Genomic DNA, 72,089 nt, shown 5'->3' with positions numbered 1-72,089 from the left:
ATTCACTACACCACACTCCCCTCAATCACTACATCACAGTCCCCTCATTCATTACATCACACTCCGCTCATTCACTACATCACACTCCCCTCATTCACTACATCACACTCCCCTCATTCACTACATCACACTCCCCTCATTCACTACATCACACACCCTTCATTCACTACATCACACTCCCCTCATTCACTACATCAAACTCCCCTCATTCACTACATCACACTACCCTCATTCACTACATCACTCTCCCCTCATTCACTACATCACACCCACCTCAATCACTACATCACACTCCCCTCATTCACTACATCACACTCCCCTCATTCACGACATCACTCTCCCCTCATTCACTACATCACACTCCCCTCATTCACTACATCACACTCCACTCATTCACTACATCACACTCTCCTCATTCACTACATCACACTCCCCTCATTCACTACATCACACTCCCGTCATTCACTACATCACACTCCCCTCATTCACTGCATCACAATCTCCTCATTCACTACATCACACTCCCCTCATTCACTACATCTCACTCCCCTCATTCACTACATCACAATCTCCTCATTCACTACATCACACTCCCCTCATTCAGTACATCACACTTCCCTCATTCGCTACATCACACTCCCCTCATTCACTACATCTCACTCCCCTCATTCACTATATCACAATCCCCTCATTCCCTACATCACACTTTCTCTCATTCACTACATCACACTCCCCTCATTCACTACATCACACTCCCCTCATTCACTACATCACACTCCCCTCATTCACTACATCACATTCCCCTCAATCACTACATCACACTCCCCTCATTCACTACATCACACTCCCCTCATTCACTACATCGCACTTCCGTCATTCACTACATCACATTCCCCTCAATCACTACATCACACTCCTCTAATTCACTACATCACACTCCCCTCATTCACTACATCAAAATTCCCCTCAATCACTACATCACACTCCCCTCATTCACTACATCACACTCCCCTCATTCACTACATCACACTCCCCTCATTCACTACATCACATTCCCCTCATTCACTGCATCACACTCCCGTCATTCACTACATCACACTAGCCTCATTCACGACATCACTCTTCCCTCATTCACTACTCCACACTCCCCTCATTCACTACATCACACTCCCCTCATTCACGACATCACACTCCCCTCATTCACTACATCACACTCCCCTCATTCTTTGCATCACACTCCCCTCATTCACTACATCACACTCCCCTCATTCACTACATCACTCTCCCCTCATTCACGACACCACACTCTCCTCATTCACTACATCACACTCCCCTCATTCACTACATCACACTCCCCTCATTCACTACATCACACTCCCCTCATTCACTACATCACACTCCCCTCATTCACTACATCACACACCCCTCATTCACTACATCACACTCCCCTCATTCTCGACATCACACTCCCCTCATTCCCTACATCACATTCCATTCAATCACTACATCACAATCCCCTCATTCACTACATCACACTCCCCTCATTCACTACATCACACTCCCCTCATTCTCGACATCACATTCCCCTCATTCACTACATCACACTTCCCTCATTCACTACTCCACACTCCCCTCATTCACTACATCACACTCCCCTCATTCACTACATCACACTCCCCTCATTCATACATCACACTCCTCTCATTCACTACATCAATCTCCCCTCATTCACTACACCACACTCTCCTCATTCACTACATCACACTCCCCTCAATCACTACATCACAGTCCCCTCATTCACTCATTCACACTCTCCTCATTCACTACATCACACTCCCCTCAATCACTACATCACAGTCCCCTCATTCACTGCATCACTCTCTCCTCATTCTCTACATCACACACCCCTCATTCACTACATCGCACTCCCCTCATTCACTACATCACACTCCCCTCAGTCACTACATCACACTCCCCTCAGTCACTACATCACACTCCCCTCATTCACTATATCACTCCCCTCATTCACTACATCACACTCCGCTCAGTCACATCACACTCCCCTCTTTCATTACATCTCACTCCCCTCATTCACTACAGCACACTCCCCTCATTCACTGCATCACACTCTCCTCATTCACAACATCACACTCCCCTCATTCACTACATCCCGCTCCCCTCAATCAATACATCACACTCCCCTCATTCACTATATCACTCCCCTCATTCACTACATCACACTCCCCTCATTCACTACATCACACTCCCCTCATTCACGACATCACACTCCCCTCATTCACTACATCGCACTCCCCTCATTCACTACATCACACTCCCCTCATTGACTGCATTACATTCCCCTCATTCACTATATCACACTCACCTCATTCACTACATCACTCTCCCCTCATTCACTACATCACACTCCCCTCATTCACTGCAGCCCACTCCCCTCATTCACTGCATCACACTCTCCTCATTCACTACATCACACTCACCTCATTCACTACATCACACTCCCCTCATTCACTACAGCCCACTCCCCTCATTCACTACATCACACTCTCCTCATTCACTACATCACACTCACCTCATTCTCTACATCACACTCCCCTCATTCACTACATCACACTCCCCTCATTCACTACATCACACTCCCCTCATTCATTACATCACACTCCCCTGAATCACTGCCTCCCACTCCCCTCATTCACTACATCACACTCCCCTCAATCACTACATCACACTCGCCTCATTCACTACATCACACTCCCCTCATTCACAACATCACTCTACCCTCATTCACTACATACACTCCCCTCATTCACTGCATCACACTCCCCTGAATCACTACATCACACTCCCCTCATTCACTACATCACACTCCCCTCATTCACTACATCACACACCCTTCATTCACTACATCACACTCCCCTCATTCACTACATCAAACACCCCTCATTCACTACATCACACTACCCTCATTCACTACATCACTCCCCCCTCATTCACTACATCACTCTCCCCTCATTCACTACATCACACCCACCTCAATCACTACATCACACTCCCCTCATTCACTACATCACACTCCCCTCATTCACTACATCACTCTCCCCTCATTCACTACATCACACTCCCCTCATTCACTACATCAAACTCCCCTCATTCACTACATCACACTACCCTCATTCACTACATCACTCTCCCCTCATTCACTACATCACACCCACCTCAATCACTACATCACACTCCCCTCATTCACTACATCACACTCCCCTCATTCACGACATCACTCTCCCCTCATTCACTACATCACACTCCCCTCATTCACTACATCACACTCCACTCATTCACTACATCACACTCTCCTCATTCACTACATCACACTCCCCTCATTCACTACATCACACTCCCGTCATTCACTACATCACACTCCCCTCATTCACTGCATCACAATCTCCTCATTCACTACATCACACTCCCCTCATTCACTACATCTCACTCCCCTCATTCACTACATCACAATCTCCTCATTCACTACATCGCACTCCCCTCATTCAGTACATCACACTTCCCTCATTCGCTACATCACACTCCCCTCATTCACTACATCTCACTCCCCTCATTCACTATATCACAATCCCCTCATTCCCTACATCACACTTTCTCTCATTCACTACATCACACTCCCCTCATTCACTACATCACACTCCCCTCATTCACTACATCACACTCCCCTCATTCACTACATCACATTCCCCTCAATCACTACATCACACTCCCCTCATTCACTACATCACACTCCCCTCATTCACTGCATCGCACTTCCGTCATTCACTACATCACATTCCCCTCAATCACTACATCACACTCCTCTAATTCACTACATCACACTCCCCTCATTCACGACATCAAAATTCCCCTCAATCACTACATCACACTCCCCTCATTCACTACATCACACTCCCCTCATTCACTACATCACACTCCCCTCATTCACTACATCACATTCCCCTCATTCACTGCATCACACTCCCGTCATTCACTACATCACACTAGCCTCATTCACGACATCACTCTTCCCTCATTCACTACTCCACACTCCCCTCATTCACTACATCACACTCCCCTCATTCACGACATCACACTCCCCTCATTCACTACATCACACTCCCCTCATTCTTTGCATCACACTCCCCTCATTCACTACATCACACTCCCCTCATTCACTACATCACTCTCCCCTCATTCACGACACCACACTCTCCTCATTCACTACATCACACTCCCCTCATTCACTACATCACACTCCCCTCATTCACTACATCACACTCCCCTCATTCACTACATCACACTCCCCTCATTCACTACATCACACACCCCTCATTCACTACATCACACTCCCCTCATTCTCGACATCACACTCCCCTCATTCCCTACATCACATTCCATTCAATCACTACATCACACTCCCCTCATTCACTACATCACACTCCCCTCATTCACTACATCACACTCCCCTCATTCTCGACATCACATTCCCCTCATTCACTACATCACACTTCCCTCATTCACTACTCCACACTCCCCTCATTCACTACATCACACTCCCCTCATTCACTACATCACACTCCCCTCATTCATACATCACACTCCTCTCATTCACTACATCAATCTCCCCTCATTCACTACACCACACTCTCCTCATTCACTACATCACACTCCCCTCAATCACTACATCACAGTCCCCTCATTCACTCATTCACACTCTCCTCATTCACTACATCACACTCCCCTCAATCACTACATCACAGTCCCCTCATTCACTGCATCACTCTCTCCTCATTCTCTACATCACACACCCCTCATTCACTACATCGCACTCCCCTCATTCACTACATCACACTCCCCTCAGTCACTACATCACACTCCCCTCAGTCACTACATCACACTCCCCTCATTCACTATATCACTCCCCTCATTCACTACATCACACTCCGCTCAGTCACATCACACTCCCCTCTTTCATTACATCTCACTCCCCTCATTCACTACAGCACACTCCCCTCATTCACTGCATCACACTCTCCTCATTCACAACATCACACTCCCCTCATTCACTACATCCCGCTCCCCTCAATCAATACATCACACTCCCCTCATTCACTATATCACTCCCCTCATTCACTACATCACACTCCCCTCATTCACTACATCACACTCCCCTCATTCACGACATCACACTCCCCTCATTCACTACATCGCACTCCCCTCATTCACTACATCACACTCCCCTCATTGACTGCATTACATTCCCCTCATTCACTATATCACACTCACCTCATTCACTACATCACTCTCCCCTCATTCACTACATCACACTCCCCTCATTCACTGCAGCCCACTCCCCTCATTCACTGCATCACACTCTCCTCATTCACTACATCACACTCACCTCATTCACTACATCACACTCCCCTCATTCACTACAGCCCACTCCCCTCATTCACTACATCACACTCTCCTCATTCACTACATCACACTCACCTCATTCTCTACATCACACTCCCCTCATTCACTACATCACACTCCCCTCATTCACTACATCACACTCCCCTCATTCATTACATCACACTCCCCTGAATCACTGCCTCCCACTCCCCTCATTCACTACATCACACTCCCCTCAATCACTACATCACACTCGCCTCATTCACTACATCACACTCCCCTCATTCACAACATCACTCTACCCTCATTCACTACATACACTCCCCTCATTCACTGCATCACACTCCCCTGAATCACTACATCACACTCCCCTCATTCACTACATCACACTCCCCTCATTCACTACATCACACACCCTTCATTCACTACATCACACTCCCCTCATTCACTACATCAAACACCCCTCATTCACTACATCACACTACCCTCATTCACTACATCACTCCCCCCTCATTCACTACATCACTCTCCCCTCATTCACTACATCACACCCACCTCAATCACTACATCACACTCCCCTCATTCACTACATCACACTCCCCTCATTCACTACATCACTCTCCCCTCATTCACTACATCACACTCCCCTCATTCACTACATCACACTCTCCTCATTCACTACATCACACTCCCCTCATTCACTACATCACACTCCCCTCATTCACTACATCCCACTCCCCTCATTCACTGCATCACAATCTCCTCATTCACTACATCACACTCCCCTCATTCACTACATCTCACTCCCCTCATTCACTACATCACAATCTCCTCATTCACTACATCACACTCCCCTCATTCAGTACATCACACTTCCCTCATTCGCTACATCACACTCCCCTCATTCACTACATCTCACTCCCCTCATTCACTATATCACAATCCCCTCATTTGCTGCATCACACTTTCTATCATTCACTACATCACACTCCCCTCATTCACTACATCACACTCCCCTCATTCACTACATCACACTCCCCTCATTCACTACATCACATTCCCCTCAATCACTACATCACACTCCCCTCATTCACTACATCACACTCCCCTCATTCACTACATCACACTTCCGTCATTCACTACATCACATTCCCCTCAATCACTACATCACACTCCTCTAATTCACTACATCACACTCCCCTCATTCACTACATCACATTCCCCTCAATCACTACATCACACTCCCCTCATTCACTACATCACACTCCCCTCATTCACTACATCACACTCCCCTCATTCACTACATCACATTCCCCTCATTCACTGCATCACACTCCCGTCATTCACTACATCACACTAGCCTCATTCACTACATCACTCTTCCCTCATTCACTACTCCACACTCCCCTCATTCACTACATCACACTCCCCTCATTCACGACATCACACTCCCCTCATTCACTACATCACACTCCCCTCATTCTTGGCATCACACTCCCCTCATTCACTACATCACACTCCCCTCATTCACTACATCACTCTCCCCTCATTCACGACACCACACTCTCCTCCTTCACTACATCACACTCCCCTCATTCACTACATCACACTCCCCTCATTCACTTCATCACACTCCTCTCATTCCCTACATCACACTCCCCTCATTCACTACATCACACACCCCTCATTCACTACATCACACTCCCCTCATTCTCGACATCACACTCCCCTCATTCCCTACATCACATTCCATTCAATCACTACATCACACTCCCCTCATTCACTACATCACACTCCCCTCATTCACTACATCACACTCCCCTCATTCTCGACATCACATTCCCCTCATTCACTACATCACACTTCCCTCATTCACTACTCCACACTCCCCTCATTCACTACATCACACTCCCCTCATTCACTACATCACACTCCCCTCATTCATACATCACACTCCCCTCATTCACTACATCAATCTCCCCTCATTCACTACACCACACTCTCCTCATTCACTACATCACACTCCCCTCAATCACTACATCACAGTCCCCTCATTCACTCATTCACACTCTCCTCATTCACTACATCACACTCCCCTCAATCACTACATCACAGTCCCCTCATTCAATGCGTCACTCTCTCCTCATTCACTCCATCACACACCCCTCATTCACTACATCGCACTCCCCTCATTCACTACATCACACTCCCCTCAGTCACTACATCACACTCCCCTCAGTCACTACATCACACTCCCCTCATTCACTATATCACTCCCCTCATTCACTACATCACACTCCGCTCAGTCACAACATCACACTCCCCTCTTTCATTACATCTCACTCCCCTCATTCACTACAGCACACTCCCCTCATTCACTGCATCACACTCTCCTCATTCACAACATCACACTCCCCTCATTCACTACATCCCGCTCCCCTCAATCAATACATCACACTCCCCTCATTCACTATATCACTCCCCTCATTCACTACATCACACTCCCCTCATTCACTACATCACACTCCCCTCATTCACTACATCACACTCCCCTCATTCACTACATCGCACTCCCCTCATTCACTACATCACACTCCCCTCATTGACTGCATTACATTCCCCTCATTCACTACATCACACTCACCTCATTCACTACATCACTCACCCCTCATTCACTACATCACACTCCCCTCATTCACTGCAGCCCACTCCCCTCATTCACTACATCACACTCTCCTCATTCACTTCATCACACTCACCTCATTCACTACATCACACTCCCCTCATTCACTACAGCCCACTCCCCTCATTCACTACAGCACACTCTCCTCATTCACTACATCACACTCACCTCATTCTCTACATCACACTCCCCTCATTCACTACATCACACTCCCCTCATTCACTACATCACACTCCCCTCATTCATTACATCACACTCCCCTGAATCACTACATCGCACTCCCCTCATTCACTACATCACACTCCCCTCAAACTCTACATCACACTCGCCTCATTCACTACATCACACTCCCCTCATTCACAACATCACTCTACCCTCATTCAGTACATACACTCCCCTCATTCACTGCATCACACTCCCCTCATTCACTGCATCACACTCCCCTCATTCACTACAGCACACTCCCCTCATTCACTACATCACACACCCCTCATTCACTACATCACACTCCCCTCATTCACTGCATCACACTCCCCTCATTCACTGCATCACACTCCCCTCATTCACTACATCACACTCCCCTCAGTCACTACATCACACTCCCCTCATTCACTACATCACACTCCCCTCATTCACTACATCACACTCCCCTCATTCACTCCATCATACTCCCCTCATTCACTACATCACACTCCCCTCAATCACTACATCACACTCCCCTCATTCACTGCATCACATTCCCCTCATTCACTACATCATACTCCCCTCATTCATTACATCACACTCCCCTCATTCACTCCATCATATTCCCCTCATTCACTACATCACACTCCCCTCATTCACTACATCACACTCCCCTCATTCACTACATCACACTCCCCTCATTCACTACATCACTCTCCCCTCTTTCACTACATCACGCTCCCCTCATTCACTGCATCACTCCCCTCATTCACTACATCACACTCCCCTCATTCACTACATCACACTCCCCTCATTCACTACATCACTCTCCCCTCATTCACTACATCACACTCCCCTCATTCACTACATCACACTCCCTTCATTCACGAAATCACACTCCCCTCATTCACTACATCACACTCCCCTCATTCACTACATCAGACTCCCCTCATTCACTACATCACACTCCCCTCATTCACTACATCGCACTCCCCTCATTCACTACATCACACTCCCCTCATTTACTACATCACACTCCCCTCATTCACTACATCACACTCTCCTCATTCACTACATCACTCTCCCCTCATTCACTACATCACACTCCCCTCATTCACTACATCACACTCCCCTCATTCACTACATCACACTCCACACATTCACTACATCACACTCCCTCATTCACGACATCACACTCCCCTCGTTCACTACATTACACTCCCCTCATTCACTACATCACACTCCCCTCATTAACTACATCACACTCCACTCATTCACTACATCGCACTCCACTCATTCACTACATCACTCTCCCCTCATTCACTACACCACACTCTCCTCATTCACTACATCACACTCCCCTCAATCACATCACAGTCCCCTCATGCACGACATCACACTCCCCTCATTCATTACATCACACTCCACTCATTCACATCACACTCCCCTCAATCACTACATCACACTCCCCTCATTCATTACATCACACTCCCCTCATTCACTACATCACACTCCCCTCATTCACTACATCACACTCCCCTCATTCACTACATCACACTCCCCTCATTCACTACATCACTCTCCCCTCATTCACTACATCGCACTCCCCTCATTCACTACATCACACTCCCCTCATTCACTACATCACACTACCCTCATTCACTACATCACACTCCCCTCATTCACTACATCACACTCCCCTCATTCACTACATCGCACTCCCCTCATTCACTACATCACACTCCCCTCATTCACTACATCACAATCCCCTCATTCACTACATCACGCTCCCCTCATTCACTACATCACACTCCCCTCATTCACTACATCACACTCCCCTCATTCACTATATCGCACTCCCCTCATTCACTACATCACTCTCCCCTCATTCACTACATCACACTCCCCTCATTCACTACATCACACTCCCCTCATTCACTACATCACTCTCCCCTCATTCACTACATCACACTCCCCTCATTCACTACATCACACTCCCCTCATTCACGACATCACACCTTTTCTCATTCACTACATCACACTCCCCTCATTCACTACATCACACTCCCCTCATTCTCTACATCACACTCCCCTCATTCACTACATCACACTCCCCTCATTCACTACATCACACTCCCCTCATTCACTACATCACGCTCCCCTCATTCACTACATCACACTCCCCACATTCACTACATCACACTCCCCTCATTCACTACATCACACTCCCCTCATTCACTACATCACACTCCCCTCATTCACGACATCACATCTTCTCTCATTCACTGCATCACACTCCCCTCATTCACTACATCACACTCCCCTCATTCACTACATCACACTCCCCTCATTCACTACATCACACTCCCCTCATTCACTACATCACGCTCCCCTCATTCACTACATCACACTCCCCACATTCACTACATCACACTCCCCTCATTCACTACATCACACTCCCCTCATTCACTACATCACACTCCCCTCATTCACTACATCACACTCCCCTCATTCACTACATCCCACTCCCCTCATTCACTACATCACACTCCCCTCATTCACTACATCTCACTCCCCTCATTCACTACATCACACTCCCCTCACTCACTACATCACACTCCCCTCATTCACGACATCACACTCCCCTCATTCACTACATCACACTCCCCTCATTCACTACATCACACTCCCCTCATTCACTGCATCACACTCCCCTCATTCACTACAGCACACTCCGCTCATTCACTACATCACACTCCCCTCATTCACTACATCACACTCCCCTCATTCACTGCATCACACTCCCCTCATTCACTGCATCACACTCCCCTCATTCACTACATCACACTCCCCTCAGTCACTACATCACACTCCCCTCATTCACTACATCACACTCCCCTCATTCACTACATCACACATTTTCTCATTCACTACATCACACTCCCCTCATTCACTACATCACACTCCCCTCATTCACTCCATCACACTCCCCTCATTCACTACATCACACTCCCCTCAATCACTACATCACACTCCCCTCATTCACTACATCACACTCCCCTCATTCACTCCATCACACTCCCCTCATTCACTACATCACACTCCCCTCATTCACTACATCACACTCCCCTCATTCACTACATCACACTCCCCTCATTCACTACATCACACTCCCCTCTTTCACTACATCACGCTCCCCTCATTCACTGCATCACACTCCCCTCATTCACTACATCACACTCCCCTCATTCACTGCATCACACTCCCCTCATTCACTACATCACTCTCCCCTCATTCACGACATCACACTCCCCTCATTCACTACATCACACTCCCTTCATTCACTAGATCACACTCCCCTCATTCACTGCATCACACTCCCCTCATTCACTACATCACACTCCCCTCATTCACTACATCACACTCCCCTCATTCACTACATCAGACTCCCCTCATTCACTACATCACACTCCCCTCATTCACTACATCGCACTCCCCTCATTCACTACATCACACTCCCCTCATTCACTACATCACACTCCCCTCATTCACTACATCACACTCTCCTCATTCACTACATCACTCTCCCCTCATTCACTACATCACACTCCCCTCATTCACTGCATCACACTCCCCTCATTCACTACATCACACTCCACACATTCACTACATCACACTCCCTCATTCACTACATCACACTCCCCTCGTTCACTACATTACACTCCCCTCATTCACTACATCACACTCCCCTCATTAACTACATCACACTCCCCTCATTCACTACATCGCACTCCCCTCATTCACTACATCACTCTCCCCTCATTCACTACACCACACTCTCCTCATTCACTCCATCACACTCCCCTCAATCACATCACAGTCCCCTCATGCACTACATCACACTCCCCTCATTCATTACATCACACTCCCCTCATTCACATCACACTCCCCTGAATCACTGCATCACACTCCCCTCATTCATTACATCACACTCCCCTCATTCACTACACCACACTCCCCTCATTCACTACATCACACTCCCCTCATTCACTACATCACACTCCCCTCATTCACTACATCACACTCCCCTCATTCACTACATCACACTCCCCTCATTCACTACATCGCACTCCCCTCATTCACTACATCACACTCCCCTCTTTCACTACATCACACTCCCCTCATTCACTGCATCACACTCCCCTCATTCACTACATCACACTCCCCTCATTCACTACATCACACTCCCCTCATTCACTGCATCACACTCCCCTCATTCGCTGCATCACACTCCCCTCATTCACTACATCACTCTCCCCTCATTCACTACATCACACTCCCCTCATTCACTACATCACACTCCCTTCATTCACTAGATCACACTCCCCTCATTCACTGCATCACACTCCCCTCATTCACTACATCACACTCCCCTCATTCACTACATCAGACTCCCCTCATTCACTACATCACACTCCCCTCATTCACTACATCGCACTCCCCTCATTCACTACATCACACTCCCCTCATTCACTACATCGCACTCCCCTCATTCACTACATCACACTCCCCTCATTCACTACATCGCACTCCCCTCATTCACTACATCACACTCCCCTCATTCACTGCATCACACTCTCCTCATTCACTACATCACTCTCCCCTCATTCACTACATCACACTCCCCTCATTCACTACATCACACTCCCCTCATTCACTACATCACACTCCAGACATTCACTACACCACACTCCCTCATTCACTACATCACACTCCCCTCGTTCACTACATTACACTCCCCTCATTCACTACATCACACTCCCCTCATTAACTACATCACACTCCCCTCATTCACTACATCGCACTCCCCTCATTCACTACATCACTCTCCCCTCATTCACTACACCACACTCTCCTCATTCACTACATCACACTCCCCTCAATCACATCACAGTCCCCTCATGCACTACATCACACTCCCCTCATTCATTACATCACACTCCCCTCATTCACATCACACTCCCCTCAATCACTACATCACACTCCCCTCATTCATTACATCACACTCCCCTCATTCACTACATCACACTCCCCTCATTCACTACACCACACTCCCCTCATTCACTACATCACACTCCCCTCATTCACTACATCACACTCCCCTCATTCACTACATCACACTCCCCTCATTCACTACATCACACACCCCTCATTCACTACATCACACTCCCCCATTCACTACATCACACTCCACTCATTCACTACATCACACTCCCCTCATTCACTACATCACACTCCCCTCATTCACGACATCACACTCCCCTCATTCACTGCATCACACTCCCCTGATTCACTGCATCACACTCCCCTCATTCACTACATCACACTCCCCTCATTCACTACATCACACTCACCTCATTCACTTTATCACTCCCCTCATTCACAGCATCACACTCTCCTCATTCACTACATCACACTCCCCTCATTCACTACATCACACTCCCCTCAATCACTACATCACACTCCCCTCATTCACTACATCACACTCCCCTCATTCACTACATCGCACTGCACTCATTCACTGCATCACACATCCCTCAGTCACTACATCACACTCCCCTCATTCACTACATCACACTCCCCTCATTCACTGCATCACACTCCCCTCATTCACTACAGCACACTCCCCTCATTCACTACATCACACTCCCCTCATTCACTACATCACTCTCCCCTCATTCACTGCACCACACTCTCCTCATTCACTACATCACACTCCCCTCAATCACATCACAGTCCCCTCATGCACGACATCACACTCCCCTCATTCATTACATCACACTCCACTCATTCAAATCACACTCCCCTCAATCACTACATCACACTCCCCTCATTCATTACATCACACTCCCCTCATTCACTACATCACACTCCCCTCATTCACTACATCACACTCCCCTCATTCACTACATCACACTCCCCTCATTCACTACATCACACTCCCCTCAATCACTACATCACTCTCCCCTCATTCACTACATCGCACTCCCCTCATTCACTACATCACACTCCCCTCATTCACTACATCACTCTACCCTCATTCACTACATCACACTCCCCTCATTCACTACATCACACTCCCCTCATTCACTACATCGCACTCCCCTCATTCACTACATCACACTCCCCTCATTCACTATATCACAATCCCCTCATTCACTACATCACGCTCCCCTCATTCACTACATCACACTCCCCTCATTCACTACATCACACTCCCCTCATTCACTGTATCGCACTCCCCTCATTCACTACATCACTCTCCCCTCATTCACTACATCACACTCCCCTCATTCACTACATCACACTCCCCTCATTCACTACATCACTCTCCCCTCATTCACTACATCACACTACCCTCATTCACTACATCACACTCCCCTCATTCACGACATCACACCTTCTCTCATTCACTGCATCACACTCCCCTCATTCACTACATCACACTCCCCTCATTCTTTACATCAAACTCCCCTCATTCACTACATCACACTCCCCTCATTCACTACATCACACTCCCCTCATTCACTACATCACGCTCCCCTCATTCACTACATCACACTCCCCACATTCACTACATCACACTCCCCTCATTCACTACATCACACTCCCCTCATTCACTACATCACACTCCCCTCATTCACTACATCCCACTCCCCTCATTCACTACATCACACTCCCCTCATTCACTACATCTCACTCCCCTCATTCACTACATCACACTCCCCTCACTCACTACATCACACTCCCCTCATTCACGACATCACACTCCCCTCATTCACTACATCACACTCCCCTCATTCACTACATCACACTCCCCTCATTCACTGCATCACACTCCCCTCATTCACTACAGCACACTCCCCTCATTCACTACATCACACTCCCCTCATTCACTACATCACACTCCCCTCATTCACTGCATCACACTCCCCTCATTCACTGCATCACACTCCCCTCATTCACTACATCACACTCCCCTCAGTCACTACATCACACTCCCCTCATTCACTACATCACACTCCCCTCATTCACTACATCACACTTTTTCTCATTCACTACATCACACTCCCCTCATTCACTACATCACACTCCCCTCATTCACTCCATCACACTCCCCTCATTCACTACATCACACTCCCCTCAATCACTACATCACACTCCCCTCATTCACTACATCACACTCCCCTCATTCACTCCATCACACTCCCCTCATTCACGACATCACACTCCCCTCATTCACTACATCACACTCCCCTCATTCACTACATCACACTCCCCTCATTCACTACATCACACTCCCCTCTTTCACTACATCACGCTCCCCTCATTCACTGCATCACACTCCCCTCATTCACTACATCACACTCCCCTCATTCACTACATCACACTCCCCTCATTCACTACATCACTCTCCCCTCATTCACGACATCACACTCCCCTCATTCACTACATCACACTCCCTTCATTCACTAGATCACACTCCCCTCATTCACTGCATCACACTCCCCTCATTCACTACATCACACTCCCCTCATTCACTACATCACACTCCCCTCATTCACTACATCAGACTCCCCTCATTCACTACATCACACTCCCCTCATTCACTACATCGCACTCCCCTCATTCACTACATCACACTCCCCTCATTCACTACATCACACTCCCCTCATTCACTACATCACACTCTCCTCATTCACTACATCACTCTCCCCTCATTCACTACATCACACTCCCCTCATTCACTGCATCACACTCCCCTCATTCACTACATCACACTCCACACATTCACTACATCACACTCCCTCATTCACTACATCACACTCCCCTCGTTCACTACATTACACTCCCCTCATTCACTACATCACACTCCCCTCATTAACTACATCACACTCCCCTCATTCACTACATCGCACTCCCCTCATTCACTACATCACTCTCCCCTCATTCACTACACCACACTCTCCTCATTCACTACATCACACTCCCCTCAATCACATCACAGTCCCCTCATGCACGACATCACACTCCCCTCATTCATTACATCACACTCCCCTCATTCACATCACACTCCCCTCAATCACTGCATCACACTCCCCTCATTCATTACATCACTCTCCCCTCATTCACTACATCACACTCCCCTCATTCACTACACCACACTCCCCTCATTCACTACATCACACTCCCCTCATTCACTACATCACACTCCCCTCATTCACTACATCACACTCCCCTCATTCACTACATCACACTCCCCTCATTCACTACATCGCACTCCCCTCATTCACTACATCACACTCCCCTCTTTCACTACATCACACTCCCCTCATTCACTGCATCACACTCCCCTCATTCACTACATCACACTCCCCTCATTCACTACATCACACTCCCCTCATTCACTACATCACACTCCCCTCATTCACTGCATCACACTCCCCTCATTCACTACATCACTCTCCCCTCATTCACTACATCACACTCCCCTCATTCACTACATCACACTCCCTTCATTCACTAGATCACACTCCCCTCATTCACTGCATCACACTCCCCTCATTCACTACATCACACTCCCCTCATTCACTACATCACACTCCCCTCATTCACTACATCAGACTCCCCTCATTCACTACATCACACTCCCCTCATTCACTACATCGCACTCCCCTCATTCACTACATCACACTCCCCTCATTCACTACATCGCACTCCCCTCATTCACTACATCACACTCCCCTCATTCACTACATTGCACTCCCATCATTCACTACATCACACTCCCCTCATTCACTACATCACACTCTCCTCATTCACTACATCACTCTCCCCTCATTCACTACATCACACTCCCCTCATTCACTACATCACACTCCCCTCATTCACTACATCACACTCCAGACATTCACTACACCACACTCCCTCATTCACTGCATCACACTCCCCTCGTTCACTACATTACACTCCCCTCATTCACTACATCACACTCCCCTCATTAACTACATCACACTCCCCTCATTCACTACATCGCACTCCCCTCATTCACTACATCACTCTCCCCTCATTCACTACACCACACTCTCCTCATTCACTACATCACACTCCCCTCAATCACATCACAGTCCCCTCATGCACTACATCACACTCCCCTCATTCATTACATCACACTCCCCTCATTCACATCACACTCCCCTCAATCACTACATCACACTCCCCTCATTCATTACATCACACTCCCCTCATTCACTACATCACACTCCCCTCATTCACTACACCACACTCCCCTCATTCACTACATCACACTCCCCTCATTCACTACATCACACTCCCCTCATTCACTACATCACACTCCCCTCATTCACTACATCACACTCCCCTCATTCACTACATCACACTCCCCCATTCACTACATCACACTCCCCTCATTCACTACATCACACTCCCCTCATTCACTACATCACACTCCCCTCATTCACTACATCACACTCCCCTCATTCACTGCATCACACTCCCCTGATTCACTGCATCACACTCCCCTCATTCACTACATCACACTCCCCTCATTCACTACATCACACTCACCTCATTCACTTTATCACTCCCCTCATTCACAGCATCACACTCTCCTCATTCACTACATCACACTCCCCTCATTCACTACATCACACTCCCCTCAATCACTACATCACACTCCCCTCATTCACTACATCACACTCCCCTCATTCACTACATCGCACTCAACTCATTCACTGCATCACACATCCCTCAGTCACTACATCACACTCCCCTCATTCACTACATCACACTCCCCTCATTCACTACATCACACTCCCCTCATCCACTACATCACACACCCCTCATTCACTACATCACACGCCCCTCATTCACTACATCACACTCCCCTCATTCACTACATCACACTCCCCTCATTCACTACATCACACTCCCCTCATTCACTGCATCACACTCCCCTCATTCACTACATCACACGCCCCTCATTCACTACATCACACTCCCCTCATTCACTACATCACACTCCCCTCATTCACTACATCACACTCCCCTCATTCACTACATCACACTCCCCTCATTCACTACATCACACTCTCCTCATTCACTGCATCACACTCCCCTCATTCACTACATCTCACTCCCCTCATTCTCTACATCACACTCCCTTCAATCACTACATCACACTCCCCTCATTCACTACATCACACGCCCCTCATTCACTACATCACACTCCCCTCATTCACTACATCACACTCTCCTCATTCACTACATCGCACTCCCCTCATTCACTACATCACACGCCCCTCATTCACTACATCACACGCCCCTCATTCACTACATCACACTCCCCTCATTCACTACATCACACTCCCCTCATTCACTGCATCACACTCCCCTCATTCACTACAGCACACTCCCCTCATTCACTACATCACACTCCCCTCATTCACTACATCACTCTCCCCTCATTCACTGCACCACACTCTCCTCATTCACTACATCACACTCCCCTCAATCACATCACAGTCCCCTCATGCACGACATCACACTCCCCTCATTCATTACATCACACTCCACTCATTCAAATCACACTCCCCTCAATCACTACATCACACTCCCCTCATTCATTACATCACACTCCCCTCATTCACTACATCACACTCCCCTCATTCACTACATCACACTCCCCTCATTCACTACATCACACTCCCCTCATTCACTACATCACACTCCCCTCAATCACTACATCACTCTCCCCTCATTCACTACATCGCACTCCCCTCATTCACTACATCACACTCCCCTCATTCACTACATCACTCTACCCTCATTCACTACATCACACTCCCCTCATTCACTACATCACACTCCCCTCATTCACTACATCGCACTCCCCTCATTCACTACATCACACTCCCCTCATTCACTATATCACAATCCCCTCATTCACTACATCACGCTCCCCTCATTCACTACATCACACTCCCCTCATTCACTACATCACACTCCCCTCATTCACTGTATCGCACTCCCCTCATTCACTGTATCGCACTCCCCTCATTCACTACATCACTCTCCCCTCATTCACTACATCACACTCCCCTCATTCACTACATCACACTCCCCTCATTCACTACATCACTCTCCCCTCATTCACTACATCACACTACCCTCATTCACTACATCACACTCCCCTCATTCACGACATCACACCTTCTCTCATTCACTGCATCACACTCCCCTCATTCACTACATCACACTCCCCTCATTCTTTACATCAAACTCCCCTCATTCACTACATCACACTCCCCTCATTCACTACATCACACTCCCCTCATTCACTACATCACGCTCCCCTCATTCACTACATCACACTCCCCACATTCACTACATCACACTCCCCTCATTCACTACATCACACTCCCCTCATTCACTACATCACACTCCCCTCATTCACTACATCCCACTCCCCTCATTCACTACATCACACTCCCCTCATTCACTACATCTCACTCCCCTCATTCACTACATCACACTCCCCTCACTCACTACATCACACTCCCCTCATTCACGACATCACACTCCCCTCATTCACTACATCACACTCCCCTCATTCACTACATCACACTCCCCTCATTCACTGCATCACACTCCCCTCATTCACTACAGCACACTCCCCTCATTCACTACATCACACTCCCCTCATTCACTACATCACACTCCCCTCATTCACTGCATCACACTCCCCTCATTCACTGCATCACACTCCCCTCATTCACTACATCACACTCCCCTCAGTCACTACATCACACTCCCCTCATTCACTACATCACACTCCCCTCATTCACTACATCACACTTTTTCTCATTCACTACATCACACTCCCCTCATTCACTACATCACACTCCCCTCATTCACTCCATCACACTCCCCTCATTCACTACATCACACTCCCCTCAATCACTACATCACACTCCCCTCATTCACTACATCACACTCCCCTCATTCACTCCATCACACTCCCCTCATTCACTACATCACACTCCCCTCATTCACTACATCACACTCCCCTCATTCACTACATCACACTCCCCTCATTCACTACATCACACTCCCCTCTTTCACTACATCACGCTCCCCTCATTCACTGCATCACACTCCCCTCATTCACTACATCACACTCCCCTCATTCACTACATCACACTCCCCTCATTCACTACATCACTCTCCCCTCATTCACGACATCACACTCCCCTCATTCACTACATCACACTCCCTTCATTCACTAGATCACACTCCCCTCATTCACTGCATCACACTCCCCTCATTCACTACATCACACTCCCCTCATTCACTACATCACACTCCCCTCATTCACTACATCAGACTCCCCTCATTCACTACATCACACTCCCCTCATTCACTACATCGCACTCCCCTCATTCACTACATCACACTCCCCTCATTCACTACATCACACTCCCCTCATTCACTACATCACACTCTCCTCATTCACTACATCACTCTCCCCTCATTCACTACATCACACTCCCCTCATTCACTGCATCACACTCCCCTCATTCACTACATCACACTCCACACATTCACTACATCACACTCCCTCATTCACTACATCACACTCCCCTCGTTCACTACATTACACTCCCCTCATTCACTACATCACACTCCCCTCATTAACTACATCACACTCCCCTCATTCACTACATCGCACTCCCCTCATTCACTACATCACTCTCCCCTCATTCACTACACCACACTCTCCTCATTCACTACATCACACTCCCCTCAATCACATCACAGTCCCCTCATGCACGACATCACACTCCCCTCATTCATTACATCACACTCCCCTCATTCACATCACACTCCCCTCAATCACTGCATCACACTCCCCTCATTCATTACATCACTCTCCCCTCATTCACTACATCACACTCCCCTCATTCACTACACCACACTCCCCTCATTCACTACATCACACTCCCCTCATTCACTACATCACACTCCCCTCATTCACTACATCACACTCCCCTCATTCACTACATCACACTCCCCTCATTCACTACATCGCACTCCCCTCATTCACTACATCACACTCCCCTCTTTCACTACATCACACTCCCCTCATTCACTGCATCACACTCCCCTCATTCACTACATCACACTCCCCTCATTCACTACATCACACTCCCCTCATTCACTACATCACACTCCCCTCATTCACTGCATCACACTCCCCTCATTCACTACATCACTCTCCCCTCATTCACTACATCACACTCCCCTCATTCACTACATCACACTCCCTTCATTCACTAGATCACACTCCCCTCATTCACTGCATCACACTCCCCTCATTCACTACATCACACTCCCCTCATTCACTACATCACACTCCCCTCATTCACTACATCAGACTCCCCTCATTCACTACATCACACTCCCCTCATTCACTACATCGCACTCCCCTCATTCACTACATCACACTCCCCTCATTCACTACATCGCACTCCCCTCATTCACTACATCACACTCCCCTCATTCACTACATTGCACTCCCATCATTCACTACATCACACTCCCCTCATTCACTACATCACACTCTCCTCATTCACTACATCACTCTCCCCTCATTCACTACATCACACTCCCCTCATTCACTACATCACACTCCCCTCATTCACTACATCACACTCCAGACATTCACTACACCACACTCCCTCATTCACTGCATCACACTCCCCTCGTTCACTACATTACACTCCCCTCATTCACTACATCACACTCCCCTCATTAACTACATCACACTCCCCTCATTCACTACATCGCACTCCCCTCATTCACTACATCACTCTCCCCTCATTCACTACACCACACTCTCCTCATTCACTACATCACACTCCCCTCAATCACATCACAGTCCCCTCATGCACTACATCACACTCCCCTCATTCATTACATCACACTCCCCTCATTCACATCACACTCCCCTCAATCACTACATCACACTCCCCTCATTCATTACATCACACTCCCCTCATTCACTACATCACACTCCCCTCATTCACTACACCACACTCCCCTCATTCACTACATCACACTCCCCTCATTCACTACATCACACTCCCCTCATTCACTACATCACACTCCCCTCATTCACTACATCACACTCCCCTCATTCACTACATCACACTCCCCCATTCACTACATCACACTCCCCTCATTCACTACATCACACTCCCCTCATTCACTACATCACACTCCCCTCATTCACTACATCACACTCCCCTCATTCACTGCATCACACTCCCCTGATTCACTGCATCACACTCCCCTCATTCACTACATCACACTCCCCTCATTCACTACATCACACTCACCTCATTCACTTTATCACTCCCCTCATTCACAGCATCACACTCTCCTCATTCACTACATCACACTCCCCTCATTCACTACATCACACTCCCCTCAATCACTACATCACACTCCCCTCATTCACTACATCACACTCCCCTCATTCACTACATCGCACTCAACTCATTCACTGCATCACACATCCCTCAGTCACTACATCACACTCCCCTCATTCACTACATCACACTCCCCTCATTCACTACATCACACTCCCCTCATCCACTACATCACACACCCCTCATTCACTACATCACACGCCCCTCATTCACTACATCACACTCCCCTCATTCACTACATCACACTCCCCTCATTCACTACATCACACTCCCCTCATTCACTGCATCACACTCCCCTCATTCACTACATCACACGCCCCTCATTCACTACATCACACTCCCCTCATTCACTACATCACACTCCCCTCATTCACTACATCACACTCCCCTCATTCACTACATCACACTCCCCTCATTCACTACATCACACTCTCCTCATTCACTGCATCACACTCCCCTCATTCACTACATCTCACTCCCCTCATTCTCTACATCACACTCCCTTCAATCACTACATCACACTCCCCTCATTCACTACATCACACGCCCCTCATTCACTACATCACACTCCCCTCATTCACTACATCACACTCTCCTCATTCACTACATCGCACTCCCCTCATTCACTACATCACACGCCCCTCATTCACTACATCACACGCCCCTCATTCACTACATCACACTCCCCTCATTCACTACATCACTCTCCCCTCATTCACTACATCACACTCCCCTCATTCACTGCATCACACTCCCCTCATTCACTACATCACACTCCACACATTCACTACATCACACTCCCTCATTCACTACATCACACTCCCCTCGTTCACTACATTACACTCCCCTCATTCACTACATCACACTCCCCTCATTAACTACATCACACTCCCCTCATTCACTACATCGCACTCCCCTCATTCACTACATCACTCTCCCCTCATTCACTACACCACACTCTCCTCATTCACTACATCACACTCCCCTCAATCACATCACAGTCCCCTCATGCACGACATCACACTCCCCTCATTCATTACATCACACTCCCCTCATTCACATCACACTCCCCTCAATCACTGCATCACACTCCCCTCATTCATTACATCACTCTCCCCTCATTCACTACATCACACTCCCCTCATTCACTACACCACACTCCCCTCATTCACTACATCACACTCCCCTCATTCACTACATCACACTCCCCTCATTCACTACATCACACTCCCCTCATTCACTACATCACACTCCCCTCATTCACTACATCGCACTCCCCTCATTCACTACATCACACTCCCCTCTTTCACTACATCACACTCCCCTCATTCACTGCATCACACTCCCCTCATTCACTACATCACACTCCCCTCATTCACTACATCACACTCCCCTCATTCACTACATCACACTCCCCTCATTCACTGCATCACACTCCCCTCATTCACTACATCACTCTCCCCTCATTCACTACATCACACTCCCCTCATTCACTACATCACACTCCCTTCATTCACTAGATCACACTCCCCTCATTCACTGCATCACACTCCCCTCATTCACTACATCACACTCCCCTCATTCACTACATCACACTCCCCTCATTCACTACATCAGACTCCCCTCATTCACTACATCACACTCCCCTCATTCACTACATCGCACTCCCCTCATTCACTACATCACACTCCCCTCATTCACTACATCGCACTCCCCTCATTCACTACATCTCACTCCCCTCATTCACTACATCGCACTCCCCTCATTCACTACATCACACTCCCCTCATTCACTACATCACACTCTCCTCATTCACTACATCACTCTCCCCTCATTCACTACATCACACTCCCCTCATTCACTACATCACACTCCCCTCATTCACTACATCACACTCCAGACATTCACTACACCACACTCCCTCATTCACTACATCACACTCCCCTCGTTCACTACATTACACTCCCCTCATTCACTACATCACACTCCCCTCATTAACTACATCACACTCCCCTCATTCACTACATCGCACTCCCCTCATTCACTACATCACTCTCCCCTCATTCACTACACCACACTCTCCTCATTCACTACATCACACTCCCCTCAATCACATCACAGTCCCCTCATGCACTACATCACACTCCCCTCATTCATTACATCACACTCCCCTCATTCACATCACACTCCCCTCAATCACTACATCACACTCCCCTCATTCACTACATCACACTCCCCTCATTCACTACACCACACTCCCCTCATTCACTACATCACACTCCCCTCATTCACTACATCACACTCCCCTCATTCACTACATCACACTCCCCTCATTCACTACATCACACTCCCCTCATTCACTACATCACACTCCCCTCATTCACTGCATCACACTCCCCTGATTCACTGCATCACACTCCCCTCATTCACTACATCACACTCCCCTCATTCACTACATCACACTCACCTCATTCACTTTATCACGCCCCTCATTCACAGCATCACACTCTCCTCATTCACTACATCACACTCCCCTCATTCACTACATCACACTCCCCTCAATCACTACATCACACTCCCCTCATTCACTACATCACACTCCCCTCATTCACTACATCGCACTCCACTCATTCACTGCATCACACATCCCTCAGTCACTACATCACACTCCCCTCATTCACTACATCACACTCCCCTCATTCACTACATCACACTCCCCTCATCCACTACATCACACACCCCTCATTCACTACATCACACGCCCCTCATTCACTACATCACACTCCCCTCATTCACTACATCACACTCCCCTCATTCACTACATCACACTCCCCTCATTCACTGCATCACACTCCCCTCATTCACTACATCACACGCCCCTCATTCACTACATCACACTCCCCTCATTCACATCACACTCCCCTCATTCACTACATCACACTCCCCTCATTCACTACATCACACTCCCCTCATTCACTACATCACACTCTCCTCATTCACTGCATCACACTCCCCTCATTCACTACATCTCACTCCCCTCATTCTCTACATCACACTCCCTTCAATCACTACATCACACTCCCCTCATTCACTACATCACACGCCCCTCATTCACTACATCACACTCCCCTCATTCACTACATCACACTCTCCTCATTCACTACATCGCACTCCCCTCATTCACTACATCACACGCCCCTCATTCACTACATCACACTCCCCTCATTCACTACATCACACTCCTCTCATTCACTACATCACACTCCCCTCATTCACTACATCACACTCCCCTCATTCACTACATCACACTCCCCTCATTCACTACATCTCACTCCCCTCATTCACTACATCTCACTCCCCTCATTCACCGCACCACACTCCCCTCATTTACTACATCGCACACCCCTCATTCACTACATCAGACTCCCCTCATTTACATCACACTCCCCTCATTCACATCACACTCCCCTCATTCACTACATCACACTCCCCTCATTCAGTACATCACACTCCCCTCATTCACTACATCACACTCCCCTCATTCACTACATCACACTCCCCTCAACCTCTACATCCCACTCCCCTCAATCACTACATCACAATCCCCTCATTCACGACGTCACACTCCCCTCAATCACTACATCACACATCCCTCATTCACTGCATCACACTCCCCTCATTCACTGCATCACACTCCCCTCATTCACTACATCACTCCCCTCATTCACTACATCACACTCCCCTCAATCACTACATCCCACTCTCCTCAATCACTACATCCCACTCCCCTCATTCACTACATCACACTCCCCTCATTCACTACATCACACTCCCCTCATTCACTACATCACACTCCCCTCATTCTCTACATCACACTCCCCTCATTCACTACATCACACTTCCCTCATTCACTACATCACACTCCCCTCATTCACTACATTACTCCCCTCATTCACTACACCACACTCCCCTCATTCACTACATCACACTCCTCTCATTCACTATATCACACTCCCCTCATTCACTACATCACACTCCTCTCATTCACTACATCACACTCCCCTCATTCACTGCATCACACTCCCCTCATTCACTGCATCACACTCCCCTCATTCACTACATCACACTCCCCTCATTCACTACATCACACTCCCCTCATTCACTGCATCACACTCCCCTCATTCACTGCATCACACTCCCCTCATTGACTGCATCACACTCCCCTCATTCACTACATCACACTCCCCTCATTCACTACATCACTCTCCCCTCATTCACTACATCGCACTCCCCTCATTCACTACATCACACTCCCCTCATTCACTACATCACTCTCCCCTCATTCACTACATCACACACCCCACATTCACTACATCACACTCCCCACATTCACTACATCACACTCCCCTCATTCACTACATCACTCTCCCCTCATTCACTACATCACACTCCCCTCATTCACTACATCACACTCCCCTCATTCACGACATCACACCTTCTCTCATTCACTACATCACACTCCCCTCATTCACTACATCACACTCCCCTCATTCACTACATCACACTCCCCTCATTCACTACATCACACTCCCCTCAATCACTACATCACTCTCCCCTCATTCACTACATCGCACTCCCCTCATTCACTACATCACACTCCCCTCATTCACTACATCACTCTACCCTCATTCACTACATCACACTCCCCTCATTCACTACATCACACTCCCCTCATTCACTACATCGCACTCCCCTCATTCACTACATCACACTCCCCTCATTCACTATATCACAATCCCCTCATTCACTACATCACGCTCCCCTCATTCACTACATCACACTCCCCTCATTCACTACATCACACTCCCCTCATTCACTGTATCGCACTCCCCTCATTCACTACATCACTCTCCCCTCATTCACTACATCACACTCCCCTCATTCACTACATCACACTCCCCTCATTCACTACATCACTCTCCCCTCATTCACTACATCACACTACCCTCATTCACTACATCACACTCCCCTCATTCACGACATCACACCTTCTCTCATTCACTGCATCACACTCCCCTCATTCACTACATCACACTCCCCTCATTCTTTACATCACACTCCCCTCATTCACTACATCACACTCCCCTCATTCACTACATCACACTCCCCTCATTCACTACATCACGCTCCCCTCATTCACTACATCACACTCCCCACATTCACTACATCACACTCCCCTCATTCACTACATCACACTCCCCTCATTCACTACATCACACTCCCCTCATTCACTACATCTCACTCCCCTCATTCACTACATCACACTCCCCTCACTCACTACATCACACTCCCCTCATTCACGACATCACACTCCCCTCATTCACTACATCACACTCCCCTCATTCACTACATCACACTCCCCTCATTCACTGCATCACACTCCCCTCATTCACTACAGCACACTCCCCTCATTCACTACATCACACTCCCCTCATTCACTACATCACACTCCCCTCATTCACTGCATCACACTCCCCTCATTCACTGCATCACACTCCCCTCATTCACTACATCACACTCCCCTCAGTCACTACATCACACTCCCCTCATTCACTACATCACACTCCCCTCATTCACTACATCACACTTTTTCTCATTCACTACATCACACTCCCCTCATTCACTACATCACACTCCCCTCATTCACTCCATCACACTCCCCTCATTCACTACATCACACTCCCCTCAATCACTACATCACACTCCCCTCATTCACTACATCACACTCCCCTCATTCACTCCATCACACTCCCCTCATTCACTACATCACACTCCCCTCATTCACTACATCACACTCCCCTCATTCACTACATCACACTCCCCTCATTCACTACATCACACTCCCCTCTTTCACTACATCACGCTCCCCTCATTCACTGCATCACACTCCCCTCATTCACTACATCACACTCCCCTCATTCACTACATCACACTCCCCTCATTCACTACATCACTCTCCCCTCATTCACGACATCACACTCCCCTCATTCACTACATCACACTCCCTTCATTCACTAGATCACACTCCCCTCATTCACTGCATCACACTCCCCTCATTCACTACATCACACTCCCCTCATTCACTACATCACAGTCCCCTCATTCACTACATCAGACTCCCCTCATTCACTACATCACACTCCCCTCATTCACTACATCGCACTCCCCTCATTCACTACATCACACTCCCCTCATTCACTACATCACACTCCCCTCATTCACTACATCACACTCTCCTCATTCACTACATCACTCTCCCCTCATTCACTACATCACACTCCCCTCATTCACTGCATCACACTCCCCTCATTCACTACATCACACTCCACACATTCACTACATCACACTCCCTCATTCACTACATCACACTCCCCTCGTTCACTACATTACACTCCCCTCATTCACTACATCACACTCCCCTCATTAACTACATCACACTCCCCTCATTCACTACATCGCACTCCCCTCATTCACTACATCACTCTCCCCTCATTCACTACACCACACTCTCCTCATTCACTACATCACACTCCCCTCAATCACATCACAGTCCCCTCATGCACGACATCACACTCCCCTCATTCATTACATCACACTCCCCTCATTCACATCACACTCCCCTCAATCACTGCATCACACTCCCCTCATTCATTACATCACTCTCCCCTCATTCACTACATCACACTCCCCTCATTCACTACACCACACTCCCCTCATTCACTACATCACACTCCCCTCATTCACTACATCACACTCCCCTCATTCACTACATCACACTCCCCTCATTCACTACATCACACTCCCCTCATTCACTACATCGCACTCCCCTCATTCACTACATCACACTCCCCTCTTTCACTACATCACACTCCCCTCATTCACTGCATCACACTCCCCTCATTCACTACATCACACTCCCCTCATTCACTACATCACACTCCCCTCATTCACTACATCACACTCCCCTCATTCACTGCATCACACTCCCCTCATTCACTACATCACTCTCCCCTCATTCACTACATCACACTCCCCTCATTCACTACATCACACTCCCTTCATTCACTAGATCACACTCCCCTCATTCACTGCATCACACTCCCCTCATTCACTATATCACACTCCCCTCATTCACGACATCACACTCCCCTCATTCACTACATCAGACTCCCCTCATTCACTACATCACACTCCCCTCATTCACTACATCGCACTCCCCTCATTCACTACATCACACTCCCCTCATTCACTACATCGCACTCCCCTCATTCACTACATCACACTCCCCTCATTCACTACATTGCACTCCCCTCATTCACTACATCACACTCCCCTCATTCACTACATCACACTCTCCTCATTCACTACATCACTCTCCCCTCATTCACTACATCACACTCCCCTCATTCACTACATCACACTCCCCTCATTCACTACATCACACTCCAGACATTCACTACACCACACTCCCTCATTCACTGCATCACACTCCCCTCGTTCACTACATTACACTCCCCTCATTCACTACATCACACTCCCCTCATTAACTACATCACACTCCCCTCATTCACTACATCGCACTCCCCTCATTCACTACATCACTCTCCCCTCATTCACTACACCACACTCTCCTCATTCACTACATCACACTCCCCTCAATCACATCACAGTCCCCTCATGCACTACATCACACTCCCCTCATTCATTACATCACACTCCCCTCATTCACATCACACTCCCCTCAATCACTACATCACACTCCCCTCATTCATTACATCACACTCCCCTCATTCACTACATCACACTCCCCTCATTCACTACACCACACTCCCCTCATTCACTACATCACACTCCCCTCATTCACTACATCACACTCCCCTCATTCACTACATCACACTCCCCTCATTCACTACATCACACTCCCCTCATTCACTACATCACACTCCCCCATTCACTACATCACACTCCCCTCATTCACTACATCACACTCCCCTCATTCACTACATCACACTCCCCTCATTCACTACATCACACTCCCCTCATTCACTGCATCACACTCCCCTGATTCACTACATCACACTCCCCTCATTCACTACATCACACTCACCTCATTCACTTTATCACTCCCCTCATTCACAGCATCACACTCTCCTCATTCACTACATCACACTCCCCTCATTCACTACATCACACTCCCCTCAATCACTACATCACACTCCCCTCATTCACTACATCACACTCCCCTCATTCACTACATCGCACTCCACTCATTCACTGCATCACACATCCCTCAGTCACTACATCACACTCCCCTCATTCACTACATCACACTCCCCTCATTCACTACATCACACTCCCCTCATCCACTACATCACACACCCCTCATTCACTACATCACACGCCCCTCATTCACTACATCACACTCCCCTCGTTCACTACATCACACTCCCCTCATTCACTACATCACACTCCCCTCATTCACTGCATCACACTCCCCTCATTCACTACATCACACGCCCCTCATTCACTACATCACACTCCCCTCATTCACTACATCACACTCCCCTCATTCACTACATCACACTCCCCTCATTCACTACATCACACTCCCCTCATTCACTACATCACACTCTCCTCATTCACTGCATCACACTCCCCTCATTCACTACATCTCACTCCCCTCATTCTCTACATCACACTCCCTTCAATCACTACATCACACTCCCCTCATTCACTACATCACACGCCCCTCATTCACTACATCACACTCCCCTCATTCACTACATCACACTCTCCTCATTCACTACATCGCACTCCCCTCATTCACTACATCACACGCCCCTCATTCACTACATCACACGCCCCTCATTCACTACATCACACTCCCCTCATTCACTACATCACTCTCCCCTCATTCACTACATCACACTCCCCTCATTCACTGCATCACACTCCCCTCATTCACTACATCACACTCCACACATTCACTACATCACACTCCCTCATTCACTACATCACACTCCCCTCGTTCACTACATTACACTCCCCTCATTCACTACATCACAGTCCCCTCATTAACTACATCACACTCCCCTCATTCACTACATCGCACTCCCCTCATTCACTACATCACTCTCCCCTCATTCACTACACCACACTCTCCTCATTCACTACATCACACTCCCCTCAATCACATCACAGTCCCCTCATGCACGACATCACACTCCCCTCATTCATTACATCACACTCCCCTCATTCACATCACACTCCCCTCAATCACTGCATCACACTCCCCTCATTCATTACATCACTCTCCCCTCATTCACTACATCACACTCCCCTCATTCACTACACCACACTCCCCTCATTCACTACATCACACTCCCCTCATTCACTACATCACACTCCCCTCATTCACTACATCACACTCCCCTCATTCACTACATCACACTCCCCTCATTCACTACATCGCACTCCCCTCATTCACTACATCACACTCCCCTCTTTCACTACATCACTCTCCCCTCATTCACTGCATCACACTCCCCTCATTCACTACATCACACTCCCCTCATTCACTACATCACACTCCCCTCATTCACTACATCACACTCCCCTCATTCACTGCATCACACTCCCCTCATTCACTACATCACTCTCCCCTCATTCACTACATCACACTCCCCTCATTCACTACATCACACTCCCTTCATTCACTAGATCACACTCCCCTCATTCACTGCATCACACTCCCCTCATTCACTACATCACACTCCCCTCATTCACTACATCACACTCCCCTCATTCACTACATCAGACTCCCCTCATTCACTACATCACACTCCCCTCATTCACTACATCGCACTCCCCTCATTCACTACATCACACTCCCCTCATTCACTACATCGCACTCCCCTCATTCACTACATCTCACTCCCCTCATTCACTACATCGCACTCCCCTCATTCACTACATCACACTCCCCTCATTCACTACATCACACTCTCCTCATTCACTACATCACTCTCCCCTCATTCACTACATCACACTCCCCTCATTCACTACATCACACTCCCCTCATTCACTACATCACACTCCAGACATTCACTACACCACACTCCCTCATTCACTACATCACACTCCCCTCGTTCACTACATTACACTCCCCTCATTCACTACATCACACTCCCCTCATTAACTACATCACACTCCCCTCATTCACTACATCGCACTCCCCTCATTCACTACATCACTCTCCCCTCATTCACTACACCACACTCTCCTCATTCACTACATCACACTCCCCTCAATCACATCACAGTCCCCTCATGCACTACATCACACTCCCCTCATTCATTACATCACACTCCCCTCATTCACATCACACTCCCCTCAATCACTACATCACACTCCCCTCATTCATTACATCACACTCCCCTCATTCACTACATCACACTCCCCTCATTCACTACACCACACTCCCCTCATTCACTACATCACACTCCCCTCATTCACTACATCACACTCCCCTCATTCACTACATCACACTCCCCTCATTCACTACATCACACTCCCCTCATTCACTACATCACACTCCCCTCATTCACTGCATCACACTCCCCTGATTCACTGCATCACACTCCCCTCATTCACTACATCACACTCCCCTCATTCACTACATCACACTCACCTCATTCACTTTATCACTCCCCTCATTCACAGCATCACACTCTCCTCATTCACTACATCACACTCCCCTCATTCACTACATCACACTCCCCTCAATCACTACATCACACTCCCCTCATTCACTACATCACACTCCCCTCATTCACTACATCGCACTCCACTCATTCACTGCATCACACATCCCTCAGTCACTACATCACACTCCCCTCATTCACTACATCACACTCCCCTCATTCACTACATCACACTCCCCTCATCCACTACATCACACACCCCTCATTCACTACATCACACGCCCCTCATTCACTACATCACACTCCCCTCATTCACTACATCACACTCCCCTCATTCACTACATCACACTCCCCTCATTCACTGCATCACACTCCCCTCATTCACTACATCACACGCCCCTCATTCACTACATCACACTCCCCTCATTCACTACATCACACTCCCCTCATTCACTACATCACACTCCCCTCATTCACTACATCACACTCCCCTCATTCACTACATCACACTCTCCTCATTCACTGCATCACACTCCCCTCATTCACTACATCTCACTCCCCTCATTCTCTACATCACACTCCCTTCAATCACTACATCACACTCCCCTCATTCACTACATCACACGCCCCTCATTCACTACATCACACTCCCCTCATTCACTACATCACACTCTCCTCATTCACTACATCGCACTCCCCTCATTCACTACATCACACGCCCCTCATTCACTACATCACACTCCCCTCATTCACTACATCACACTCCTCTCATTCACTACATCACACTCCCCTCATTCACTACATCACACTCCCCTCATTCACTACATCACACTCCCCTCATTCACTACATCTCACTCCCCTCATTCACTACATCTCACTCCCCTCATTCACCGCACCACACTCCCCTCATTTACTACATCGCACACCCCTCATTCACTACATCAGACTCCCCTCATTTACATCACACTCCCCTCATTCACTGCACCACACTCCCCTCATTTACTACATCGCACTCCCCTCATTCACTACATCACACTCCCCTCATTCACATCACACTCCCCTCATTCACTACATCTCACTCCCCTCATTCACTGCACCACACTCCCCTCATTTACTACATCGCACTCCCCTCATTCACTACATCACACTCCCCTCATTCACATCACACTCCCCTCATTCACTACATCACACTCCCCTCATTCAGTACATCACACTCCCCTCATTCACTACATCACACTCCCCTCATTCACTACATCACACTCCCCTCAACCTCTACATCCCACTCCCCTCAATCACTACATCACAATCCCCTCATTCACGACGTCACACTCCCCTCAATCACTACATCACACATCCCTCATTCACTGCATCACACTCCCCTCATTCACTGCATCACACTCCCCTCATTCACTACATCACTCCCCTCATTCACTACATCACACTCCCCTCAATCACTACATCCCACTCTCCTCAATCACTACATCCCACTCCCCTCATTCACTACATCACACTCCCCTCATTCACTACATCACACTCCCCTCATTCACTACATCACACTCCCCTCATTCTCTACATCACACTCCCCTCATTCACTACATCACACTTCCCTCATTCACTACATCACACTCCCCTCATTCACTACATTACTCCCCTCATTCACTACACCACACTCCCCTCATTCACTACATCACACTCCTCTCATTCACTATATCACACTCCCCTCATTCACTACATCACACTCCTCTCATTCACGACATCACACTCCCCTCATTCACTGCATCACACTCCCCTCATTCACTGCATCACACTCCCCTCATTCACTACATCACACTCCCCTCATTCACTACATCACACTCCCCTCATTCACTACATCACACTCCCCTCATTCACTGCATCACACTCCCCTCATTGACTGCATCACACTCCCCTCATTCACTACATCACACTCCCCTCATTCACTACATCACTCTCCCCTCATTCACTACATCGCACTCCCCTCATTCACTACATCACACTCCCCTCATTCACTACATCACTCTCCCCTCATTCACTACATCACACACCCCACATTCACTACATCACACTCCCCACATTCACTACATCACACTCCCCTCATTCACTACATCACTCTCCCCTCATTCACTACATCACACTCCCCTCATTCACTACATCACACTCCCCTCATTCACGACATCACACCTTCTCTCATTCACTACATCACACTCCCCTCATTCACTATATCACACTCCCCTCATTCTCTACATCACACTCCCCTCATTCACTACATCACACTCCCCTCATTCACTACATCACACTCCCCTCAATCACTACATCACACTCCCCTCATTCACTACATCACGCTCCCCTCATTCACTACATCACACTCCCCACATTCACTACATCACACTCCCCTCATTCACTACATCACTCTCCCCTCATTCACTACATCACTCTCCCCTCATTCACTACATCACACTCCCCTCATTCACTACATCACACTCCCCTCATTCACTACATCACACTCCCCTCATTCACTGCATCACACTCCCCTCATTCACTACATCACACTCCCCTCATTCACTACATCACACTTCCCTCATTCACTGCATCACGCTCCCCTCATTCACTACATCACACTCCCCTCATTCACTACATCACTCTCCCCTCATTCACTACATCACACTCCCCTCATTCACTACATCACAATCCCCTCATTCACTGCATCACTCTCCCCTCATTCAGTACTCCACACTCCCATCATTCACTACATCACACTCCCCTCATTCACTACACCACACTCCCCTCATTCACTACATCACACTCCCCTCATTCACTACATCACACTCCCCTCATTCACTGCATCACACTCCCCTGATTCACTGCATCACACTCCCCTCATTCACTACATCACACTCCCCTCATTCACTACATCACACTCACTTCATTCACTTTATCACTCCCCTCATTCACAGCATCACACTCTCCTCATTCACTACATCACACTCCCCTCATTCACTACAGCACACTCCCCTCAATCACTACATCACACTCCCCTCATTCACTACATCACACTCCCCTCATTCACTACATCGCACTCCACTCATTCACTGCATCACACATCCCTCAGTCACTACATCACACTCCCCTCATTCACTACATCACACTCCCCTCATTCACTACATCACACTCCCCTCATCCACTACATCACACACCCCTCATTCACTACATCACACGCCCCTCATTCACTACATCACACTCCCCTCATTCACTACATCACACTCCCCTCATTCACTACATCACACTCCCCTCATTCACTGCATCACACTCCCCTCATTCACTACATCACACGCCCCTCATTCACTACATCACACTCCCCTCATTCACTACATCACACTCCCCTCATTCACTACATCACACTCCCCTCATTCACTACATCACACTCCCCTCATTCACTACATCACACTCTCCTCATTCACTGCATCACACTCCCCTCATTCACTACATCACACTCCCCTCATTCACTACATCACACTCCCTTCAATCACTACATCATACTCCCCTCATTCACTACATCACACGCCCCTCATTCACTACATCACACTCCCCTCATTCACTACATCACACTCCCCTCATTCACTACATCACTCTCCCCTCATTCACTACATCGCACTCCCCTCATTCACTACATCACACTCCCCTCATTCACTACATCACACTACCCTCATTCACTACATCACACTCCCCTCATTCACTACATCACACTCCCCTCATTCACTACATCGCACTCCCCTCATTCACTACATCACACTCCCCTCATTCACTACATCACAATCCCCTCATTCACTACATCACGCTCCCCTCATTCACTACATCACACTCCCCTCATTCACTACATCACACTCCCCTCATTCACTATATCGCACTCCCCTCATTCACTACATCACTCTCCCCTCATTCACTACATCACACTCCCCTCATTCACTACATCACACTCCCCTCATTCACTACATCACTCTCCCCTCATTCACTACATCACACTCCCCTCATTCACTACATCACACTCCCCTCATTCACGACATCACACCTTCTCATTCACTACATCACACTCCCCTCATTCACTACATCACACTCCCCTCATTCTCTACATCACACTCCCCTCATTCACTACATCACACTCCCCTCATTCACTACATCACACTCCCCTCATTCACTACATCACGCTCCCCTCATTCACTACATGACACTCCCCACATTCACTACATCACACTCCCCTCATTCACTACATCACACTCCCCTCATTCACTACATCACACTCCCCTCATTCACTACATCACACTCCCCTCATTCACTACATCCCACTCCCCTCATTCACTACATCACATTCCCCTCATTCACTACATCTCACTCCCCTCATTCACTACATCACACTCCCCTCACTCACTACATCACACTCCCCTCATTCACGACATCACACTCCCCTCATTCACTACATCACACACCCCTCATTGACTACATCACACTCCCCTCATTCACTGCATCACACTCCCCTCATTCACTACAGCACACTCCCCTCATTCACGACATCACACTCCCCTCATTCACTACATCACTCTCCCCTCATTCACTACACCACACTCTCCTCATTCACTACATCACACTCCACTCAATCACATCACAGTCCCCTCATGCACGACATCACACTCCCCTCATTCATTACATCACACTCCACTCATTCACATCACACTCCCCTCAATCACTACATCACACTCCCCTCATTCATTACATCACACTCCCCTCATTCACTACATCACACTCCCCTCATTCACTACATCACACTCCCCTCATTCACTACATCACACTCCCCTCATTCACCACATCACACTCCCCTCATTCACTACATCACACTCCCCTCATTCACTACATCACTCTCCCCTCATTCACTACATCGCACTCCCCTCATTCACTACATCACACTCCCCTCATTCACTACATCACACTACCCTCATTCACTACATCACACTCCCCTCATTCACTACATCACACTCCCCTCATTCACTACATCGCACTCCCCTCATTCACTACATCACACTCCCCTCATTCACTACATCACAATCCCCTCATTCACTACATCACGCTCCCCTCATTCACTACATCACACTCCCCTCATTCACTACATCACACTCCCCTCATTCACTATATCGCACTCCCCTCATTCACTACATCACTCTCCCCTCATTCACTACATCACACTCCCCTCATTCACTGCATCACACTCCCCTCATTCACTACATCACTCTCCCCTCATTCACTACATCACACTCCCCTCATTCACTACATCACACTCCCCTCATTCACGACATCACACCTTCTCTCATTCACTGCATCACACTCCCCTCATTCACTACATCACACTCCCCTCATTCTCTACATCACACTCCCCTCATTCACTACATCACACTCCCCTCATTCACTACATCACACTCCCCTCATTCACTACATCACGCTCCCCTCATTCACTACATCACACTCCCCATATTCACTACATCACACTCCCCTCATTCACTACATCACACTCCCCTCATTCACTACATCACACTCCCCTCATTCACTACATCCCACTCCCCTCATTCACTACATCACACTCCCCTCATTCACTACATCTCACTCCCCTCATTCACTACATCACACTCCCCTCACTCACTACATCACACTCCCCTCATTCACGACATCACACTCCCCTCATTCACTACATCACACTCCCCTCATTCACTACATCACACTCCCCTCATTCACTGCACCACACTCCCCTCATTCACTACAGCACACTCCCCTCATTCACTACATCACACTCCCCTCATTCACTACATCACACTCCCCTCATTCACTGCATCACACTCCCCTCATTCACTGCATCACACTCCCCTCATTCACTACATCACACTCCCCTCAGTCACTACATCACACTCCCCTCATTCACTACATCACACTCCCCTCATTCACTACATCACACTTTTTCTCATTCACTACATCACACTCCCCTCATTCACTACATCACCCTCCCCTCATTCACTCCATCACACTCCCCTCATTCACTACATCACACTCCCCTCAATCACTACATCACACTCCCCTCATTCACTACATCACACTCCCCTCATTCACTCCATCACACTCCCCTCATTCACTACATCACACTCCCCTCATTCACTACATCACACTCCCCTCATTCACTACATCACACTCCCCTCATTCACTACATCACACTCCCCTCTTTCACTACATCACGCTCCCCTCATTCACTGCATCACACTCCCCTCATTCACTACATCACACTCCCCTCATTCACTACATCACACTCCCCTCATTCACTACATCACTCTCCCCTCATTCACGACATCACACTCCCCTCATTCACTACATCACACTCCCTTCATTCACTAGATCACACTCCCCTCATTCACTACATCACACTCCCCTCATTCACTACATCACACTCCCCTCATTCACTACATCAGACTCCCCTCATTCACTACATCACACTCCCCTCATTCACTACATCGCACTCCCCTCATTCACTACATCACACTCCCCTCATTCACTACATCACACTCCCCTCATTCACTACATCACACTCTCCTCATTCACTACATCACTCTCCCCTCATTCACTACATCACACTCCCCTCATTCACTGCATCACACTCCCCTCATTCACTACATCACACTCCACACATTCACGACATCACACTCCCTCATTCACGACATCACACTCCCCTCGTTCACTACATTACGCTCCCCTCATTCACTACATCACACTCCCCTCATTAACTACATCACACTCCCCTCATTCACTACATCGCACTCCCCTCATTCACTACATCACTCTCCCCTCATTCACTACACCACACTCTCCTCATTCACTACATCACACTCCCCTCAATCACATCACAGTCCCCTCATGCACTACATCACACTCCCCTCATTCATTACATCACACTCCCCTCAATCACATCACACTCCCCTCAATCACTGCATCACACTCCCCTCATTCATTACATCACTCTCCCCTCATTCACTACATCACACTCCCCTCATTCACTACACCACACACCCCTCATTCACTACATCACACTCCCCTCATTCACTACATCACACTCCCCTCATTCACTACATCACACTCCCCTCATTCACTACATCACACTCCCCTCATTCACTACATCGCACTCCCCTCATTCACTACATCACACTCCCCTCTTTCACTACATCACACTCCCCTCATTCACTGCATCACTCTCCCCTCATTCACTACATCACACTCCCCTCATTCACTACATCACACTCCCCTCATTCACTACATCACACTCCCCTCATTCACTGCATCACACTCCCCTCATTCACTACATCACTCTCCCCTCATTCACTACATCACACTCCCCTCATTCACTACATCACATTCCCTTCATTCACTAGATCACACTCCCCTCATTCACTGCATCACACTCCCCTCATTCACTACATCACACTCCCCTCATTCACTACATCACACTCCCCTCATTCACTACATCAGACTTCCCTCATTCACTACATCACACTCCCCTCATTCACTACATCGCACTCCCCTCATTCACTACATCACACTCCCCTCATTCACTACATCGCACTCCCCTCATTCACTACATCACACTCCCCTCATTCACTACATCGCACTCCCCTCATTCACTACATCACACTCCCCTCATTCACTACATCACACTCTCCTCATTCACTACATCACTCTCCCCTCATTCAGTACATCACACTCCCCTCATTCACTACATCACACTCCCCTCATTCACTACATCACACTCCAGACATTCACGACACCACACTCCCTCATTCACTACATCACACACCTCTCGTTCACTACATTACACTCCCCTCATTCACTACATCACACTCCCCTCATTAACTACATCACACTCCCCTCATTCACTACATCGCACTCCCCTCATTCACTACACCACACTCTCCTCATTCACTACATCACACTCCCCTCAATCACATCACAGTCCCCTCATGCACTACATCACACTCCCCTCATTCATTACATCACACTCCCCTCATTCACATCACACTCCCCTCAATCACTACATCACACTCCCCTCATTCATTACATCACACTCCCCTCATTCACTACATCACACTCCCCTCATTCACTACACCACACTCCCCTCATTCACTACATCACACTCCCCTCATTCACTACATCACACTCCCCTCATTCACTACATCACACTCCCCTCATTCACTACATCACACTCCCCCATTCACTACATCACACTCCCCTCATTCACTACATCACACTCCCCTCATTCACTACATCACACTCCCCTCATTCACTACATCACACTCCCTTCATTCACTGCATCACACTCCCCTGATTCACTGCATCACACTCCCCTCATTCACTACATCACTCTCCCCTCATTCACTACATCACACTCACCTCATTCACTTTATCACTCCCCTCATTCACAGCATCACACTCTCCTCATTCACTACATCACACTCCCCTCATTCACTACATCACACTCCCCTCAATCACTACATCACACTCCCCTCATTCACTACATCACACTCCCCTCATTCACTACATCGCACTCCACTCATTCACTGCATCACACATCCCTCAGTCACTACATCACACTCCCCTAATTCACTTCATCACACTCCCCTCATTCACTACATCACACTCCCCTCATCCACTACATCACACTCCCCTCATTCACTACATCACACTCCCCTCATTCACTACATCACACTCCCCTCATTCACTACATCGCACTCCCCTCATTCACTACATCACACTCCCCTCTTTCACTACATCACACTCCCCTCATTCACTGCATCACTCTCCCCTCATTCACTACATCACACTCCCCTCATTCACTACATCACACTCCCCTCATTCACTACATCACACTCCCCTCATTCACTGCATCACACTCCCCTCATTCACTACATCACTCTCCCCTCATTCACTACATCACACTCCCCTCATTCACTACATCACATTCCCTTCATTCACTAGATCACACTCCCCTCATTCACTGCATCACACGCCCCTCATTCACTACATCACACTCCCCTCATTCACTACATCACACTCCCCTCATTCACTACATCAGACTTCCCTCATTCACTACATCACACTCCCCTCATTCACTACATCGCACTCCCCTCATTCACTACATCACACTCCCCTCATTCACTACATCGCACTCCCCTCATTCACTACATCACACTCCCCTCATTCACTACATCGCACTCCCCTCATTCACTACATCACACTCCCCTCATTCACTACATCACACTCTCCTCATTCACTACATCACTCTCCCCTCATTCAGTACATCACACTCCCCTCATTCACTACATCACACTCCCCTCATTCACTACATCACACTCCAGACATTCACGACACCACACTCCCTCATTCACTACATCACACACCTCTCGTTCACTACATTACACTCCCCTCATTCACTACATCACACTCCCCTCATTAACTACATCACACTCCCCTCATTCACTACATCGCACTCCCCTCATTCACTACATCACTCTCCCCTCATTCACTACACCACACTCTCCTCATTCACTACATCACACTCCCCTCAATCACATCACAGTCCCCTCATGCACTACATCACACTCCCCTCATTCATTACATCACACTCCCCTCATTCACATCACACTCCCCTCAATCACTACATCACACTCCCCTCATTCATTACATCACACTCCCCTCATTCACTACATCACACTCCCCTCATTCACTACACCACACTCCCCTCATTCACTACATCACACTCCCCTCATTCACTACATCACACTCCCCTCATTCACTACATCACACTCCCCTCATTCACTACATCACACTCCCCTCATTCACTACATCACACTCCCCCATTCACTACATCACACTCCCCTCATTCACTACATCACACTCCCCTCATTCACTACATCACACTCCCCTCATTCACTACATCACACTCCCTTCATTCACTGCATCACACTCCCCTGATTCACTGCATCACACTCCCCTCATTCACTACATCACTCTCCCCTCATTCACTACATCACACTCACCTCATTCACTTTATCACTCCCCTCATTCACAGCATCACACTCTCCTCATTCACTACATCACACTCCCCTCATTCACTACATCACACTCCCCTCAATCACTACATCACACTCCCCTCATTCACTACATCACACTCCCCTCATTCACTACATCGCACTCCACTCATTCACTGCATCACACATCCCTCAGTCACTACATCACACTCCCCTAATTCACTTCATCACACTCCCCTCATTCACTACATCACACTCCCCTCATCCACTACATCACACACCCCTCATTCACTACATCACACGCCCCTCATTCACTACATCACACTCCCCTCATTCACTACATCACACTCCCCTCATTCACTACATCACACTCCCCTCATTCACTGCATCACACTCCCCTCATTCACGACATCACACGCCCCTCATTCACTACATCACACTCCCCTCATTCACTACATCACACTCCACTCATTCACTACATCACACGTCCCTCATTCACTACATCACACTCCCCTCATTCACTACATCACACTCTCCTCATTCACTGCATCACACGCCCCTCATTCACTACATCTCACTCCCCTCATTCACTACATCACACTCCCTTCAATCACTACATCACACTCCCCTCATTCACTACATCACACGCCCCTCATTCACTACATCACACTCCCCTCATTCACTACATCACACTCTCCTCATTCACTACATCGCACTCCCCTCATTCACTACATCACACGCCCCTCATTCACTACATCACACTCCCCTCATTCACTACATCACACTCCTCTCATTCACTACATCACACTCCCCTCATTCACTACATCCCACTCCCCTCATTCACTACATCACACTCCCCTCATTCACTACATCTCACTCCCCTCATTCACTACATCTCACTCCCCTCATTCACTGCACCACCGTCCCCTCATTTACTACATCGCACACCCCTCATTCACTACATCACACTCCCCTCATTCACATCACACTCCCCTCATTCACTGCACCACACTCCCCTCATTTACTACATCGCACTCCCCTCATTCACTACATCACACTCCCCTCATTCACATCACACTCCCCTCATTCACTACATCTCACTCCCCTCATTCACTGCACCACACTCCCCTCATTTACTACATCGCACTCCCCTCATTCACTACATCACACTCCCCTCATTCACATCACACTCCCCTCATTCACTACATCACACTCCCCTCATTCAGTACATCACACTCCCCTCATTCACTACATCACACTCCCCTCATTCACTACATCACACTCCCCTCAACCTCTACATCCCACTCCCCTCAATCACTACATCACAATCCCCTCATTCACGACGTCACACTCCCCTCAATCACTACATCACACATCCCTCATTCACTGCATCACACTCCCCTCATTCACTGCATCACACTCCCCTCATTCACTACATCACTCCCCTCATTCACTACATCACACTCCCCTCAATCACTACATCCCACTCTCCTCAATCACTACATCCCACTCCCCTCATTCACTACATCACACTCCCCTCATTCACTACATCACACTCCCCTCATTCACTACATCACACTCCCCTCATTCACTACATCACACTTCCCTCATTCACTACATCACACTCCCCTCATTCACTACATTACTCCCCTCATTCACTACACCACACTCCCCTCATTCACTACATCACACTCCTCTCATTCACTATATCACACTCCCCTCATTCACTACATCACACTCCTCTCATTCACTACATCACACTCCCCTCATTCACTGCATCACACTCCCCTCATTCACTGCATCACACTCCCCTCATTCACTACATCACACTCCCCTCATTCACTACATCACACTCCCCTCATTCACTGCATCACACTCCCCTCATTGACTGCATCACACTCCCCTCATTCACTACATCACACTCCCCTCATTCACTGCATCACACTCCCCTCATTCACTGCATCACACTCCCCTCATTCACTACATCGCACTCCCCTCATTCACTACATCACACTCCCCTCATTCACTACATCACTCTCCCCTCATTCACTACATCACACACCCCACATTCACTACATCACACTCCCCTCATTCACTACATCACACTCCCCTCATTCACTACATCACTCTCCCCTCATTCACTACATCACACTCCCCTCATTCACTACATCACACTCCCCTCATTCACGACATCACACCTTCTCTCATTCACTACATCACACTCCCCTCATTCACGATATCACACTCCCCTCATTCTCTACATCACACTCCCCTCATTCACTACATCACACTCCCCTCAATCACTACATCACACTCCCCTCATTCACTACATCACGCTCCCCTCATTCACTACATCACACTCCCCACATTCACTACATCACACTCCCCTCATTCACTACATCACTCTCCCCTCATTCACTACATCACTCTCCCCTCATTCACTACATCACACTCCCCTCATTCACTACATCACACTCCCCTCATTCACTACATCACACTCCCCTCATTCACTGCATCACACTCCCCTCATTCACTACATCACACTCCCCTCATTCACTACATCACACTTCCCTCATTCACTGCATCACGCTCCCCTCATTCACTGCATCACACTCCCCTCATTCACTACATCACTCTCCCCTCATTCACTACATCACACTCCCCTCATTCACTACATCACAATCCCCTCATTCACTGCATCACACTCCCCTCATTCAGTACTCCACACTCCCATCATTCACTACATCACACTCCCCTCATTCACTACACCACACTCCCCTCATTCACTACATCACACTCCCCTCATTCACTACATCACACTCCCCTCATTCACTGCATCACACTCCCCTGATTCACTGCATCACACTCCCCTCATTCACTACATCACACTCACCTCATTCACTTTATCACTCCCCTCATTCACAGCATCACACTCTCCTCATTCACTACATCACACTCCCCTCATTCACTACATCACACTCCCCTCAATCACTACATCACACTCCCCTCATTCACTACATCACACTCCCCTCATTCACTACATCGCACTCCACTCATTCACTGCATCACACATCCCTCAGTCTCTACATCACACTCCCCTCATTCACTACATCACACTCCCCTCATTCACTACATCACACTCCCCTCATCCACTACATCACACACCCCTCATTCACTACATCACACGCCCCTCATTCACTACATCACACTCCCCTCATTCACTACATCACACTCCCCTCATTCACTACATCACACTCCACTCATTCACTGCATCACACTCCCCTCATTCACTACATCACACGCCCCTCATTCACTACATCACACTCCCCTCATTCACTACATCACACTCCCCTCATTCACTACATCACACTCCCCTCATTCACTACATCACACTCCCCTCATTCACTACATCACACTCTCCTCATTCACTGCATCACACTCCCCTCATTCACTACATCACACTCCCCTCATTCACTACATCACACTCCCTTCAATCACTACATCACACTCCCCTCATTCACTACATCACACGCCCCTCATTCACTACATCACACTCCCCTCATTCACGACATCACACTCTCCTCATTCACTACATCGCACTCCCCTCATTCACTACATCACACGCCCCTCATTCACTACATCACACTCCCCTCATTCACTACATCACACTCCTCTCATTCACTACATCACACTCCCCTCATTCACTACATCACACTCCCCTCATTCACTACATCCCACTCCCCTCATTCACTACATCACACTCCCCTCATTCACTACATCACACTCCCCTCATTCACTACATCTCACTCCCCTCATTCACTGCACCACACTCCCCTCATTTACTACATCGCACTCCCCTCATTCACTACATCACACTCCCCTCATTCACATCACACTCCCCTCATTCACTGCACCACACTCCCCTCATTTACTACATCGCACTCCCCTCATTCACTACATCACACTCCCCTCATTCACATCACACTCCCCTCATTCACTACATCTCACTCCCCTCATTCACTGCACCACACTCCCCTCATTTACTACATCGCACTCCCCTCATTCACTACATCACACTCCCCTCATTCACATCACACTCCCCTCATTCAGTACATCACACTCCCCTCATTCACTACATCACACTCCCCTCATTCACTACATCACACTCCCCTCAACCTCTACATCCCACTCCCCTCAATCACTACATCCCAATCCCCTCATTCACGACGTCACACTCCCCTCAATCACTACATCACACATCCCTCATTCACTGCATCACACTCCCCTCATTCACTGCATCACACTCCCCTCATTCACTACATCACTCCCCTCATTCACTACATCACACTCCCCTCAATCACTACATCCCACTCTCCTCAATCACTACATCCCACTCCCCTCATTCACTACATCACACTCCCCTCATTCACTACATCACACTCCCCTCATTCACTACATCACACTCACCTCATTCTCTACATCACACTCCCCTCATTCACTACATCACACTTCCCTCATTCACTACATCACACTCCCCTCATTCACTACATTACTCCCCTCATTCACTACACCACACTCCCCTCATTCACTACATCACACTCCTCTCATTCACTACATCACACTCCCCTCATTCACTACATCACACTCCTCTCATTCACTACATCACACTCCCCTCATTCACTGCATCACACTCCCCTCATTCACTGCATCACACTCCCCTCATTCACTACATCACTCTCCCCTCATTCACTACATCACACTCCCCTCATTCACTACATCACACTCCCCTCATTCACTGCATCACACTCCCCTCATTGACTACATCACACTCCCCTCATTCACTACATCACACTCCCCTCATTCACTGCATCACACTCCCCTCATTCACTACATCACACTCCCCTCATTCACGACATCACACCTTCTCTCATTCACTACATCAAACTCCCCTCATTCACTATATCACACTCCCCTCATTCACTACATCACACACCCCTCATTCACTATATCACACTCCCCTCATTCTCTACATCACACTCCCCTCATTCACTACATCACACTCCCCTCATTCACTACATCACACTCCCCTCATTCACTACATCACACTTCCCTCATTCACTGCATCACGCTCCACTCATTCACTACATCACACTCCCCCATTCACGACATCACTCTCCCCTCATTCACTACATCACACTCCCCTCATTCACTACATCACAATCCCCTCATTCACTGCATCACACTCCCCTCATTCAGTACTCCACACTCCCATCATTCACTACATCACACTCCCCTCATTCACTACACCACACTCCCCTCATTCACTACATTACACTCCCCTCATTCACTACATCACACTCCGCTCATTCACTACATCACACTCCCCTCAATCAATACATCACACTCCCCTCATTCACTACATCACACTCCCCTCATTCACTACCTCACACTCCCCTCATTCACTACATCACACTCCACTCATTCACTACATCACACTCCGCTCATTCACTACATCACACTCCCCTCAATCAATACATCACACTCCCCTCATTCACTACATCACACTCCCCTCATTCACTACCTCACACTCCCCTCATTCACTACATCACACTCCCCTCATTCACTACATCACACTCCCCTCATTCACGACATCACACTCTCCTCATTCACTACATCACACTCCGCTCAATCACGACATCACAGTCCCCTCATTCACTACATCACACTCCCCTCATTCACTACATCACACTCCCCTCATTCACTATATCACACTCCCCTCATTCACTACATCACACGCCCCTCATTCACTACATCACACTCCCCTCATTCACTGCATCACACTCTCCTCATTCACTGCATCACACTCCCCTCATTCACTACATCACACTCCCCTCATTCACTACATCACACTCCCCTCATTCACTACATCACACTCCCCTCACTCACTACATCACACTCCCCTCATTCACGACATCACACTCCCCTCATTCACTACATCACACTCCCCTCATTCACTACTTCACACTCCCCTCATTCACTGCATCACACTCCCCTCATTCACTACAGCACACTCCCCTCATTCACTACATCACACTCCCCTCATTCACTACATCACACTCCCCTCTTTCACTGCATCACACTCCCCTCATTCACTGCATCACACTCCCCTCATTCACTACATCACACTCCCCTCAGTCACTACATCACACTCCCCTCATTCACTACATCACACTCCCCTCATTCACTACATCACACTTTTTCTCATTCACAACATCACACTCCCCTCATTCACTACATCACACTCCCCTCATTCACTCCATCACACTCCCCTCATTCACTTCATCACACTCCCCTCAATCACTACATCACACTCCCCTCATTCACTGCATCACATTCCCCTCATTCACTACATCATACTCCCCTCATTCATTACATCACACTCCCCTCATTCACTACATCACACTCCCCTCATTCACTACATCACACTCCCCTCATTCACTACATCACACTCCCCTCATTCACTACATCACACTCCCCTCTTTCACTACATCACGCTCCCCTCATTCACTGCATCACACTCCCCTCATTCACTACATCACACTCCCCTCATTCACTACATCACACTCCCCTCATTCACTACATCACACTCCCCTCATTCACTGCATCACACTCCCCTCATTCACTACATCACTCTCCCCTCATTAACTTCATCACACTCCCCTCATTCACTACATCACACTCCCTTCATTCACTAGATCACACTCCCCTCATTCACTGCATCACACTCCCCTCATTCACTACATCACACTCCCCTCATTCACTACATCAGACTCCCCTCATTCACTACATCACACTCCCCTCATTCACTACATCGCACACCCCTCATTCACTTCATCACACTCCCCTCATTCACTACATCACACTCCCCTCATTCACTACATCACACTCTCCTCATTCACGACATCACTCTCCCCTCATTCACTACATCACACTCCCCTCATTCACTACATCACACTCCCCTCATTCACTACATCACACTCCACACATTCACGACATCACACTCCCTCATTCACTGCATCACAATCCCCTCGTTCACTACATTACACTCCCCTCATTCACTACATCACACTCCCCTCATTAACTACATCACACTCCCCTCATTCACTACATCGCACTCCCCTCATTCACTACATCACTCTCCCCTCATTCACTACACCACACTCTCCTCATTCACTACATCACACTCCCCTCATTCACTACATCACACTCCCCTCATTCACTATATCACACTCCCCTCTTTCTCTACATCACACTCCCCTCATTCACTACATCACACGCCCCTCATTCACTACATCACACTCCCCTCATTCACTGCATCACACTCTCCTCATTCACTGCATCACACTCCCCTCATTCACTACATCACACTCCCCTCATTCACTACATCACACTCCCCTCATTCACTACATCACACTCCCCTCTTTCACTACATCTCACTCCCCTCATTCACTACATCACACTCCCCTCATTCACTACATCGCACTCCCCTAACTCAATACATCACACTCCCCTCATTCACGACATCACACTCCCCTCATTCACTACATCACACTCCCCTCATTCACTACATCACACTCCCCTCATTCACTGCATCACACTCCCCTCATTCACATCACACTACCCTCATTCACTGCATCACACTCCCCTCATTCACTGCATCACACTCCCCTCATTCACTACATCACACGCCCCTCAGTCACTACATCACACTCCCCTCATTCACTACATCACACTCCCCTCATTCACTACATCACACTCCCCTCATTCACTACATCACACTTTTTCTCATTCACTACATCACACTTCCCTCATTCACTACATCACACTCCCCTCATTCACTCCATCACACTCCCCTCATTCACTACATCACACTCCCCTCAATCACTACATCACACTCCCCTCATTCACTGCATCACATTCCCCTCATTCACTACATCATACTCCCCTCATTCATTACATCACACTCCCCTCATTCACTACATCATATTCCCCTCATTCACAACATCACACTCCCCTCGTTCACTACATTACACTCCCCTCATTCCCTACATCACACTCCCCTCATGAACTACATCACACTCCCCTCATTCACTATATCGCACTCCCCTCATTCACTACATCACTCTCCCCTCATTCACTACACCACACTCTCCTCATTCACTACATCACACTCCCCTCAATCACATCACAGTCCCCTCATGCACTACATCACACTCCCCTCATTCATTACATCACACTCCCCTCATTCACATCACACTCCCCTCAATCACTACATCACACTCCCCTCATTCATTACATCACACTCCCCTCATTCACTACACCACACTCCCCTCATTCACTACATCACACTCCCCTCATTCACTACATCACACTCCCCTCATTCACTACATCACACTCCCCTCATTCACTATATCACACTCCCCTCATTCACTACATCACACGCCCCTCATTCACTACATCACACTCCCCTCATTCACTGCATCACACTCTCCTCATTCACTGCATCACACTCCCCTCATTCACTACATCACACTCCCCTCATTCACTACATCACACTCCCCTCATTCACTACATCACACTCCCCTCACTCACTACATCACACTCCCCTCATTCACGACATCACACTCCCCTCATTCACTACATCACACTCCCCTCATTCACTACTTCACACTCCCCTCATTCACTGCATCACACTCCCCTCATTCACTACAGCACACTCCCCTCATTCACTACATCACACTCCCCTCATTCACTACATCACACTCCCCTCTTTCACTGCATCACACTCCCCTCATTCACTGCATCACACTCCCCTCATTCACTACATCACACTCCCCTCAGTCACTACATCACACTCCCCTCATTCACTACATCACACTCCCCTCATTCACTACATCACACTTTTTCTCATTCACAACATCACACTCCCCTCATTCACTACATCACACTCCCCTCATTCACTCCATCACACTCCCCTCATTCACTTCATCACACTCCCCTCAATCACTACATCACACTCCCCTCATTCACTGCATCACATTCCCCTCATTCACTACATCATACTCCCCTCATTCATTACATCACACTCCCCTCATTCACTACATCACACTCCCCTCATTCACTACATCACACTCCCCTCATTCACTACATCACACTCCCCTCATTCACTACATCACACTCCCCTCTTTCACTACATCACGCTCCCCTCATTCACTGCATCACACTCCCCTCATTCACTACATCACACTCCCCTCATTCACTACATCACACTCCCCTCATTCACTACATCACACTCCCCTCATTCACTGCATCACACTCCCCTCATTCACTACATCACTCTCCCCTCATTAACTTCATCACACTCCCCTCATTCACTACATCACACTCCCTTCATTCACTAGATCACACTCCCCTCATTCACTGCATCACACTCCCCTCATTCACTACATCACACTCCCCTCATTCACTACATCAGACTCCCCTCATTCACTACATCACACTCCCCTCATTCACTACATCGCACACCCCTCATTCACTTCATCACACTCCCCTCATTCACTACATCACACTCCCCTCATTCACTACATCACACTCTCCTCATTCACGACATCACTCTCCCCTCATTCACTACATCACACTCCCCTCATTCACTACATCACACTCCCCTCATTCACTACATCACACTCCACACATTCACGACATCACACTCCCTCATTCACTGCATCACAATCCCCTCGTTCACTACATTACACTCCCCTCATTCACTACATCACACTCCCCTCATTAACTACATCACACTCCCCTCATTCACTACATCGCACTCCCCTCATTCACTACATCACTCTCCCCTCATTCACTACACCACACTCTCCTCATTCACTACATCACACTCCCCTCATTCACTACATCACACTCCCCTCATTCACTATATCACACTCCCCTCTTTCTCTACATCACACTCCCCTCATTCACTACATCACACGCCCCTCATTCACTACATCACACTCCCCTCATTCACTGCATCACACTCTCCTCATTCACTGCATCACACTCCCCTCATTCACTACATCACACTCCCCTCATTCACTACATCACACTCCCCTCATTCACTACATCACACTCCCCTCTTTCACTACATCTCACTCCCCTCATTCACTACATCACACTCCCCTCATTCACTACATCGCACTCCCCTAACTCAATACATCACACTCCCCTCATTCACGACATCACACTCCCCTCATTCACTACATCACACTCCCCTCATTCACTACATCACACTCCCCTCATTCACTGCATCACACTCCCCTCATTCACATCACACTACCCTCATTCACTGCATCACACTCCCCTCATTCACTGCATCACACTCCCCTCATTCACTACATCACACGCCCCTCAGTCACTACATCACACTCCCCTCATTCACTACATCACACTCCCCTCATTCACTACATCACACTCCCCTCATTCACTACATCACACTTTTTCTCATTCACTACATCACACTTCCCTCATTCACTACATCACACTCCCCTCATTCACTCCATCACACTCCCCTCATTCACTACATCACACTCCCCTCAATCACTACATCACACTCCCCTCATTCACTGCATCACATTCCCCTCATTCACTACATCATACTCCCCTCATTCATTACATCACACTCCCCTCATTCACTACATCATATTCCCCTCATTCACAACATCACACTCCCCTCGTTCACTACATTACACTCCCCTCATTCCCTACATCACACTCCCCTCATGAACTACATCACACTCCCCTCATTCACTATATCGCACTCCCCTCATTCACTACATCACTCTCCCCTCATTCACTACACCACACTCTCCTCATTCACTACATCACACTCCCCTCAATCACATCACAGTCCCCTCATGCACTACATCACACTCCCCTCATTCATTACATCACACTCCCCTCATTCACATCACACTCCCCTCAATCACTACATCACACTCCCCTCATTCATTACATCACACTCCCCTCATTCACTACACCACACTCCCCTCATTCACTACATCACACTCCCCTCATTCACTACATCACACTCCCCTCATTCACTACATCACACTCCCCTCATTCACTACATCACACTCCCCTCAATCACCACATCACACTCCCCTCTTTCACTGCATCACATTCCCCTCATTCACTACATCATACTCCCCTCATTCATTGCATCACACTCCCCTCATTCACTGCATCATATTCCCCTCATTCACTACATTACACTCCCCTCATTCACTACATCACACTCCCCTCATTCACTACATCGCACTCCCCTCATTCACTACATCACACTCCCCTCTTTCACTACATCACACTCCCCTCATTCACTGCATCACACTCCCCTCATTCACTACATCACACTCGCCTCATTCACTACATCACACTCCCCTCATTCACTACATCACACTCCCCTCATTCACTGCATCACACTCCCCTCATTCACTACATCACTCTCCCCTCATTCACTACATCACACTCCCCTCATTCACTACATCACACTCCCTTCATTCACTAGATCACACTCCCCTCATTCACTGCATCACACTCCCCTCATTCACTACATCACACTCCCCTCATTCACTACATCACACTCCCCTCATTCACTACATCAGACTCCCCTCATTCACTACATCGCACTCCCCTCATTCACTACATCGCACTCCCCTCATTCACTACATCACACTCCCCTCATTCACTACATCACACTCCCCTCATTCACTACATCACACTCTCCTCATTCACTACATCACTCTCCCCTCATTCACTACATCACACTCCCCTCATTCACTACATCACACTCCCCTCATTCACTACATCACACTCCACACATTCACGACATCACACTCCCTCATTCACTTCATCACACTCCCCTCGTTCACTACATTACACTCCCCTCATTCACTACATCACACTCCCCTCATTAACTACATCACACTCCCCTCATTCACTACATCGCACTCCCCTCATTCACTACATCACTCTCCCCTCATTCACTACACAACACTCTCCTCATTCACTACATCACACTCCCCTCAATCACATCACAGTCCCCTCATGCACTACATCACACTCCCCTCATTCATTACATCACACTCCCCTCATTCACATCACACTCCCCTCAATCACTACATCACACTCCCCTCATTCATTACATCACACTCCCCTCATTCACTACATCTCACTCCCCTCATTCACTACACCACATTCCCCTCATTCACTACATCACACTCCACTCATTCACTACATCACAATTCCCTCATTCACTACATCACACTCCCCTCATACACTACATCACACTCCCCTCATTCACTATATCACACTCCCCTCATTCACTACATCCCACTCCCCTCATTCACTACATCACACTCCCCTCATTCACAACATCACACTCCCCTCATTCACTGCATCACACTCCCCTCATTCACTTCATCACACTCCCCTCATTCACTACATCACACTTCCCTCATTCACTGCATCACGCTCCCCTCATTCACTACATCACACTCCCCTCATTCACTACATCACTCTCCCCTCATTCACTACATCACACTCCCCTCATTCACTACATCACAATCCCCTCATTCACTGCATCACACTCCCCTCATTCAGTACTCCACACTCCCATCATTCACTACATCACACTCCCCTCATTCACTACACCACACTCCCCTCATTCACTACATTACACTCCCCTCATTCACTACATCACACTCCGCTCAGTCACTACATCACACTCCCCTCAATCAATACATCACACTCCCCTCATTCACTACATCACACTCCCCTCACTCACTACCTCACACTCCCCTCATTCACTACATCACACTCCACTCATTCACTACATCACACTCCGCTCATTCACTACATCACACTCCCCTCAATCAATACATCACACTCCCCTCATTCACTACATCACACTCCCCTCATTCACTACCTCACACTCCCCTCATTCACTACATCACACTCCCCTCATTCACTACATCACACTCCCCTCATTCACTACATCACACTCCGCTCAATCACGACATCACAGTCCCCTCATTCACTACATCACACTCCCCTCATTCACTACATCACACTCCCCTCATTCACTATATCACACTCCCCTCATTCTCTACATCACACTCCCCTCATTCACTACATCACACGCCCCTCATTCACTACATCACACTCCCCTCATTCACTGCATCACACTCTCCTCATTCACTGCATCACACTCCCCTCATTCACTACATCACACTCCCCTCATTCACTACATCCCACTCCCCTCATTCACTACATCTCACTCCCCTCATTCGCTACATCACACTCCCCTCATTCACTACATCACACTCCCCTCACTCACTACATCACACTCCCCTCATTCACGACATCACACTCCCCTCATTCACTACATCACACTCCCCTCATTCACTACATCACACTCCCCTCATTCACTGCATCACACTCCCCTCATTCACTACAGCACACTCCCCTCATTCACTACATCACACTCCCCTCATTCACTACATCACACTCCCCTCATTCACTGCATCACACTCCCCTCATTCACTGCATCACACTCCCCTCATTCACTACATCACACTCCCCTCAGTCACTACATCACACACCCCTCATTCACTACATCACACTCCCCTCATTCACTACATCACACTTTTTCTCATTCACTACATCACACTCCCCTCATTCACTACATCACACTCCCCTCATTCACTCCATCACACTCCCCTCATTCACTACATCACACTCCCCTCAATCACTACATCACACTCCTCTCATTCACTGCATCACATTCCCCTCATTCACTACATCATACTCCCCTCATTCATTACATCACACTCCCCTCATTCACTACATCATATTCCCCTCATTCACTACATCACACTCCCCTCATTCACTACATCACACTCCCCTCATTCACTACATCACACTCCCCTCATTCACTACATCACACACCCCTCATTCACTACATCACACTCCCCTCTTTCACTACATCACGCTCCCCTCATTCACTGCATCACACTGCCCTCATTCACTACATCACACTCCCCTCATTCACGACATCACACTCCCCTCATTCACTGCATCACACTCCCCTCATTCACTACATCACTCTCCCCTCATTCACTACATCACACTCCCCTCATTCACTACATCACACTCCCTTCATTCACGAGATCACACTCCCCTCATTCACTGCATCACACTCCCCTCATTCACTACATCACACTCCCCTCATTCACTACATCACACTCCCCTCATTCACTACATCACACTCCCCTCATTCACTTCATCGCACTCCCCTCATTCACTGCATCACACTCTCCTCATTCACGACATCACTCTCCCCTCATTCACTACATCACACTCCCCTCATTCACTACATCACACTCCCCTCATCCACTACATCACACTCCACACATTCACTACATCACACTCCCTCATTCACGACATCAAACTCCCCTCGTTCACTCCATTACACTCCCCTCATTCACTACATCACACTCCCCTCATTAACTACATCACAGTCCCCTCATTCACTACATCGCACTCCCCTCATTCACTACATCACTCTCCCCTCATTCACTACACCACACTCTCCTCATTCACTACATCACACTCCCCTCAATCACATCACAGTCCCCTCATGCACTACATCACACTCCCCTCATTCATTGCATCACACTCCCCTCATTCACATCACACTCCCCTCAATCACTACATCACACTCCCCTCATTCATTACATCACACTCCCCTCATTCACTACATCACACTCCCCTCATTCACTACATCACACTCCCCTCATTCACTACATCAGACTCCCCTCATTCACTACATCGCACTCCCCTCATTCACTACATCGCACTCCCCTCATTCACTACATCACACTCCCCTCATTCACTACATCACACTCCCCTCATTCACTACATCACACTCTCCTCATTCACTACATCACTCTCCCCTCATTCACTACATCACACTCCCCTCATTCACTACATCACACTCCCCTCATTCACTACATCACACTCCACACATTCACTACATCACACTCCCTCATTCACTTCATCACACTCCCCTCGTTCACTACATTACACTCCCCTCATTCACTACATCACACTCCCCTCATTAACTACATCACACTCCCCTCATTCACTACATCGCACTCCCCTCATTCACTACATCACTCTCCCCTCATTCACTACACAACACTCTCCTCATTCACTACATCACACTCCCCTCAATCACATCACAGTCCCCTCATGCACTACATCACACTCCCCTCATTCATTACATCACACTCCCCTCATTCACATCACACTCCCCTCAATCACTACATCACACTCCCCTCATTCATTACATCACACTCCCCTCATTCACTACATCTCACTCCCCTCATTCACTACACCACATTCCCCTCATTCACTACATCACACTCCACTCATTCACTACATCACACTTCCCTCATTCACTACATCACACTCCCCTCATACACTACATCACACTCCCCTCATTCACTATATCACACTCCCCTCATTCACTACATCCCACTCCCCTCATTCACTACATCACACTCCCCTCATTCACAACATCACACTCCCCTCATTCACTGCATCACACTCCCCTCATTCACTTCATCACACTCCCCTCATTCACTACATCACACTTCCCTCATTCACTGCATCACGCTCCCCTCATTCACTACATCACACTCCCCTCATTCACTACATCACTCTCCCCTCATTCACTACATCACACTCCCCTCATTCACTACATCACAATCCCCTCATTCACTGCATCACACTCCCCTCATTCAGTACTCCACACTCCCATCATTCACTACATCACACTCCCCTCATTCACTACACCACACTCCCCTCATTCACTACATTACACTCCCCTCATTCACTACATCACACTCCGCTCAGTCACTACATCACACTCCCCTCAATCAATACATCACACTCCCCTCATTCACTACATCACACTCCCCTCACTCACTACCTCACACTCCCCTCATTCACTACATCACACTCCACTCATTCACTGCATCACACTCCGCTCATTCACTACATCACACTTCCCTCAATCAATACATCACACTCCCCTCATTCACTACATCACACTCCCCTCATTCACTACCTCACACTCCCCTCATTCACTCCATCACACTCCCCTCATTCACTACATCACACTCCCCTCATTCACTACATCACACTCCGCTCAATCACGACATCACAGTCCCCTCATTCACTACATCACACTCCCCTCATTCACTACATCACACTCCCCTCATTCACTATATCACACTCCCCTCATTCTCTACATCACACTCCCCTCATTCACTACATCACACGCCCCTCATTCACTACATCACACTCCCCTCATTCACTGCATCACACTCTCCTCATTCACTGCATCACACTCCCCTCATTCACTACATCACACTCCCCTCATTCACTACATCCCACTCCCCTCATTCACTACATCTCACTCCCCTCATTCGCTACATCACACTCCCCTCATTCACTACATCACACTCCCCTCACTCACTACATCACACTCCCCTCATTCACGACATCACACTCCCCTCATTCACTACATCACACTCCCCTCATTCACTACATCACACTCCCCTCATTCACTGCATCACACTCCCCTCATTCACTACAGCACACTCCCCTCATTCACTACATCACACTCCCCTCATTCACTACATCACACTCCCCTCATTCACTGCATCACACTCCCCTCATTCACTGCATCACACTCCCCTCAGTCACTACATCACACACCCCTCATTCACTACATCACACTCCCCTCATTCACTACATCACACTTTTTCTCATTCACTACATCACACTCCCCTCATTCACTACATCACACTCCCCTCATTCACTCCATCACACTCCCCTCATTCACTACATCACACTCCCCTCAATCACTACATCACACTCCTCTCATTCACTGCATCACATTCCCCTCATTCACTACATCATACTCCCCTCATTCATTACATCACACTCCCCTCATTCACTACATCATATTCCCCTCATTCACTACATCACACTCCCCTCATTCACTACATCACACTCCCCTCATTCACTACATCACACTCCCCTCATTCACTACATCACACACCCCTCATTCACTACATCACACTCCCCTCTTTCACTACATCACGCTCCCCTCATTCACTGCATCACACTGCCCTCATTCACTACATCACACTCCCCTCATTCACGACATCACACTCCCCTCATTCACTGCATCACACTCCCCTCATTCACTACATCACTCTCCCCTCATTCACTACATCACACTCCCCTCATTCACTACATCACACTCCCTTCATTCACGAGATCACACTCCCCTCATTCACTGCATCACACTCCCCTCATTCACTACATCACACTCCCCTCATTCACTACATCACACTCCCCTCATTCACTACATCACACTCCCCTCATTCACTTCATCGCACTCCCCTCATTCACTGCATCACACTCTCCTCATTCACGACATCACTCTCCCCTCATTCACTACATCACACTCCCCTCATTCACTACATCACACTCCCCTCATCCACTACATCACACTCCACACATTCACTACATCACACTCCCTCATTCACGACATCAAACTCCCCTCGTTCACTCCATTACACTCCCCTCATTCACTACATCACACTCCCCTCATTAACTACATCACAGTCCCCTCATTCACTACATCGCACTCCCCTCATTCACTACATCACTCTCCCCTCATTCACTACACCACACTCTCCTCATTCACTACATCACACTCCCCTCAATCACATCACAGTCCCCTCATGCACTACATCACACTCCCCTCATTCATTGCATCACACTCCCCTCATTCACATCACACTCCCCTCAATCACTACATCACACTCCCCTCATTCATTACATCACACTCCCCTCATTCACTACATCACACTCCCCTCATTCACTACACCACACTCCCCTCATTCACTACATCACACTCCCCTCATTCACTACATCACACTCCCCTCATTCACTACATCACACTCCCCTCATTCACTACATCACACTCCCCTCATTCACTCCATCACACTCCCCTCATTCACTACATCACACTCCCCTCAATCACTACATCACACTCCCCTCTTTCACTGCATTACATTCCCCTCATTCACTACATCATACTCCCCTCATTCATTACATCACACTCCCCTCATTCACTACATGACATTCCCCTCATTCACTACATCACACTCCCCTCATTCACTACATCACACTCCCCTCATTCACTACATCGCACTCCCCTCATTCACTACATCACACTCCCCTCTTTCACTACATCACACTCCCCTCATTCACTGCATCACACTCCCCTCATTCACTACATCACACTCCCCTCATTCACAACATCACACTCCCCTCATTCACTACATCACACTCCCCTCATTCACTGCATCACATTCCCCTCATTCACTACATCATTCTCCCCTCATTCATTACATCACACTCCCCTCATTCACTACATCATATTCCCCTCATTCACTACATCACACTCCCCTCATTCACTACATCACACTCCGCTCAATCACGACATCACAGTCCCCTATTCACTACATCACACTCCCCTCATTCACTACATCACACTCCCCTCATTCACTATATCACACTCCCCTCATTCTCTACATCACACTCCCCTCATTCACTACATCACACGCCCCTCATTCACTACATCACACTCCCCTCATTCACTGCATCACACTCTCCTCATTCACTGCATCACACTCCCCTCATTCACTACATCACACTCCCCTCATTCACTACATCCCACTCCCCTCATTCACTACATCTCACTCCCCTCATTCGCTACATCACACTCCCCTCATTCACTACATCACACTCCCCTCACTCACTACATCACACTCCCCTCATTCACGACATCACACTCCCCTCATTCACTACATCACACTCCCCTCATTCACTACATCACACTCCCCTCATTCACTGCATCACACTCCCCTCATTCACTACAGCACACTCCCCTCAATCACGACATCACAGTCCCCTCATTCACTACATCACACTCCCCTCATTCACTACATCACACTCCCCTCATTCACTATATCACACTCCCCTCATTCTCTACATCACACTCCCCTCATTCACTACATCACACGCCCCTCATTCACTACATCACACTCCCCTCATTCACTGCATCACACTCTCCTCATTCACTGCATCACACTCCCCTCATTCACTACATCACACTCCCCTCATTCACTACATCCCACTCCCCTCATTCACTACATCTCACTCCCCTCATTGGCTACATCACACTCCCCTCATTCACTACATCACACTCCCCTCACTCACTACATCACACTCCCCTCATTCACGACATCACACTCCCCTCATTCACTACATCACACTCCCCTCATTCACTACATCACACTCCCCTCATTCACTGCATCACACTCCCCTCATTCACTACAGCACACTCCCCTCATTCACTACATCACACTCCCCTCATTCACTACATCACACTCCCCTCATTCACTGCATCACACTCCCCTCATTCACTGCATCACACTCCCCTCATTCACTACATCACACTCCCCTCAGTCACTACATCACACTCCCCTCATTCACTACATCACACTCCCCTCATTCACTACATCACACTTTTTCTCATTCACTACATCACACTCCCCTCATTCACTACATCACACTCCCCTCATTCACTCCATCACACTCCCCTCATTCACTACATCACACTCCCCTCAATCACTACATCACACTCCTCTCATTCACTGCATCACATTCCCCTCATTCACTACATCACACTCCCCTCATTCACTACATCACACTCCCCTCATTCACTACATCACACTCCCCTCATTCACTACATCACACTCCCCTCTTTCACTACATCACACTCCCCTCATTCACTACATCACACTCCCCTCAATCACTACATCACACTCCCCTCATTCACTGCATCACATTCCCCTCATTCACTACATCATTCTCCCCTCATTCATTACATCACACTCCCCTCATTCACTACATCATATTCCCCTCATTCACTACATCACACTCCCCTCATTCACTACATCACACTCCCCTCATTCACTACATCACACTCCCCTCATTCACTACATCACACTCCCCTCTTTCACTACATCACGCTCCCCTCATTCACTGCATCACGCTCCCCTCATTCACTACATCACACTCCCCTCATTCACGACATCACACTGCCCTCATTCACTGCATCACACTCCCCTCATTCACGACATCACTCTCCACTCATTCATTACATCACACTCCCCTCATTCACTACATCACACTCCCTTCATTCACTAGATCACACTCACCTCATTCACTGCATCACACTCCCCTCATTCACTACATCACACTCCCCTCATTCACTACATCACACTCCCCTCATTCACTACATCACACTCCCCTCATTCACTACATCACACTCCCCTCATTCACTACATCACACTCCCCTCATTCACTACATCACACTCCCCTCATTCACTACATCACACTCTCCTCATTCACTACATCACTCTCCCCTCATTCACTACATCACACTCCCCTCATTCACTACATCACACTCCCCTCATTCACTACATCACACTCCACACATTCACTACATCACACTCCCTCATTCACTACTTCACACTCCCCTCGTTCACTACATTACACTCCCCTCATTCACTACATCACACTCCCCTCATTAACTACATCACACTCCCCTCATTCACTACATCGCACTCCCCTCATTCACTACATCACTCTCCCCTCATTCACGACACCACACTCTCCTCATTCACTACATCACACTCCCCTCAATCACATCACAGTCCCCTCATGCACTACATCACACTCCCCTCATTCATTACATCACACTCCCCTCATTCACATCACACTCCCCTCAGTCACTACATCACACTCCCCTCCTTCATTACATCACACTCCCCTCATTCACTACATCACACTCCCCTCATTCACTAAACCACACTCCCCTCATTCACTACATCACACTCCCCTCATTCACTACATCAGACTCCCCTCATTCACTACATCACACTCCCCTCATTCACTACATCACACTCCCCTCATTCACTCCATCACACTCCCCTCAATCACTACATCACACTCCCCTCTTTCACTGCATCACATTCCCCTCATTCACTACATCATACTCCCCTCATTCATTACATCACACTCCCCTCATTCACTACATCATATTCCCCTCATTCACTACATCACATTCCCCTCATTCACTACATCACACTTCACTCATTCACTACATCGCACTCCCCTCATTCACTACATCGCACTCCCCTCATTCACTACATCACACTCCCCTCTTTCACTACATCACACTCCCCGCATTCACTGCATCACACTCCCCTCATTCACTACATCACACTCCCCTCATTCACTACATCACACTCCCCTCATTCACTACATCACACTCCCCTCATTCACTGCATCACACTCTCCTCATTCACTACATCACTCTCCCCTCATTCACTACATCACACTCCCCTCATTCACGACATCCAACTCCCTTCATTCACTAGATCACACTCCACTCATTCACTGCATCACACTCCCCTCATTCACTACATCACACTCCCCTCATTCACTACATCACACTCCCCTCATTCACTACATCACACTCCCCTCATTCACTACATCACTCTCCCCTCATTCACTACATCACACTCCCCTCATTCACTACATCGCACTCCCCTCATTCACTACATCACACTCCCTCATTCACTACATCACACTCCCCTCATTCACTGCATCACACTCCCCTCATTCACTGCATCACACTCCCCTCATTCACTACATCACACTCCCCTCATTCACTACATCACACTCCCCTCATTCACTACATCACACTCCCCTCATTGACTACATCACACTCCCCTCATTCACTACATCACACTCCCCTCATTCACTACATCACACTGCCCTCATTCACTACATCTCACTCCCCTCAATCACTACATCACACTCCCCTCATTCACTACATCACACTCCCCTCATTCACTACATCCCACTCCCCTCATTCACTACATCTCACTCCCCTCATTCACTACATCACAATCTCCTCATTCACTACATCACACTCCCCTTTCACTGCATCACACTCCTCTCATTCACGAAATCACAATCCCCTCATTCCCGACATCACACTTTCTCTCATTCACTACATCACACTCCCCTCATTCACTACATCACACTCCCCTCATTCACTACATCACACTCCCCTCATTCACTACATCACAATCCCCTCATTCACTACATCACACTCCCGTCATTCACTACATCACACTCCCCTCATTCACGACATCACTCTTCCCTCATTCACTACTCCACACTCCCCTCATTCACAACATCACACTCCCCTCATTCACTACATCACACTCCCCTCATTCACTACATCACACTCCCCTCATTCACTACATCACATTCCACTAATTCTTTACATCACACTCCCCTCATTCACTACATCACACTCCCCTCATTCACTACATCACTCTCCCCTCATTCACTACACCACACTCCCCTCAATCACTACATCACAGTCCCCTCATTCATTACATCACACTCCGCTCATTCACTACATCACACTCCCCTCATTCACTACATCACACTCCCCTCATTCACTACATCACACTCCCCTCATTCACTACATCACACACCCTTCATTCACTACATCACACTCCCCTCATTCACTACATCAAACTTCCCTCATTCACTACATCACACGACCCTCATTCACTACATCACTCTCCCCTCATTCACTACATCACACCCACCTCAATCACTACATCACACTCCCCTCATTCACTACATCACACTCCCCTCATTCACTACATCACTCTCCCCTCATTCACTACATCACACTCCCCTCATTCACTACATCACACTCCCCTCATTCACTACATCACACTCTCCTCATTCACTACATCACACTCCCCTCATTCACTACATCACACTCCCGTCATTCACTACATCCCACTCCCCTCATTCACAGCATCACAATCTCCTCATTCACTACATCACACTCCCCTCATTCACTACATCTCACTCCCCTCATTCACTACATCACAATCTCCTCATTCACTACATCACACTCCCCTCATTCAGTACATCACACTTCCCTCATTCGCTACATCACACTCCCCTCATTCACTACATCTCACTCCCCTCATTCACTATATCACAATCCCCTCATTCCCTACATCACACTTTCTCTCATTCACTACATCACACTCCCCTCATTCACTACATCACACTCCCCTCATTCACTACATCACACTCCCCTCATTCACTACATCACATTCCCCTCAATCACTACATCACACTCCCCTCATTCACTACATCACACTCCCCTCATTCACTACATCACACTTCCGTCATTCACTACATCACATTCCCCTCAATCACTACATCACACTCCTCTAATTCACTACATCACACTCCCCTCATTCACTACATCACATTCCCCTCAATCACTACATCACACTCCCCTCATTCACTACATCACACTCCCCTCATTCACTACATCACACTCCCCTCATTCACTCCATCACATTCCCCTCATTCACTGCATCACACTCCCGTCATTCACTACATCACACTAGCCTCATTCACTCCATCACTCTTCCCTCATTCACTACTCCACACTCCCCTCATTCTCTACATCACACTCCCCTCATTCACGACATCACACTCCCCTCATTCACTACATCACACTCCCCTCATTCTTTGCATCACACTTCCCTCATTCACTACATCACACACCCCTCATTCACGACATCACACTCCCCTCATTCTCGACATCACACTCCCCTCATTCCCTACATCACATTCCATTCAATCACTACATCACACTCCCCTCATTCACTACATCACACTCCCCTCATTCACTACATCACACTCCCCTCATTCTCGACATCACATTCCCCTCATTCACTACATCACACTTCCCTCATTCACGACTCCACACTCCCCTCATTCACTACATCACACTCCCCTCATTCACTACATCACACTCCCCTCATTCATACATCACACTCCCCTCATTCACAACATCAATCTCCCCTCATTCACTACACCACACTCTCCTCATTCACTACATCACACTCCCCTCAATCACTACATCACAGTCCCCTCATTCACTCATTCACACTCTCCTCATTCACTACATCACACTCCCCTCAATCACTACATCACAGTCCCCTCATTCACTGCATCACTCTCTCCTCATTCACTCCATCACACACCCCTCAGTCACTACATCGCACTCCCCTCATTCACTACATCACACTCCCCTCAGTCACTACATCACACTCCCCTCAGTCACTACATCACACTCCCCTCATTCACTATATCACTCCCCTCATTCACTACATCACACTCCGCTCAGTCACAACATCACACTCCCCTCTTTCATTACATCTCACTCCCCTCATTCACTACAGCACACTCCCCTCATTCACTGCATCATACTCTCCTCATTCACAACATCACACTCCCCTCATTCACTACATCCCGCTCCCCTCAATCAATACATCACACTCCCCTCATTCACTATATCACTCCCCTCATTCACTACATCACACTCCCCTCATTCACTACATCACACTCCCCTCATTCACTACATCACACTCCCCTCATTCACTACATCGCACTCCCCTCATTCACTACATCACACTTCCCTCATTGACTGCATTACATTCCCCTCATTCACTACATCACACTCACCTCATTCACTACATCACTCTCCCCTCATTCACTACATCACACTCCCCTCATCCACTGCAGCCCACTCCCCTCATTCACTACATCACACTCTCCTCATTCACTACATCACACTCACCTCATTCACTACATCACACTCCCCTCATTCACTACAGCCCACTCCCCTCATTCACTACAGCACACTCTCCTCATTCACTACATCACACTCACCTCATTCTCTACATCACACTCCCCTCATTCACTACATCACACTCCCCTCATTCACTACATCACACTCCCCTCATTCATTACATCACACTCCCCTGAATCACTACATCCCACTCCCCTCATTCACTACATCACACTCCCCTCAATCACTACATCACACTCGCCTCACTCACTACATCACACTCCCCTCATTCACAACATCACTCTACCCTCATTCACTACATACACTCCCCTCATTCACTACATCACACTCCCCTCAATCACTACATCACACTCCCCTCATTCACTACATCACACTCCCCTCATTCACTACATCACACTCCCCTCATTCACTACATCACACACCCTTCATTCACTACATCACACTCCCCTCATTCACTACATCAAACTCCCCTCATTCACTACATCACACTACCCTCATTCACTACATCACTCTCCCCTCATTCACTACATCACACCCACCTCAATCACTACATCACACTCCCCTCATTCACTACATCACACTCCCCTCATTCACTACATCACTCTCCCCTCATTCACTACATCACACTCCCCTCATTCACTACATCACACTCCCCTCATTCACTACATCACACTCTCCTCATTCACTACATCACACTCCCCTCATTCACTACATCACACTCCCCTCATTCACTACATCCCACTCCCCTCATTCACTGCATCACAATCTCCTCATTCACTACATCACACTCCCCTCATTCAGTACATCACACTTCCCTCATTCGCTACATCACACTCCCCTCATTCACTACATCTCACTCCCCTCATTCACTATATCACAATCACCTCATTCCCTACATCACACTTTCTCTCATTCACGACATCACACTCCCCTCATTCACTACATCACACTCCCCTCATTCACTACATCACACTCCCCTCATTCACTACATCACATTCCCCTCAATCACTACATCACACTCCCCTCATTCACTACATCACACTCCCCTCATTCACTACATCACACTTCCGTCATTCACTACATCACATTCCCCTCAATCACTACATCACACTCCTCTAATTCACTACATCACACTCCCCTCATTCACTACATCACATTCCCCTCAATCGCTACATCACACTCCCCTCATTCACTACATCACACTCCCCTCATTCACTACATCACACTCCCCTCATTCACTACATCACATTCCCCTCATTCACTGCATCACACTCCCGTCATTCACTACATCACACTAGCCTCATTCACAACATCACTCTTCCCTCATTCACTACTCCACACTCCCCTCATTCACTACATCACACTCCCCTCATTCACGACATCACACTCCCCTCATTCACTACATCACACTCCCCTCATTCCTTGCATCACACTCCCCTCATTCACTACATCACACTCCCCTCATTCACTACATCACTCTCCCCTCATTCACGACACCACACTCTCCTCATTCACTACATCACACTCCCCTCATTCACTACATCACACTCCCCTCATTCACTACATCACACTCCCCTCATTCACTACATCACACACCCCTCATTCACTACATCACACTCCCCTCATTCTCGACATCACACTCCCCTCATTCCCTACATCACATTCCATTCAATCACTACATCACACTCCCCTCATTCACTACATCACACTCCCCTCATTCACTACATCACACTCCCCTCATTCTCGACATCACATTCCCCTCATTCACGACATCACACTTCCCTCATTCACTACTCCACACTCCCCTCATTCACTACATCACACTCCCCTCATTCACTACATCACACTCCCCTCATTCATACATCACACTCCCCTCATTCACTACATCAATCTCCCCTCATTCACTACACCACACTCTCCTCATTCACTACATCACACTCCCCTCAATCACTACATCACATTCCCCTCATTCACTCATTCACACTCTCCTCATTCACTACATCACACTCCCCTCAATCACGACATCACAGTCCCCTCATTCACTGCATCACTCTCTCCTCATTCACTCCATCACACACCCCTCATTCACTACATCGCACTCCCCTCATTCACTACATCACACTCCCCTCAGTCACTACATCACACTCCCCTCAGTCACTACATCACACTCCCCTCATTCACTATATCACAATCACCTCATTCCCTACATCACACTTTCTCTCATTCACGACATCACACTCCCCTCATTCACTACATCACACTCCCCTCATTCACTACATCACACTCCCCTCATTCACTACATCACACTCCCCTCATTCACTACATCACACTCCCCTCATTCACTACATCACATTCCCCTCAATCACTACATCACACTCCCCTCATTCACTACATCACACTCCCCTCATTCACTACATCACACTTCCGTCATTCACTACATCACATTCCCCTCAATCACTACATCACACTCCTCTAATTCACTACATCACACTCCCCTCATTCACTACATCACATTCCCCTCAATCGCTACATCACACTCCCCTCATTCACTACATCACACTCCCCTCATTCACTACATCACACTCCCCTCATTCACTACATCACATTCCCCTCATTCACTGCATCACACTCCCGTCATTCACTACATCACACTAGCCTCATTCACAACATCACTCTTCCCTCATTCACTACTCCACACTCCCCTCATTCACTACATCACACTCCCCTCATTCACGACATCACACTCCCCTCATTCACTACATCACACTCCCCTCATTCCTTGCATCACACTCCCCTCATTCACTACATCACACTCCCCTCATTCACTACATCACACACCCCTCATTCACTACATCACACTCCCCTCATTCTCGACATCACACTCCCCTCATTCCCTACATCACATTCCATTCAATCACTACATCACACTCCCCTCATTCACTACATCACACTCCCCTCATTCACTACATCACACTCCCCTCATTCTCGACATCACATTCCCCTCATTCACGACATCACACTTCCCTCATTCACTACTCCACACTCCCCTCATTCACTACATCACACTCCCCTCATTCACTACATCACACTCCCCTCATTCATACATCACACTCCCCTCATTCACTACATCAATCTCCCCTCATTCACTACACCACACTCTCCTCATTCACTACATCACACTCCCCTCAATCACTACATCACATTCCCCTCATTCACTCATTCACACTCTCCTCATTCACTACATCACACTCCCCTCAATCACGACATCACAGTCCCCTCATT

The sequence above is a fragment of the Somniosus microcephalus genome, unplaced genomic scaffold (genome assembly GCF_052327205.1).
Source record: "Somniosus microcephalus isolate GS21.2 unplaced genomic scaffold, FLI_Smic_1.0 unresolved_chr3, whole genome shotgun sequence".
In the NCBI taxonomy this organism is placed as follows: Eukaryota; Metazoa; Chordata; class Chondrichthyes; order Squaliformes; family Somniosidae; genus Somniosus; species Somniosus microcephalus.
Note: the sequence above shows the minus strand (reverse complement) of the source record.